Source organism: Rhyacophila brunnea, unplaced genomic scaffold (genome assembly GCF_057557595.1).
Source record: "Rhyacophila brunnea isolate RB1 unplaced genomic scaffold, BYU_Rbru_1.0 scaffold_67, whole genome shotgun sequence".
NCBI classification, from domain to species: domain Eukaryota; kingdom Metazoa; phylum Arthropoda; class Insecta; order Trichoptera; family Rhyacophilidae; genus Rhyacophila; species Rhyacophila brunnea.
Genome location: NW_028233336.1, coordinates 590,942 through 663,030, shown reverse-complemented (window position 1 = coordinate 663,030; position 72,089 = coordinate 590,942).

Below are 72,089 nucleotides of genomic sequence, written 5' to 3'. Positions count from 1 at the left end.
AAATGACTTGGATTTTTTCTTTCTTGTATTTCAAATGCAAATATTGATATCACTACTATTTTGGAACGAAATCGACTTTTTTTTATTGAATTCGATTTAATTTATGCTATCTAAGATATATGTTTGCTTTTAATATTGATTGATTAAATTGAATTTGGATTGTTAAATTGCTTTTAAAAAAAACAAATTTGTAAAGAAACACAAGATTTAAATCACACGGATCTAATTTCATACTTTTATAATTGGTCAAATTAAACAAAAAAATAGATGATTTTTAGAACAACCTCCAATAAAATTGAATCCATTTTCATCATCTATGATGTAATTTTGTTGTTTTTCGATTGGTTTGAAATAAATAAAAACACATATTCTTATCACCTTATCAGTAAAAAATTATAAAATAAAATTGTAAATTTATCAGACACGGATGAATTTTTATTATAACGAAAGCGATTATATTGATTATATCCTAGATGAGATAAAGATCGCGAGCATCAATACAGATCTTGCCATTCAAGAAAGACAGTCTAATTTCTACAAACGTTTATGGAAATTGAATTTAAGAACCATACATGTTGGGAGGAGATATGGAAGAAGCCCGTGTGTGCCTATATCGTCCGAAAAATCATCTAAGATGTTAAACCAATCAACATATTTTCGCTATATACTCGACAAGAAGAAATTGGGATATCTATCCATAAAGGACTTGTACTTTGGAAAAACACAAGAATGCGATTCCCGATCCAAATCTAAAAGCGGAAATCAAAGTGCCAGTTCCCACTATGAAAATAATGATATAGCTTATAACAGCATGATTAGACCAGATCCAAGACATAAAATAAACGATGATGATCATTATGATTACAATGATAAGCACACTTTTATGTCAAATAGGGGAGACATAGGAGAGTTTGGAATTATAAGATCTAATTCATGTAGAGATCGAGGTCGCCCATCACATACGTTTAGAAGAATTGAAAATGATCATATTCTAACTTATGACAATTCAAGAAATGTAAATAAATATCAACAGTTGAAATATGATCATGATAGTCTGAACAAAAATGACAGAAAGGGCGAATTGAAACGAAATAAATTAAACTTAAACACACCTGATATTCATAAAAATTTAAGAGGTCCTTACCATACAGGACAACGTGAAAACTATCATAACTATATATCGGAAAATCAGCCATATCATCAAGATCATCCGAATTCATATGCAGCTAACAGCTATATAAATAATGACCCCAACGATCCTAAGCACGAGTTTAAAAAATGCTATGATTCCTGGAATACGCTTTATAAATCCATGACAAAAGTTGCAAACTATAATGACACAAATCAATATGCATATGATCCTGTTCATGGTTTAAATAATACAGAGGAAGATCATTCTTATCAATCTGCGTCATATTTGAATCACCAGTGTGAACCCATTTGTATTCATTGTAGTACAAAAGAAACAAGTCTATGGCGAAGACTTGAAGGGAAAACCGTATGTAATGCTTGTGGCCTGTATTTCAAAATGCATGGTGTTAAGCGCCCAATATCACTAAAAAAACCGAATATTAAAAAGCGAAAAAGAATATCAAAACGAAGAAATGAAGAAGAATAAAAATTTAAATTGAACATAAACATGTATTTCTAAATTAAAAGGCAATAATTTTTTATTTCTACTATCGTATTTCTTTTTCTTTTTTAAAGCGTTAATAATTTATACATCACTTTATTTTATGATAAAAATTATCTAACATAACATGGTTTCGAATGGAATGAATTTATTGAAAATTACAATTTTTAAACACATTATATTTTTTTGTGCATTAACAGCTTTAAAACTGCTCTTTTGCCTTTATATTTGCGCTTTAGCGCTCTAGTTTTCTGATTATTATTTACAAAAGAATATATCTTTATTGATGATTAAAATACTTATACAGTTCTAATATTAAAAGAAATAGAACTCATTTTTATGATCAAATAAAATTGTTAACGTTTTCTTAGCGATATTTAAAACTAAAACCACATTTTCCTACGAAAGTAAAGATTCAAAGTTTTGATTTGCTTTAAAGGCTTCTTTCATGGATTGTAATTAAAAGTAAAATACTGTCAAATATTTGTATTTCGTAAAATAAAACCTCCGAAATATACGCGGTTTGATGTGTTTGGCCAAAATAAGAGACTCACAGATAAGATGAAATTACGAAACACAAATTATTTATTATCTTGTTGTGATCCAGATTATATCATCATATCAGTATATGTCATAAATAAAACAAACAGATGTGTCATTAGCAGAATGTTCTCACCCCTAAAATAGATACAAAAACAACGATAAAAAAATTAGAGAATGATTATATTTCAGTAATCATGTATAAAAAAAGAAATCTTGGAATCTGAAAACCCCATAAATACCACAGCATATATAATTTGAAATTAATAAGTATCGATCGACGCGGTGGTATTGCAATTTATATAAACGAATAATCCCACACACAGGATAATTTAATATTTGTTGAAAGCCTAATTCTATATTAATTTGAAAATTGTTTTTCTGCTATACTACGCATAACTTACTTGAAAACTATTTATGTTTATATTCAAATTTTATCGCTCGCCTTTATTTGTTTTTGTAAATTTTTTTTGTTTATCTATTTTTAAATGTTGAGACGGTTTTTTTAATAATGGTAATATGTTTTTTTTAGATCTTTATTTGTATCTATATATTTTAGTCAAAAAAAAGGAATTAAATGATTTAACTTTGACCTAAAACATTTAATAACATTATTGTGTTATATATTCTGAACAAGCAAATATGTAACCTTCATTAAACTTGTTTTTATATACAAGTTGTTGTCTTGAATAATATAAATAAATTATATACATCAAACATATAACCTTTTTATATCGTTTGAAGGTTTCTTCTAGAGGTTACATGATATCAATATAGGGTGACTTTAGTTTTTTCTTGCATGAAAGCCTTTTCAAAACGCCTAATTGATTTATATGTAATTACTGAGTGTGTAATATATGTATAAAACAATAAATATATATTAAAATGTTTTTTTGGGTCTGATTGTGGTTTTAATCAACCTTTATTTTTTTATGAAATCAAAATTTAACATAAATCTAATCTAGAGCTAGTTGAGCCACCAAAACTGTCGTAAAAAATAAAAATTGGACTTCAAGGCATGTGTCTTAATTAAATAAAACAAGACCTATTAAATAAAACAGAAAGCTTATATATGTACTGCCATAAAGATTACTATTAACTGGAAAGCCTTTAAAGACAAGATTAAATGCTATTAGTGTTGCTAAAAATCAACTTAATGTATATTTATATTATTTTAGAGCGTCCACTAAAAACATTAAAACTGATTTTTACAAGTAAATTTATCTGTGCAAGCAGTTACTGAACCAAAACTTCAGATCAAATTTATCCATAATTTTTTTTTACCACGAATAATAAAATACTAAGCGGGTGTGATCTCTCTAATTCTATAGTGAATAAGAAAAATGTAGAAACTACTGAATATAGTCAAACTCTATGCCTTATTTTATTTTATCTCCATTGATTAATATTTAAATCATTCACATGTTTATGATTAATTGCTTTAAAAATTTATTGTGGGTGATTTCTTGATTTTATGTATGTTTAAAATATACAGCGTATTCGTTCTTCTGGCATTAACATGAATCCTTTTCTGATTGATTTAATAGACCATAATTTTTCGTCAACCACAAAATACCTTTTTAGTTGAATTTATAAGATTATTTAGAAAAAACGATGCAGCGGTACATAAAAAATCCAATACAATATTATAATGTATTAAAGTTTGAATCAAGCTAGTAAAATAGAGAATATGCACCTTAAATTATAAGAAAATTAAAATAAAACAATACAGTAGATCAATTGAATACACAATACCTTTTTATATTTGTATGTTTTCAATATCAAGGATAAGCAATAAACTGTTTTTGAGCACCTAATTTTTCCTGTAATATGTTACACTCATATTTCGAAAAAAATCTGGGCTTTAAACATCTAGTATTTCTGCCATATTTGATTTTTATTAAACTTAAAAAACATATTCTATATACCTTTTGCTATATTTTATAGATGTCTTAGACGCATAAATGCCAATTTTATAACTTTTTTGTAAAATAACATAAAAAACTTTGTTCTGCATCGAGTTCTGAGATTAAATTACCAATTTAGAAATAATGTATTAGAAAAAATGGTAAAAAAGCTGGAAATTTTCAGCCATATATATTTATAGTGAATTATAGAGATTAAAATATATTCAAACCCTGGATAATATGTTTTATTCATATATTTTCTAAAATAAGCCATTAGGCACTTGAAAAATACCTTTGAATCTACATATTTTTTAATAAAGTATTAGTTTTTATGTTTATTTAATTTTATATTTAGTTGAGATTTTTTTACTTTGAAATTGTGGGTTTTCCATACTTATGAAATCTGCATCGATACAGCTTAATTATTTCAAAAAATATTTTTTTATTTTTAATAGCATATTTGGTATATTTACTGGCGAAACTATATTTTTATTCGGTTAAAAGCAATAAATTTTCTGAAAAAAATTCGAAAGTCGTACTTAACCAATTACTTGATGATGTGTAACTTTATTAAAAATGTAATAATTATGAATAAGTTATGATATTTTTCCAGGGTTACGCTGTTTAAATACAAAAAATTGTTGATAGGGGGTAATATTTGCATGATTTACTTCGGTAGTTATTGATTAAGCTTCTAAAACTTAAATTTAAAATATGATGAGTTGAAGACCGCAATAAAAACAATACCAAAATTTATATTTTAAAATTAAAAATACAATTCGAATTAGAAATAACATAGACGTATTTTTATTAATACATGTGTTTTCTGGTAGTTTATTATCGATTACATTCTTCATTTGAGCGGAAACCTCTACACAAGCTAAAGTTCAAATTTGAATTCCGGTTTTGAAATTATATTTTGATCTTGAACATAATTTTTATGGAATAAATGGTAATATGGTATCGAAAAGATCAATGGCTACGAACTACGATGTAATATAAGGAAATGAAGATTAAAAATGATGCATATGAAAAAAAGAGAATATCGGGTTTTAAATCTATATCGTCATCATGTTAGATATAAAATTCTTTACAAGATGTGTTAATATCTCTCTCATATCATTTTATTTCATAGACTACCTTCTAGAAATTTTTTGTGTTCTAATATTTACAGCAAAACAGAAAAAAATGTGATAATAAATTGTCTATATTCGATAACTTACATTGATATCAGAAAATTTCATTTTACTTATAAAAAATTAACTATAAAAATTTAAAAAAGATAAAAAACAGTAAATATTATGTATCTGAGGGATTATTAGATTAATTATTACAATGGAAGTTTAGATAAAATTTAACACATTCATAAAAATATAACAAACTTGAAAACCAGAAAGTATTTAAATTTTCATTATTTTAAACTATTCTAGTAGCCATTAAAAATTAAATATCTTGAAATTTATATATTTTACAGTTTACTATAAATATATTCACAATTTAATGTCATTCAAACTTTCTTGTGTATAAATCTGAAAAAGTTAAAAACGTATGTAATCTTTTTTATCAATAATTACATTCTAAACCGAGACATAATATTAACATTTATAGTCCTATACAAAAAAATAGAACAATCTCGAATCATTAAAATGTAAAAAATGGTGAGCAATAATATAAAAAAATCATATTATGTATATATGATTTTTATTTTAATCAATATAATTTGATCTTTTTTACTAGAATATAATTTTGTTGATCCTTGTATTTTTATTTCAATTGAAACTAGTTAATTTAAGATTTGTTGATGTATGCTAAAAATATATGCAAACTTTTTGGAAATTATTTAGTTGTGAACGAATTAATATATTTCAAATTTAGAAAGTTCATATATGATTTAATTGCTTCTGGCTTACATATAAAATTATGTTCAGATAATTTTCAGCCCGGTAATGGACTCCCTTTACTAAAATATCAATATACTCTGAATATAATATTTTAAAAAATGTTTTTAATATCAGATTTGATAATACGATTCTGGATTACCATATTTTTAAACAAAAATCGAATGAACATTGATATGAGGCTCGGATTCTGGCGATATAATATGTTTTATCTAAATTAAATCCTGTGTTTTCCGGATTATTTAGTGATGGCGTAAATCATAACGCACATATTGTATAAATGTGCTCATTATATCACTTAATTTGGATGTAGTTGATCTTTTTTGTCATCTTGATCAATTTTTTCATCTTCGTTGAGCAAAAGTATTATAGAATGTATACCAAATTAGTTCAAAATTAAATAATACCATATAAATTATGATATAATAAAATATCCACAATGGAATTTTCAGTATAATAAAGTATCCACTCTGCAATTTTCACGAAAATAAAATTAAACACCATTGAATAACACAAGCTTATTCACACGGCTATCAGATGTTTATTATATTTTAAGAATCTTACTTCCAAAGAATTTTTTTTCAGCATGAAAATTTATAGGTTTTAAAAGAGTTTTATTACAAGAATTAAGTTTTTTTTACGTATACATATAATCACAGAGAGTATATTCTGTGGTTTTTGGTTTTTTTTATGAGAAATGTCCTTTAGTTTTCTAAATTTTGAAATAAATATATCATAAATGACAATACCGTTTTAGATTTTACCATCTTTTTATTGTCCAAAAATTATTTATCATATTAATAATAGTATAATCCAAATCTTTAAGTGGAATCGAAATCATATTTTTGCAATCGTTTTTGGTGTAATGTATTAGAAAATTTTCCCTTTTTTTCATCCTTTACAATTAATTCCATCAAGAATATGTAATTATCGTAAATATATCTGATTTAGGTCTATTTTACAGGAAATATGCGTGGTAATATAGCGCTATAAATCAAGACCGATTTAATTGTGCTTTAATTTATAAAATTTATTTTTAAAACAATTGGATAAACTGTATATTTCCAAGAACCAGCTAGAAAAATATCTATTTTTACATTGATTTATTTGTGTCATCCCAAAAATGAATATATTCAATGCCCCGATCAATTATAAATGTATGGTTTATTTGTTATATATATTTTTTATGCTTAATTAGAAAACAGAATTTAGAGTTTCAACTTTTCAACAATCAATTTTATAGATAAAAAATCACCTTTTTAATATACGATTAAATGTCATAATTAAAGCCTAGAAATTGTCAAAGATTAAAGGGAAGGGGCTAATACCAAACCTTTTCTTTTGAGTAATTGTTTTAAAACCACAAAAAAACGATATTTTCTTCAATATTAATTTTCATATAATAATATAAAACGGGGTGTATTTATGCACTAAAGACTACAAGCAATATAAAAATAAAATATTTGCTTATATTATAGACTATTTACCCGAATAACTTATTTAAATTCAATAGAATCATATTTTTACATTCAATATAAATTTTATTGATCTCTTCAAGTAAAAATTTCTTTTGTAAATATTAGCTGATATTATAATTTAATGCACCAAAAAAGCATCCATTACACTTCTTAGATAAATAAATAAAATTCGAAGCGTTAATTTATAAGCTTATAATCCGTGTAAAATAGAAATTCAAACCCTGATATTTTTATAAGATTTCTTTAAATCAGTATGATTTTTTTAAATAATTTTGGGCTTTACTTCTAGCAAACCTACACATAAATTTTATGGATAAAAATAAATATTTAATATAATCATTATAGAAATAAAATCTATGATGATTAATTTAAGTGCTTGTGATTACTTTCAATGTACTTTACTTTTTAAAAGCATGCAAGATTATTTATATTTCCAATAACATATTTCAGCCGAAAAATAAGTATAGAAAGCTTATAAATTGAATTGATGTTTGATACATTTTAATCCAAGTAAAATAAAAATGCATAGTGTTTTAGGACGTTGTAATAATATAGTATAATGTTAATAGTGAGATTGTAATAATCCGGTAAAATCATAATAACCGGTAATATTATAAAGATAGTGAAGTTATAATAATCAGTAATATTGCGATAATATAGTATAGTAATAATATTAAAAGTTATAGTATAATGGTAATATTGCAATAATATCTTATATTTGAAATTAATATAGTAAGACAATTTAGGCATAATATAATATAGAAAAAGCCTAGTAATATAATAATATAACAGAATAATAATGGCTCAGCCGTATATTATTAAAGCTGTAATAATCTGGTAATATTATAAAGATAATGAAGTTATAATAATCAGTAATATTGAGATAATATAGTATAGTAATAATAATAAAAGTTATAGTATAATGGTAATATTGCAATAATATCTTATATTTGAAATTAATATAGTAAGACAATTTAGGCATAATATAATATAGAAAAAGCCTAGTAATATAATAATATAACAGAATAATAATGGCTCAGCCGTATATTATTAAAGCTGTAATAATCTGGTAATATTATAAAGATAATGAAGTTATAATAATCAGTAATATTGCGATAATATAGTATAGTAATAATAATAAAAGTTATAGTATAATGGTAATATTGCAATAATATCTTATATTTGAAATTAATATAGTAAGACAATTTAGGCATAATATAATATAGAAAAAGCCTAGTAATATAATAATATAACAGAATAATAATGGCTCAGCGGTATATTAGTAAAGCTGTAATAATCTGGTAATATTATAAAGATAGTGAAGTTATAATAATCTGTAATATTGCCATAGTATACCATGATATAATTGAAATAATATAATGATTGCATAATATTATGCTAAGGGATATTTAGTTATAAATTAATTTAGAGCAGATAAGCTACTTTTTTGATGACTCACTTTGCACTCTTTCTTTATTTTTCATCATAGACTCTTTATTGCTTTTGATCCTCTTTTCCTTTTCTCTTCTAAGTTTACTATACGGCTTGTCTTCCCTATAAATACCTTTCCTCAATTCCATGTTGTTCTTGCTCATAGATCCATACCGATGAAACTTTTCACCGGTTTCTTCATCAATAACAAAAAAACTCTTTTTTCTTTTTTCAATTCCTTTTTTTTCGGCAAATTCTTCCCATTTGGTTTTTCCGATTTCTTCTGTTGTCTCTTTAATTTTTGGTAGCAGCATTATTGGTTCTTTTAAAAAATGAACTAAATTGATTCCTTTTATATCGGAATCATTTTTCCGTATTTGAGTTTTGAGTTTTAATATTGTGGATAATATTTGTGATGTGTCTTTAACTTTTAACATTAAGTAATGTTGGTCGAGTTGCATTTTAACGGGTGTAAAAATCATGTAATGATATATAATTTTGAATGAAAGATATATTTGAAAATGGGTGATATATAAACGAAAATTGCAAAGAAAATATATTTTAAAAAAGTATTAAGCAAATATCTTCCATATAGTATTTGAAGTTTCACTTAAAAAAATTAAAATAAAAAAAAACAAATTATCCCATAAATAAATTTAAAATGAAAAATATATTCGAAAACAGGTGATGTATAAACGAAATTGTAAAGACAATGAATTTTAAATAAGTATTAAGCAAATATCATCTATAAAGTAATTTGAAGTTTTGCTTAAATAAATTTCAAATGAAAGATATATTTGAAAAGAGGTGATTTATAAAAATAAATTGAAAAGAAAATGAATATTAAAGAAATATCAAGCCAATATCTTCTATAGAGTAATCTAAATCTTCGCTACAATAATTTTAAAAAACAAACAATCTAATTTTCGCTTCAATAAATATAAATAATTTTGGTCATCTGATTAGAAAAAATTAACATGATTTAAAATTTCACACAATTTAAATATCGACATAAATGAAATAAAAACATGCACTATTGAAACCGGTCTTTTCTAATATTTAGGAATTATATCCTTCACAAATACTTCTATGTTTATTTGAATCCAATTAAAATATACGATGTAAATCATTTAAATATGTAAACATTGTTAATAGTATATGCATAATAAAAAAAATAAAAGACGTATTCTTACTATAACATCTATTATCGATGATAAAAATTACACTGTAAATTTAATTATAATTTTAGCTAGCTTCATGATCAAAAAAGAAATTTGACTGGTTTTTGCACCCATAATAATCCAAAAAATCTTATAATGTATTCACCTGTATCGTAAAACCATTTATAACCACTTTATTTATATCTTAGAACTTGTTTTTAACATGATATTATAGAAAAAAAAGTGCATCACGATTGCATACCTATTATCGCTTCGAGTATTTGTAGATATTTAAAGTATCCACAGATGTTTTAGGCCACAATATTAATGGTTATAATTACAAAAAGATATGTGTGATTGATTTCTTTTATATTTTTTTGATAGGTTCATATAATGTTTTTTTTTATTTGCAACTATTTATTTTCTATTACCGCATTTTATTTGTTTCTAAATTTTTAGCTGAATAAAAACAAAATTCATTTTAATTTTGTGATTATTAAATTAAATCATCATTTTAAGTTCATATTTTGTTTTTTAAAGCTATAATTTCAATTCTACTGTTTAATAAAAAAATCGTGTACTAGGCTTTTATTTTTTTATTTATGTGTAATTAGACACGTTTATGTTACTTTAAATCGTTCCTTTGGTATATAATGTACTAAAAAGGCATAAATGTCATAACGTAAATTGCTTGTTTTAGTTTCCAAAAATTTTAGCTTCGATTCATATATTCATAAGTTCAAATTTGAGAAAACATAAAAATATACTTTCTAATAAAATGAATTATTTTCAAATTATTTTAATTTGCTACATACCATTCAAACATCACCAAAAAATAAAAAATATTACAGAGTCTTGGATGGCTCTTAGCAAAAAAAGAAGATAGGAAAGTGATAATTTTATCAATTTAATACAATATAAATAGATTAACTTATCATCAAAGACATATTCAATTCAATAAAAAAAACCCAACATAAAATTAAATTCAAAACTAGGCATAACTTATTATAAATAATTAAAATTCAATGTGATATGAACATATAGGATCCCATATTGTTCATACAGATAGCATTAATTATCCCTGGTAAAATTTTTACAAATAAAAGCAAAGGAATGTTGAATGAAAATACCATGTAATTTGTTTTATTTGCAAAGCATTCAAACTATGTTTTTTTCTATCGTATATTAGCAGTGTGCATCAAAACTTATCTTATCTTTATAGACTGTTGATTAAATGCAAGTGCTATATATAAATTTGTTTGTAGCAGATTAATAATTCTAACTATTTTTTATAATATTTATACGACTTATGTTCGTAGCACGAAGTTGTTCACAAAAACGAAGATATCTATTCAAAAGAAAAACACAAATCTAAAGCCCAAAAAATGTTCTTTTCTGTGTCTTTCTATACAAAAATCACAAAAGGAATAGACAAATTTTTATTTTTATTTTTTTTCTTTGCTATAAGCGTTCCAAACAAATTTTTTACATATTGTAATGTTCAGATAACGGCTATTTTCGATACAAATTCATTTATAGAGCTTTCTTTTGCTTTATAATTTTACAGTATGCAAATTATATCATTCATAAATCCGTCCTAAGATTCTGTTTATTCAATTCTATAGTTGGATGGCTTTTAAACACTGTCAAAATCTAAAGTCTGGCGGTTAAAATAAACAAAATTTTTTATTTATGCCTGAAATAAATTCAAATCGATGCATTTCATGAATTCTTTTTTTTATCTACTAAATTTTTTTGAATTATGCTATTTTCACATTTTTAATATAAGAAATGAAGTCAAGATTCCTATGTTCAACTATTACGCATTCTTAATAACTATGTAATATATAAAAATAGATTCGACTATAATTTACTTTTTTTGACATAAGCAAAGAGTTATTTAGTTTTTTCTTCATGTGAAAATGCTTTAATTATGTACAATTTCATTATAGAATTGATAAGGCATTTAGAAAAATTTTATTTTTTTAAACATCTCTGAACGAAATAATTATGTTAATTCAAATATTTTACAATATTTTTAAAAATACAGTAGAATAATATGTGTAAAAATGTATGAATGATTTTTATTTCCTTGGAATAATATCTTTTTGCCTTAAAGGCTTTGTATTAGAAACAAGTAAATAAAATGCAATTGGTTATGTTATCTTGTAAGAAGTTTTATGGTATATTCATGACAAACCGTTCTGTTCTATATAAACTGATTTTAAAAAATCCGTCTTTTGACCTAGCTAATTAAAATACTAAAATTGAGAAAAATTGAATAAATTTGAATCTTGTATAATCTAGTAGCTCATATCGAATAAAAATACCGGAATAATATAACAACTACGAGTAGAACAAAAATCGACGTTTTATACGATATATGATAATAAAGAATTTATGAAAAAATGGGATTTTATTTAAAACGTGTTATGATCATTGTGTCTGGCTCTCCAAAAACATTTTAAAAAAAAATTATGATATTATAAGGCACACTATCTGAAAATGACAGCTGAAATGATGTGAAACTAATTAATGATAATTTTTTTTTAATTCTTTAAAGATATGCGATAAAAAAATTATAAAATTTATTTATTGTAAGTGAAATCAAGATATTTTTAGATTTTAAGTTTAGAAAAGAATGTGTAAGTGATATTTTCAAGTATTTATTTGTATTCGAAAATGAATGACAATTTGTGGAAGTCAAATTAATCCCAAGATTTATCATTTCGAACGCCTCATTATAATTATTATGATCGAAAGAGAAACCAATAAAATATTATTTAAAATATTCAGGATAATTTCATGTTTTAACCATTTTATTTTAGTTTCATTTGTCAATTAAGAAGATTTTGAAAATGTTTTTTTCTAACTGTTTTACATATACAGTTCTGCTTATTGTGTCTTATCACCATAAACATCGCCCTATCATAAGCACACATAACATACTGTGCATCTTTATATCAATTCAAAATGTTCCAGATCAACGTTATCGCAATCATGAGGCAAAACAACATCGAAACAATTCACTAACAATGATCTATATAAATAAGAAAGTGTGATAAAGAAAGGGATTAGGACTGAAAATGGGCTTTTACTATACGAACAGTGAGCAGGCCAACTATGAAAAGAAATTAGATAATAGGGGTGACGCACTAAAAGAGCTAGGGGAAATTGTGCAGGAAACACTCGAAGCCGAACAAAGACTTAGTGAGGGCAGACTGGATATAGAAAATAGGCTATCGGATAGCCGATTGAGTGGTGATGGTCGATTATTAAATGAGGGGGAAATTCCTATTATAGATAAGTACCAAGTTTACGGTGGAAATAATGCTTATGAAAGTGATAAAATCGGTGCTTATGAAAAATATGCTTATAGTGATCGTGGATCACTTGGGTATTCACACCGTTCAAATGAGACTGGTACTGATCATCATTCGGAAAACGGGGGTTACCCGCCTTACTTGGATCCTAGATCAAGGGGTTATGTGCATGAAAATGCGCCCAATGACACAAATTTCTCACCATGCCAAGAGAGGCTTTTAAATTCATCCGAAAGGAGTGATTATTTAGAACAAACCAATGGATATGTAAATAAGGACCACGATTCGTCGGTGTATATTGGTGAGAACATAAATGATTTAGAGAGCAAAACTATACAGTCTTTAAACCAACAATTACAGAATCAACATTTGAATATGTCTGAGGATTATAAAAGAGGTGATAGTGGCAAGACACAGTTTGATGTCACGCAGAAGGGTAACGGACCGCCCTATACAACAAATTTTTCACAAGATTATATGGAAGATGAAGAGGTACGAGGATATATTTACCCACCAATAAATTATACTGGTGATAGTTCTTATGGGGATTATAGGTATGGTGCAATGCCTAATTTTAATAACAGAGGACATGTTAGCCGTGAAATGCGCATGAGATTTTCTAGAGATCCCTATATTCCAGGTAGAAATCAACATACACCCAACGGAAATGGATTCAAAGAAGATGAACAATATTACAAAATTTCACCAGAGCAATATGGGTACTATAGTAATAACCAGAACATGCATCAGGCTCAGCCACAACATTTAAATAAATTAAATTATGGCGTAGAAGAGGCTAATCAATTTCCAGATCCTAACAATGGTAATTCAGCGATAAAGAAATGGGAGGAAATTCAAAGAATGATGCAAAATAAAAAGGCTAAAGAATATAATAGCTATTATAACCAGCGAACATCCCCAAATTACAGCACAAGCCAAACAGTTACACCGCAACAAAAAAATATTTGTGCACATTGTGGAACCGACAAAACTAGTCTTTGGAGGCGCTTTGAAGGTCTTTTTGTGTGTAACGCTTGTGGACTCTACTATAAAATGCACGGCGTGAGAAGACCGATCTTCCTTAAAAGTGATAATATAAGAAGAAGAAAGAGAAATCCCCGTTAATTAATTGTAAATAATAAAGTTTTTCACATTTATTCTAAAAAATTTTGGTATAGATTCAATTAAGAAGTTTAAATGCATATTAGTATTCTTTTAAATAACTTTGAATCATTTTTTTCTAAAAACATTATAAAAAATCTTAAAGATACTGGAAAACAAAATTAAAAAGCAGTTTATTTTTGCTTTTTATATATTTAGAAATAGACATATTTAATTAAAAATAGTGAAAAAGTTACCCACTTATTTAATATTGTGATAGTTCTTTACTAACTAGAATTTGCATAATTTTATTCATTTAGAAAATTAAATTGGCCCGTGAATATTAGAGTTTGCTCTCTTATAAATTCTAATCGTAAAAATTTAGACTTAAGAAGCTTGATTATCAACATTCAAAATCATTGAAATCCTTTTAGGAATTTTTTCAGTGTTTATTTCAAACAAAAAACAGGAAAACGAAATAAAAAGGATATGTTTTCCCGGATCATAAATTTTTATATACGATGTTATAATTGAATGTGATTTTTCAAAATACCCAGTATTTTGCGGTAAAAAAATAAAATATAACAAAATATTCAAGACTGATAAATGATTATTGCCGATTTTCTTATGATAAAATCATCATAATTTAATGTGTAAATGAGAAGAAAACATTATACACACGATATTCAACATTTCATAGATAAGAATGTATTCTATTATGCTTTTTGTGTATTTTAGTAATGTCCCAATTATATGCATTATTTATAAAATATATTGGAAAAAATGCAGAATTGGAAAAGAGAGCTTTATTAAAATTTAAAATATACGATCAAATCATAAAAATTATTTTAGATTGTTTGAAAGGTATTTTAATTTTGTAATGGGTATCAATAAATTTATATCAGGTGCAATAAAAATATTTTCAATGGTAAAACAATCGGAAAATAACATAAACTGGATTTACTAAGAAAAAATTAATAAAAGAGATAAATCTTTAACTGCCGGTAAAATAGAATTTTTGACAGTTTAATCATGTATAATTAATTTTCATTTAATGCAAAAATAAACTATTGTTAAAACTTAAGGTTGGAATAGATATATGGCAATTTTTTTTTCAATTATCATAATTTGTATGGTTTTGTGCAACTAATAAATGTGTTTCACTTAATTTATATCACAATAAAATAAAACTGTAATGTTAGTAAGAGATATTACCCCTTGATCTCGGTGATCGTATATTTTGGTATAGTTTCAGTATGAAAGAGGATTATTTATGCATTTTTTATGTACACTGAATTTGAAAGTTTTATTTCAATTTCTAAAGATTTAATAAGTTTATAACAAAAAAGTAAAACGTTGCTATTCGGTATAAATACGATAAAATATAAATTATTTACAGATTTATTGGGATCGCATATATTGTTATTTTTTTAGATGATTCCTTATACAAGCCTAATTTTAATATAATTAACTACAACAAGAAAAAATAATTCTATCCGCTTGTTTTTTCTGATTAATCGATCATTTAATGAAAAAAACCATTACTCTCTTTGCAATATTATTGTTACCAATAGATACGTTGATCATATAATAAATTTATTTGTGGAATAATTTGATTTTCTAGCTATAAGAATTTGTTATCTAAAAATTATAGTTTATTTAGTAGAATAGAATAACTTGATGCTTCTTTCCATGTTATTATATAAAATTTTAATACTTTAGATCACTTCTTAAGCCTATATATTCAACTTTTTCCTGAATCATATTGTTTATGCATATGCCATAGGTTTGGTTGGGTTTACTTTAATATAATACTGTAGAAAAGTTGACCAAAATTAAATTCAAAAGGCGATCCTTCTAGTCGGTATAAATATAAGTAAAGTTGAAAAATTCTTCATTTATTCGAATAAAAGCCATATAAACAGTCTATTAGTGGTTCTTTCTAGGCTACTATTAAAAATGCTGTTAAGGAATAATTTAAAAGATTCACATTTAAACCTTTATCGAGTTCAAAACATATTTTGGCTGAACGGGACATAAGATTATAAAATTTTATTTGAGATTATGATTAATCACAATTCAAGAAATTAAGGAGGTTAAAAAGATATTTAAAGGTAATACAACGTATAAAAAATAGAAAAAGTCTAGGAAATTTACTCTTTTTTGAGATCCAATCCTTAAATCAAACTTGATTCGAAGCAATTCGGTCGTATATTTTTTCATGTTAGTTTATTTTAAAATTAAAAATAAAATTACAAGTATTATAATCTTTTCTAAAACATCACAAAAATTGGTAAGAAAATAAAAATTAAGCGCCAGATCTAATGAACTCTTTAATAATTACAAAATTTATGTGATCTAATAATTTAATTTATATTTAAACAGGTAATTACGAAGATATACTTTGATACAATCCAATTTTTTTATGATTTGCCCATTTTAGCAGAAAAATACGAACATTTTTATTTTTTCGATGTTCTATTATTCTTGTATGACGGTTTATTTCTGTTAATTTCCCCACCATTGTAGGTTTTGTCGTTTTCTCCAAATTCTTTTCTATTATCAATGCTTCTAACATCATAATCTAGCTGTTCTTCATTATATTTTCTAAGATAGGTATTTTTTCTCATTTTATGATCACGATATCTTTGATGTTCATCATAATATGATCTCCTTTCAGCATCATGGTGATAATTGAAAGAAATATCTCTTCTATTATCATATATTCGAGGTTTGCCAGATCTTTCTTCAGAATAATTACTTCTGTGGGGATAGTTAAATCTATCATTATTTACATATGAATTCAGATGAATATTGTTTTCATAACTGTAATTACTCGAACTAAAACGTTTAAAATCACGAAAGTTCTCATTTTGGGGACTACCACGAAATCTTTTTCTAGTATCGGAATCGTAATATTGACTATAAGAACCAACGAAGTTCCCGTCATATTTATTTTCGTATCTTTTTTGGCTTGTAGTATGAGGCCCTGAATTTTTATTTCTAACACTATGGTCTGGAATTTTCAAAGGTATAATGGTTTTTTGTGGTGTAACGGTGTTGATGCTTATATTTTCGGCCTTTGGCCCGTCAGGATTTATTTTTTTAAACACATCGTTTTTTTCTATGCTTTTATCAATTTCATTGATGTTTTTAAGCGAAGTTATTTCATTTTCTAATTCTTTTTTTGTATTTTCCTGTTTGTGATTAAGATCAGCAGAATATAAGCAATTTAATGATTTGGCGGGAAAAGAATCTTTAGAATTCAACCCTAAAGCCGCTTTATCGTTTTCCATAGTCTTGTGTCTAGATATAACAACTTTATTGTTGGAATCTCTTTTTGATTCATTATCGTTTTGTGCAACTTCGGGATAATCATTACTATTATAGCGTGATTTTCTATTCTTTTCTTGGTCATTTGTATCTGAGGTCTTACAAGCTCCAATGCACTTTCCCCAATTTTTATAATTCCCCGGCACATATTTCTCCCGAGTTTCATGATCGTTACCTTCATTAAAATCATCGCTTTTCGATTCAATTGAATTTCTATTATAAATATTATCGGGAATTATACATTCTTGAACATTATTGTTCAAAATCTTGCACTCAAATCCAATGTTATTTTTGTTTTCTCTACTTTCGGAAATATTTTGAGAAATATTTTTTTCTATGGGTATATTTTGATTTATAGATTTGCTTTTTTCATTCGTTTCACAGATACCGGTGTTTATGCTACTTTTATCAACTTCATTTTTATTATATTTTAATAAATCATTCCTCGCGATCCCATTATCATTTATTTTATAACCTATTTCCATGATGTTTTGATTTTCGATATGCTCTAAGTCTTTATTTGTATTATTTTCTCTGATAGCATCACTTAGGCATTGATCTACGGGATTTTTATTGTAGATTTTTCTAACTTTAGAATTTAAACATCCCATATCCATATCCGAATCCTTTTTGACGCCTTTTTCATGTATCATATAGTTGGATTGAACATCTTTTCCGATTAAAAGTTTGTTTTTTACGCACTTTCCCCATTGTGTACTATATTCTGTAATTTTATTTATAGGGTATATGTCATGGTATCTTTTATCGGGAATAATATTGATCCCTTTAGTGGTATTATCGCTGTATTTAGCAGTATCTTCTAGTGAATTATTTTTCGATATACATATTTCTTTATCAAAAGAATCTTTTTCTTCTGTTGTTTTTATATGAGAATCCGAATATTTTTTTTTACATGTGATATTTAGACCCTTTTTGATTCCAAACACCGATTCATTCACTTCTACATTGTTACTATTGATATTATTCTTAATAACGGTTTGATCTTTATAACTTTCACCATGGTTTTTTGTATTTTTCATGGGAGTTTGATTTAAATCAGTTGTCTCATGCAAACTCTTGTTACACTTTCCCCAGTTTTTATAGTATCTTATTTTTTCGAGGTCAATATCAGTGGCTTTTACCAGCTTATCCTTAGAATTTACCCCTAAAACTTTATAGTCATTACAAATAAAATTATCAGCATTCAATGGTTTTTGAGTCAAGCTAGAGTTATCCACTATTTGTGTATTATTTATTTGTGCGACAACCTTTTTATTTTTTGTTTCAATTTCATCATATCCTATTAATTTGTCAATACTATTTATGGACCCATTATTCTTGACATTAGATAATGTAGTTTTATGTCTATGATCCTTGTTATCTCTTTTTCTTATTTTCATCATTGACACACAACTACTTACAAGTAATTTCATATCATTTCTAAGACTCCCTTCAATGGACTCCATTTTTAGAATCATTTCATCGCTGAAGAATCCCGATTTATGCTTTACGTACATTACAATATTTTTCAATGTACAATAATCATTTTTATCAAGTTTTTCGAGAGATGCATAAATTGATGCTAAATTGATGATTTCAATATTCTCTTCTATCTGAGAAGGTAGCAAATTTTCTATATTAGTTACATCAATTTTTTCAATAATGTTTGGGTTTTTGTGTTTAAAAATTCGGTAGTATCTATCTGCTATATCTATTCGCTGTATTTTCTCTATATCGGTGTTATTTTGAACAGCAAAATATGAATTTTCTAAATACAATTCCAGATTACTTATGGATACAGTTGATACATGTTCGAATAATTGAATATGAAGATAATTGTTTTTTTTGAAGCAGTTTTTTAGAAATATTACGATAGGCACCACAACATCTTTAATAATTATGTTTTTTTGATGGTTTATATTTCGATAATCTGGGATAGTTCCACTAATATTTCCCAAAAAGCATCTCTTAATAAATCCAACAACATTTACGTATTTTTTTGAAAAACCGCAATTGTCAAGAATATCGCCAATATTAAATGATGCAAATAATTTTAGTGATTGAAAATAGTATATTTCTTTAAAGAGTTGGGGCAGTCCGCTAATTAAAGAAACAAAAACATCGATTAGTGCATCTGAATACATTATTGTATTCAAAATACATTTTATTACTATAATTGGTGTTTTATAAATATATGTATGAACTATATTTTGCCTTATTATATCCACAGTCGAGTGTGCTAGTCTTTTAAAAAGAGTATTTATCTTTTTTTCGATTAATATGCTTTGTTCATTTTCTGTTTTACCCCTATATATTTCGTTTCTAGTCTCTATAGACCCTATTTCCACTTTATTATTGCGGAACGACTTAGTAGAGTTCGTATCTAAGTCCTTTTCGATTTGTTTTTTTCCTAAAAGTACGATTTCTTTATTAGTTTTGTGTTCATTATTTTCATCTAACTCAATTAGATCTAACCAACATCGAGTGCTATCATAATCAAGATTATTAAATAGTCTAAATTTATCAGATATTGAAAATCCCGCAATTATTTTATATATTTCATCATAGAGACACAAATTGTGCAACTTAAAAATATATTCAAACTCTGAATCAGCAATATTTTCAATGAAAATCCGCATTAAAGATGAATCATCAACAAAGAATGATTTATATTCAAACAAATATTTGAGGTTACTGAAAATTTTAGATTTCAGAAAGTCATCTTTTAGCGATATATCTAAAACTTGCAGCAAGAACTCGGATTTTTTCCTGTTTTTTTCTGTTGTTGAAGTGAAGTTCAGGCAATCTTGAACGTGTGAGGAACCCAATATGTTTATTTTGAGTTCAGCAGTTAACGAATTTTCTAAATCTTTAAAATTTTTCTTGATTTCTGTATCTGTTGAGTTTGGTAAAAACATGATTTTATAAAAATATTCAATATCTATTTTCATTATATTTTTAAGGATATACTTTGGATCTTGCCATACACATAGAATATAAAATGTAACGATTTCTATTTTAAGGCTTAGAAAATCCTTTATAACATCAAAATAATTGCTATTTAAAATTAGGGGAAGCACTTCTAAAAATAATTTTAAATTATATTTGTACTCTATTATTACAACTTGCTTGTTTCGTTTTAAGATCAGTGAATCTTCAGGAATTTTACAATTTTTATCGCTTAAGGTTTGCATATTTTCTGTTTGATTTGTGGTATTTAGATTTTTTAAACTGCTGGAATCGGTTTTCCCGGGATAATAGTAATATTTACCACAAACATGTATTCCATCATCATGATTTACAGAAAATATGAATTCAAAGCTAGCTTCTATTGATTTATAACTTTTCCATGAATTTTCGGTGTTAGAGTTTTTAATAAATATACCTTTTGCAAGAATATCACCAAAAATACTTGCTTCTATTATTTTTTTATCAGAAGTGACTGTTAGAAACTGTGAATTTTTTACCCCACAATTTGATACAGAATTTAAATGATTGCACTCTGAATAAACTTCAGATTTCATTTCTTGCACAGAATCAGTATTTTCAATAGCACCAAAATTATTAAACTTAACTGGAACTACGTTTTCTTTGGTATCAGCTACGTTCAAAAAACCATCTCCTTCAATTTCGGAAGTATCTTTTAATTCTTGTTTATTGTTTTCCATATCGATTATCTCCGTTCTAGATTTCAATTTTTCATTTGAATCGTCTGCGTTTTCATTCAAATCAAGCCGAACTGTATATTTAGATTTATGAATAGTTTCATGGTCAATTTTTGCTTTACTTACAGATTCGTTACTGCCGAATCCATTTTCTACATCTGTTGTCTGATTATTTTCTTGACTTATAAATCCATCTTCGATTTCTTTATTACTGGGTCCGCACTTACAATCAACATTTTGATTGCAATAAGAACATAATTTTATCTTAGTTGTGTTTGAGAATTCGTTCATTTTTTCATTATCTTTCATTATATGTATTTTTTAAGGGGAGTTTCTAGAACCAATTAAGCATTTCAAAATCATTTTGTATTGATTTGCACCAATAGTTTGTATCATCTCCTTTCAGATAATAGATTATTATTTTATTGTGATATTTTTAGCTGCTTTTGTTAATCTGTTGCACTAAAATACATCAACTTTAGAATGTTAATATTTAATACTTAAGTCATAAAATTAAATCAATAAAATTATCATTATTAAAATGAATTTACAATAAAATTTGATATTAACAAACAGATATACTGAATTATAAATATATGAAAAATATTTATCGGTAAAGATAATAAATTAATATAGCTATATATTTAAAATAGGTCTATAATATTTATAATTAATTTTTGTATCTGAATAGTAAATATATGAAAAATATTTATCGATAGAGATAATAAATTAATATAGTTACATATCAAAAATAGTTTTATAATATTGAAAATTAATTTTTATATCAGAAAAGTATATCCATGAAAAATATTTATTGAGAGAGATAATAAATTAATATAGTTACATATTGAAAATAGGTTTATAATATTGAAAATTAATTTTTGTATCGGAATAGTAAATCTATGAAAAATATTTATTAATAGAAATAATAAATTAATATAGTTATATATTTAAAATAGGTTTATAATATTACGAATTGATTTTTGTATATGAATAATGTACTCATGCTCCTCCTTTTATTTATGCTTTAAATATTTTCTTTCAGGCGCTATAGATGAATATATATTGTGTTGATTTAAAATTACATAAAATTAACAGTTTCTGAATATTTTTAGATAATATTACAAAGAAATTTTGAATAGATTAGAGGTATATTATCTGATAGATATCAAGGATATAATTATATTCCCAAAAATCAATTTTAAATATTTTAGACCCCCTTTCAGATTTCATTTTTTTTTGCTGCTGATAGCTTTAGTCATCTACATATTTTTTTTTACAAAAACTTAGAATGGAAACACTATAAATAATAAAAAATAAAGTCTTTTTTTATGATTTACATTTATTCTTTTTGAAATATTAACCTATTCTATCATATAACACATAGTAAAAATATTTGAAATACGAGAATGAACAGAAAAAATTATTATGTGATATTTATTTATGATGCCATAAAAATAAGCATTAACTGGTAATTAAAACATAATTACAATTGATCAATAGAATATAAATAATAGCAGAAGCGCGATTCGATAAATCTCATAAATATAAAAGGCAAAAATAACATATTTAAGGGGAAATAAATAAAAGGTAATTATTTCTCTAAATTGTATTGGTGTTTATTGTATTTAGGTCCGCCATGGGGGCAATTATATATATAATTATTTATGGGTAAAGTTTCTTTTTATAAGATCCATCTATTGTGGCGTAGTCTGTTCGTTGGGAATATTGCACAAATCCTTGATGCATCTTTTGGCGCCTTCCCCTGATCTATCTTAATCAACTGCTCTTCTTCTCTCAAATGAGATGGGTTCAAGTGTCTTGCGGAGTGTGAGAGCTTACATGTATGTTTCTACTTCGTCTAGGATTTTTAACCCTTAAAATATTTTTTAATTAATTTTGCAACCACACCATCCCAAGTTATTAAAAACTCCGGTGAAATAATATAATTTTGTAAGAAAAATATATTTTTTAATACAAAGTTCGAATAAGCGTTTTGTAAATATTTGGGTTGAGGACATGAAAAAACATATCAAGTTCCAAATCACATTTTTTTATTAAAGTTTATTTATATAAATCTATCAAGTGTGGTATGACCATCGGAAATCTTTCGGGCTTTTATTAGATGAAATACGACAATATCGATCATCATTTGGTGGTCTTTTTTTTTCCTTTGCTCCCGAAAGCAATGAAATAATGCTTATACATATGGATTCTATAGTCAATGCTGGTGACCAATGATCATAAAGAATTGATAAACATATGTGACCGTTGGAATAAACATGTTCATTTATCGGAATCATATCTTGAAATATTACTTCTGGGGCCTCAATAGGGTACGATTTTGGTATTTTAAATTGTAAAATGAACTTTTCATTTGCATATAAAGTTTCCTTGGCACCTGTTATTTCAACCTTAAACTCATTAATGGTCTCAATTACTTGCGGCGATTCCCCTGATGTGTCATTTATATTGTCGCCTTGCTTGACTGAAACACTGTCATTCAGGATCAGCCTAAGATCAACAACATTCATCTTAGAAAGATTTTCAATTTCTTTCATTATTCGTCTATTAAAACGATGTGACATGAACTGGTTATGGGTTTGATTAATCTGTTTTGTATTTGGTTTCATATTTATAATCTTTTTTAATTGGATGCGAAATCTTATGCAAAACCAATGAATTCGTCAGAGATAACAACATCGAAATAAAGTATTTATGATAGAGGTGAAATATTTCGCCACTTTATTTTTTTTCATTCTGCTTTAATACATTCATCATATATTTCAAAAGGCTTTTAAAAATTGTTTTTCAAATTTACTGTATTTAATTCTTTTATCAGTGAAAAACTGTTCCACAAAACTGCTTTAAATAAATTTATAGTTGATTTTGACCTCATTATTTGTAATCAAAGGATAATAAATTTAGAACATCATCAGAAATAATAACGGACAAAAAAACATAAAATTTAATTATATAAAATAAATTTAAAAATGAATCATAAAGGCATATAAATTCGTTATATTTTTTTAATTAAATCACAATAGTATACAAGATAAAATGGTATATTTTGATTCGAATAGTTATATTTTAAAAAATACTTAAAATCTGTCAAAAAAATATTATGGTGAAGCAGAAATACATTTCATTAAAAAGAAATTAAATATATTATTAAATTCAACTTGACGGTTATTTTGAATGAATAATTTTAAATAAATTTATACACATTATCAGGTCAGTAATTTTGTTATTAAGAGTTAAAAAAATTATTCTGCCCCTTCTTGTGAAATATTATACCTTTCGGGTAAATAAACACAAGAGTATTTATGCGTATTTTTTATGGAAGTATTAAGACCTCTGATATTTTTTAATATTTTCTTTAAATTTTTTCTTAACCACATCGACTGATATTTCTATATTTTATATTTTTAGGTTTAAAAATCAGAGTTTGCCATTATAGAATTATATAATCATTTAAAATAAATGTATGCATAATTATTAGAAATGGTTATCTTTTGTCAAATTCCTTAGGGTTCAACAAATCAACTTCATAATAAAAATTTTTATTTTAGCTTAAAGATTATATAATAGTTACGCTAAAATTGATCCAGACCAAAAATAAAAATGATCAATATTGAACCACTTATTAGAAGCCAACAAAGCGAAAAAATTATAAGCTTAATAATATAATGATCTATGTAGATATATAAAGACCATATATAATTTATAATTTATCGTTCTAGCAGGGTATAAAATATATATTTCACTATGTGATACGAATGCAATCAAAACCACCAACAAAAATAAATTTTACACTAAAAGAGTACAATTTAGGATATTATATGTATTAAACTAACGATTTTAAACTTACATAATGATCACCATGAAATTCATAAAGCATATTTTGCTAAAAATCAAAATGATATTGAACAATAAAATAGCCTAAAGTGATTTGTTTCCGCATAAGGATAAATTGAGCAGCCCTCAAAATCTTCTGAAATATAAATAAAAAGATATAAACACGCGACAAAAAAAGTGGTAATTTATAATGTATTTTAACCTTAAAATTTTTTGTTGAGACTAGCAAGCAAAATATCATTTTTATGTAACATACAGAATAAAACTATAATTTTGCATCGTGATTATTATGTGTTTTAATTTTATTTTTTTTTAAATACTCAGCACTATTGCTTGTATCATCGGGGACACTTAAGAATACATTATAGGTTTGACACAATAATTAAAAAAAATACAAATTTATGCGTTCATATAAGTGTCAACCTGGAAAATTACGCTGGATCATATTTTTATTCGTACTATGATAGTAAAGCGATCACCTATATACATAATCCTCACATTTATATCATTTCTTCGGAATCTAAATTTTTAAATATTAATATTATAAAAATAAATTTATCTTGCAAGTGACGAAAGCCGGATGGTGAAATTTGATGAAGAACTTGATAAAATACACAAAAAGGTGTTAAGACTGAATATGCTGTTTTTAATGAAGAAAATAAGATAAATTTTCGAAAGAATCACCTTCATCAACAAATAAATATTTATAGAAACATTTAAATGGATTTATCGTAGTTTTAACCAGAATTATCTGTTATTGTTTGAGAATCCAAATATTTAGTATGTTGAGATCTTATGTTAAAAATTTTATTTTTCCAAAAATAAATTAATTTTCGCGGGAATGATTAAATTATTTATTGAAAATATGTTTGTTTTAGAAAAATAAAATTCATTAAACTTGATTTACTACTTTATAGATTACCGGTGCTCAAAGGATGTCTTTTACATCAAAAGACAAATTTCTCTGCGAAATAAATAAAATCTAAGAAAATGGTCAATTGATATAATTGCAGATATGTTTGACCTAATTTCAAAAAAATTAATGATGTGTTCATGCTCCAAAAATAAATTTGTTCTTATTTACTGCTTGGTAATTAACATGAAAACCAACAAATATAATTATATTTGAATATTTAAATACACAACCTATATCTTGAGATTTTGGATGTTTTCAAATAAAAAGAGTATAAATTACTTTTTTTTTTAATTTAAATGGTGTGTTGGCTTCTCTGATTATTTTTAATAAACGAATTATACATAAAATTATATTAAAACCCATCAAGAAGATTTTTTAATGCAAGATAAATTCAGAAAATAGTGTCGAATATTTCTTTATTAAATCTAAAATAAAAGTATTTACAGAAATGGCTAAGCGTTGACCGCCTGTAAAAAAATAATACGTATAATGTTATCCCGTATTTAATGGTGTATATTTATTCGTTTTGATTTAAAATATGCATATATTATCGTCTTTCAAAGGTATTTATGCGTAGGATCCGTAAATAATCATAAAAAAATGTTTTTTTTGTACATTTAAAATATAAATTTAATACAAATATATATATCGTCTGGAAATTTTATACTGTAAAAGAATAGAGCCCTCATGCAAATTTTTATTAAAATTATCCCACCGAAAATTCGTTGTAATATTTAGCGAAAACAAGAAATTTTCAAATGAATTTTATATCTTGAATATCATTATTTTTGTATGATTCGTGGTATTATTGCATCAAATTTTCTGTAATATATTTTTTTTCATATTTTGCACATCAGTTGAAATAATACAAATTCAAGAATTTACAGCAATATAATATGATAAAAAACCAATCTTTATAAGCGATTGTAATTTTTATATTTATATTTCTACAATTACAATTATAACTACCCTTAGAGGCTTAACATCAAATATAAACATCGATTTTACTAGTTTTTCGGAATTTTCTTTCTACTTTGTGCATAATTTATATGATTCAGATGTATAAAATGATTATAATTTAATTTATTTTTTTAATTGCAGGAGGTGTCTTTTATATTTTTTTTGTATTATATGGACAGTTGCAGTATATATACTATAATTTCATCTTACATCTATCCCCTAAGGGAACAGAAAATGATTGTATCCCGATGTACCTAATGAGAACTAATTTCCATGGCAGTTTATTTATAAAATTTGGGTCTTTAAAAATTTAATGTGAATTTTAGAGGTGTTTGGCTTCTTTATTATCATTTCTTATTTTATAATCACAAAAAATTAGTATTTACAGTTATATATTGTAATAATAGAATTAAAATTCATAAATTATATATAAATACATTAAAAGGCACATTAGTTTGATATTAAAACATAAATATTGGATTTTTAAGATTCCCATATTTTCATATCTCGTAGCAAAAATCCACGTATTATTCATTAATTATTTTAGGAATGATATTTTCAATAGATCAAATACTATAATATTACATAACGAATTTAATATTGTATGCAAAATGTAAGTACGAACTAAATAAAAAGTACGAATCTTAGCTAATAAAATAACGTATTACAAATACATAAAGCAAAAATGAATTAACAGGATATCAGAACAAAAAGCAATATAATTCTTATAAAAAATTTTTTAATGAGATTGACCATATTTTGATGATAGTATTGAATTAGATTTACAGTAAAAAACAAGTCATATCACATTTTAAATAAACCATAAGTAATTCTTACGAATAAATAATTTTTTTGGAATTTATATTATGGACTCATGTAAAAAAACAACTTCGTGTTATGCCTGATGTTTATTTTGACGCTAAAAAATCTTAAATGTTATACTATAAAAATAAAGTGGTTTTTATAACATTTATTGCTCTTTATTTCGGTATTCTTTCCATTTAAAATAACTTGTCACATAAGTTTAAAATGGAGTTCAAAGATTCATAATATATTGCGAATGCTGTTTCATGTGTATAATATACATCGCGCAAGTCAATAAAAATATCAGCAAAATGATTTTTTCATTCACGCTGTATGTATTATAGAAGCGATAATTTTTTTTTTGATATATGTATTTCATGTTTTTAGCATTTCAACTAATTCTTATAACCATGCAAGGATTGTATTTGTATAATTCTTTTGAGAACATTATGATAAAATTATTTGTAACTAGGAATAATTTTATCAACCATGATTGCTGAAATTGATTTTTCTTTGATAAAATAGTTAATATTTTCCTTTTTTTATAAAATTTGCGATTCGATATTATTTTTACAAATTAATATACTACCTTGATATTATATTTCCATAATGAAATTGAGAGCCTCATTGTCTCAAAAATACAATATGAATGAAGTACAAGACATTTTTTTCGCATTTATATAAACCTTTCCGAACAGTTTTTGATATTATTATACTAATAATTGATTATATTTACTTCATAAAAATTTCTTGTTTTTTTTGAAGCATGCAGTTTTTTGGAAAGCAAAATATTAAATCTATATTCACATTAAAAAAATACAATAGTTTATAATCAATTTATTTCTCGAATGAGTTTTTTACGGTGATATTTTTGTTAGTTTATATGCAGAAAGTTCAAAAAAGTCAGATAAAATACACAAATATAAATAAGCAAATTTAAATTTTTCTAAACTATTTTAATTTATTTTTTTTGTGGTTTTTTATAAAACTCTATGAACAAAAAAAAATTAATCTTCAACTTTTACGCTCTTAACGCTTTGATTTTTTTTGAGCTCCACAAGAAATTCAACATATTTTGTTGTTGTCTGGATTACAAATTAAATTAGTATTTGGTAATCGGGCATTAGAACTAAAATAAAAAATTGTAATTTAAACTTTTATTTGTGCAATAAGATGATAAAACAGGGCAGTAGAATACAAATTATCATGTTTTTAGTTTAAAAATGAAAACAAAGAAGGCCATAAAATTGACTAAAAAGATGTGTACACACGAGATATAATATAATAAATTTAAATAAAGAGACAGCAGTGTATATTTTAGAACGCTTGATTTTATCAAGGATGTTTTAATAAGCCTGAAAATACTAGATTTTTAAGTTTAGTATGGTAGTAAAAAGGTTTTTAAGTATGTTATCGGTTTTTGGGGTGTAGATCAAGATAAAATTCGAAATGTATATTTACTCAGAAATAAATTCGAATTTATCGTGAGTATCTTAATTTTATTAATATTAAATATTTTTTGTGAAATTCTATTTATTACAATCACAAACTTTTATTTTATTAAATTTTAAGGGTAAATCTATATATTTATGGTATAATTTTAAAAACAAAAAAAAAGATATTTAAATTATTTTAAAATTTTTTTGATTGTATTTATATAATGAAAACCTTGATAGATTGAAAACCCTTAAAAACTAACCTATGAAGACGCAATGTCATCTCAATTTATATTTATTTATTCAAAAAAAAAGATTTTAGATATTTAGAATATGAAATTTTACAGCTGATTAAATATTTTATTCGTGTTTTTAATTATGTATTTTAAGGGATTTTTTTTATCTTTTAGCTATAGAAAATCTTTAGATTAGATTCTGGATGCATCATATCTTCGTTTATTGATTCAATAACTCATATTCTAGTTATAAATTTTAGTCATGATATGTGAAGCCACACAGACAATGTAATTTTATTACACTATATAGAACTATTTATGATAAAAATTATTCCAAAAAGCAGTTATTTTAATTTATTTAAAATACCATACTCAAAGCATAAAAGCTTTTAACCACAGATTTGTAAAATAAAATGAAAAAAACTCAGCTAATTAGAAACATTATTACCATTCAATACCAATAAAATACATTTCTTTATAATCTAAAATAATTTATGTTATTTAAAGAATGTTAAAAATATAAAAAAAAGAAAGATAAATTTATAATGAATCGAATAAAACACAAATATAATATAATGCCCATAAAAGTATATATAACCGCTTTTTATTAAAAAAATATGCAATAAGACGCAATGCATAATATATTTATAGAATTCTTATTTAGCCTCTTTTAAAAATATCGCGCAAGGTGTGACTGATAGATATACTACCAATGAAAAAATTTAATAAAGCCCCATATGATGCATTTGTTGTATCAATAAATTTTGCGATCATAAAAATTAAAAACAAACAGTATTACAACTAAATTAAAAGATAAATACACTAATAAAATCCAATATTTTAAATATTAAAAAAATAAAAATTATAAAGATCTGCTTCAATTTTATACCAAATATGTTATAAACCACCGATATAAGGTTTATTGTTCCATTTATGATAAAAACAATTTGTTTGCATGGTTAAAAAAATCCATAATAGATAGATATCAGAAAGATTATCAGAATATCAAAGAAAAATAAAGGTTTCCTTTTTCTTAAAATTGTGTTGTTTAATCGATTATTAAAATCAATTAAAAACACATGAATGTTGACGAAAACATAAAAAAGACAAACAAAAGGTGTATGCTAATTATACAAGTTCAAATATTGAGTAAAAAAATAAAAATAAATAAATAAAATCAAATTAAAAAAAAACATAATGATTTTAGAAGTAAAATAGTAGCCGAAACAAAGAGGTATAAAGTATAGAACTATTATTATAAATTTAATGCTAATTGAACGCGTTTTGATAATGTAAAGAAATTTGACCAAAAAACACATATAAATAATTATAGAAAAATATTTTAAAACACACTTTACAAAAAAAGATGACAATAGAGTGATTTAATAAAGGTATCTTGAACATCTTATTAATATTCACATAAAAACCCAATTAAATTAACCTTTTTTTGCTCAAAGTAGCTTATTTATGATAAAATAAGTGAAAAAATAAAATTGAATTCAACTCATTTGAAAATACATTATTAATCTTAACTTAGTAACTGCTTAACAATATTATATTTTCACCATAAAATACCGCATTTATTTTTAAATCTAAACTAAGAAAAAACATTGTCATTTGATCTCTGAAGAAATAACTTATTAGTATCCAAATAAACAATTAAGGAAAACATTTATTCAATCTCATCTTAAAAAACATAAACAAAAAACACATATTTAATCACCTGAAAATAGCTTATTAATCTTTACTTTGAGAACCTCTCTCCCGCCTTTATATCCATTTACCATCACAAATTTTTCGACAATATCCCCAACTCTTTGAACCAAATAGTCTCTCATTTCATCAGGCAAATAATAATCCCTCTGGATATCAAGATTAAGGTCCAAAAATTTTTGCCCCTTTTCTTTATCGCGTTTTCGTTTTTCACATTCAGAATCCCACATTTCAACAATCTCAAGCATATACTTTTCAAAAAAATAAGTCATTTTATTATTTTTGTATTCTTTAAAAAATAGATCAATCATATGCAAATTATTTAACAGATAAATATTTCTTTGAATCCCTTTAAGTTGATCTGACAATAGAAAGATTTTCTCGAAAGTCAGCGTTCCTAAAAATTTTCTCATATCCTCATAATTTCCGAAATCGTAATTGTCGCTAAACATAAAAAAGAAGTCTTTTTCGAGCATTTCGTTATTTTCAAATAGGTTCATTACCTTATAAACTACCAGCAACCATTCCTCGTTTCTAAATGTTTTTATGGGCTTCTTCTCATCTTCTACATTATTCAAAAATTTAAGTAAGTGGTTATTAATGATTCCCAAGATATCGTCTTTAAAATCTTTAAACGGTTTTTCCAAATCTTTTTTAGAAATAACTATATAAATTTCACATGCTTTTACAAGATTTTCTTGCTTAAATTTGTTTTCAAAAGACAAAAGTGTTTGTGCTAGAATTTCTTTAAGTTCGATAAACAACATTTGTTTCAATTGTTCATCAACAACCTTTTTATTTTTTTCATCTAACAAATAACTGTTAACCTTTTCTATTTTTCCAAAACATTTACCTACTATCTTTAGTTTTAAAATAAATTCGTCTGTTTCTAAATTTCTATGTGAATAAATATTTAGCATATATTTACAATATTTTTCGATAAAACCTTTTTTATTTATTTCTAGTAGAAAATGTGATGCTGTTTGAATTGGAACAATATTTCGGATTGCTCCATCTTCAATCGATGTAATTATTACAGGTAGTGAAGCAAAGAAATGATCATTTAGTGGTTCTAAAATGTTTTTTATCTTTTCATTGGAATCCTTTATAAATTTTTTAACTATGTTTATATCTTTATAAGGTTCAAGAATTTTCAATTCGTTGTTAACCTCTAAATATATTTCGATATTTCTTTTCTCATTGACGAAAGAATCCTCTATGTTTGAAATCGTATCGTCTTCATTATTTTCATTTTGAATGGATTTGGTAGAAGAATTGGTTTGGGTTTTGGTGCTATGGATAGAGGATTGTTTTTTCGGCTCTTTAGATTTGGGCGATCCTTTCTCAATTTCTTTGATCTTTTTATCTATACTTTCGCCTGTTTCGATAAATATGCCATAAAATTTTAATAGTACTTCAAGATTTGCTTGTGGACACGTATATTTTCGAAATGAATCTGTAATACCTGTAGGTGCTTCTTCAACAGTTTTTTTTATTTCTGTTATGTCTTTATCGACTTTAAGTGATATTCGGGATGTTTTGTCAAGTTTTTGTAGAAGCTTATCAATCTTCTCTTTTTGAACCATTTTATGGGAGGATTACTAAGGGACTACAATTGCTCACGCGTAAGATCGAAAATATGCGATAATGTTTATACAGTAGAATAAAAAATAGAAAAGGATGCCAAACCGACATATATTATGCATCAAAGGAGAAATTATTTATGAAATAATAAATCTTATACAGAACTGGGTTAAATTGGCTAAAAATATATCAAAATACGTAATATTTAAGTAAAAATTATGAGGCTACATAAACTATTATAAAAATCACAAGTGAGTGTATTTTCATAAAGTTTAAGAACTTGAATTATATTTCATTATATAAAAGGTGGGTGTATTATTTAAAGTGTATAAGGTTGAATAAAATATTTTAAAAATCAAAACCAGATATAATTTCAGTTTTAAATTGCGAAATTATTTGGATATCGATGTTAAAAAATGTGGGTGGATAATGAGGGGGAAAGAAGATATGTATCATAAAGAAAAAAAGGATTTCTTAAATAATACTTTTTATGCGGTATGGTTTTTAATTGATCATTAAAATATAAAATAAAAACTTGCCGAAGATGATATGGGATAAAAACTTTGAAAGAAGGATTAATACCATCCGTTTATAGGAAAAATTAAATTATGATTCGAAAAATTTTAATTAATAATAAAAACTGATTTTTATATGATAATAAATATCAAAATAGGTGCATTCAAATATAAATTGTTTTTTCGTGATCAACTCATTTGTAATTTTTTTTTGTGATTATTCGTGTAAATCAAATATCAGGCAATGTGATCGATGACGTTAAGCATTTGAAAATATCTAAAAAAATATTATATATTTATCACTACGATCAGATATTTGATAAAAATTGGATTTTAATATTGTTATGTAAACATCTAAAATATATTCATGTTGAATATTTGGTTGCAATATAATCAAATATACCCACCCTAGATGAATATTGCACCTTCGATGTAGTTTTTTCGTGGTTTAATTACTTCAAAATCAATTAATTAGCCAAAGGGACTGCAGTGTGCAGGATTTTTTTTGCCCATTTTCAAAATTTCCGTTTTAAAAATTGATAAAAAGTAGCGAACAACCAAAAAATACAACCTAAAGACTTAAAATAGAGAGACTGTAAGATAGAATAAAGAATAATTTTTTTCAAATTTGTTTGCGAAGTCTTCGAATACTACATGCAAATAAAAATTAAGATGGGAAAACGAAATGTCAACTGGTGTACCAATATTTTAAAAAAAGCTTTGAACACTTTGCATAAATAATCGCCAAAAGTTAAATTTATTTGAGAAATATATTATCGTCTTTAACGTTAAAAGAATAATAAAATATTTGTTATTTCAAATAAAACAATTTATCGAGTGAAAATAAATATCAGAAGAGAAGACATAAATAATATATGTGGAACACAAAGTATAATCGGGTATCTAAACATGATTGTAGAAGTATATCAAGTAAATCTGGACTTATTATTATAATCAAGTGCATAGAATGAATGGCATGCGAGCTTTAGGTTGTATGAGAGAATTTAAAGAATAAAATGCTACTTTTAACGTGTAGAAATAGAAATAAGAAAAAACTAAAATATTTTTTTTATTCATGTTTATCAGTTTTCAGCAATATACACGGATACATGGAGAAGCACTGCGTAAACATCCGGTTTTAATCATGAAATAGTCAATCATAGTGTTGAAATGTGAACTATCTAAATTGAGTGCACACTGACACTATTACGGCAAATGGTGAAGTTTAAATTATCAATATCAAAAAGCAATTGAACACGCAAAAATATTAGGTTTTTTATAATTTTGGAAAGGACTAATAATAAAAAAGAGCAAAACCATTAAACTTTTTATTTTAAATTTAAAGGAATTTGAAAATCTGTTTTGATAATTTTTGCTAGTTGTTTGGTTTATTTACAGTTCCTGAACTTAGTAACAGATAAAAAAATAAGGAATTAAAAAAATATTTTAGAATCGGGTTAAAAGACAATATGCCAAAGTCAGAAACTGTACAATAATTTTACTATTTTCTTCAACGTTTATTTTTATATAGATGTTTTGTTTAATCGCTTGGATTTTCCTATGCTAATTCGGAATAAAGGGTATAATTACAAATACAAATAAAATATAGCTGAATATAGGCCATTACTTAGAACTAAAGGATTTAAAAGCGACTAACCATGTTATTTATGCTCCTAATATATATAAAAATATGCTTTATAATTATAAAAACGAAATAAAAGCAACATATGTAAATTAAAGGGTATAAAAAACGTATAAATGCTTTTAACACATTAATTTATCTATATTTTATAACAAAATAAAAAATATATTTACAAGTCTTCTATGATAATAATAAACCTTTTAGACACTATCCGTTATTTTAGACTCCAGATAGATGACCAATGGTATTCAAAGTCCATTTAGTTCACAAAAAAATAAACGTATCCCGAGATTTTTGGATAAGAAAGCCTTCAACATTTTTCAAAATCATTTCGTGGATACAAAAAAGATATCAATATTTTTAACTACACACACGCAATGCTTGTATATTGGCATAAAACTCCTTTTCAACGCAAAAAATATATATATATATTTATAAAGTATTTGTCGATATTTAACGAAAATTTAAAAATTTTAATGATTGTTTATATTGATATCCGGCATTTAAAAAAAAATATTTATTTTTTCGATTTTATATCCCGAAAACACAAAAAATTTATAAATTGGAGCCAGTTTAAATTTTTTTGGTGAATTAATTTTCTAATTTAAACATTATCATGCCTTTTTTTTAAAAACAAACACAAAACATCAATCTCTGAATATCCGCGTTTTAATAAAATTATCATATTTATGTGCATGAAAACTTACTTATGATCTGTCTCTAAATTTTACAAACATATAATATGATGAATAAGCTTATTCGTCCTTGTTCTAAGTTAAGAAATGCATCTTTTTTTTCTAAACAATATAAAACATACAAAATTCATCGATTTAAGCCTTTTTTTTGATTTTAAGTTCTGCTAACGCAACTAAAGTTTCCATGTTCAAATTATTTCTGAGCAATTTTTCGTATAGGAATATGCATCTCTATATTATAAATACGATATTATGGTTAAAAATAAATGGGATAAGTCTTACTCGATATAATTAATTTAATCAGCAATAAAATACCCTTTTTAAAATATGAACAAGGTGAATTAGAATGTCCAGGAAACAATGATTATTGCAAAGAATTTTAAATAAAGTACAATCGCGCTGAGAAATACGATGCATCTTTTCTTATAATTTATGATTGCATGGCGTAAGTATGAATGTGATGTATTTCCAAAAACTAGATAAGCGTTGTATACACCTCTATTTCGGTCTAGAATCTCGATTTGAAATCATCTTATATTTAAATATTGGGTAAAAGAATGGGTTATTCTCATTAGAAAGAAAATGCCATTCAGGTGGTCAATTCACTCCAGTAAAAGTTGTCTCTATGCTTTGATTATATGCCTTATTTTGGCGTTGATAATTTGTGAACCGATTTTTTAGTGTAAGCACATTAATCGGTGAAAAACTCCTTGATACAAAAGAATCCCTACATGAAAACAGAATATGAAAGACATTTCAAACTAATTTTATTCTGAATTTTAGTGCGATTCGGTGTTTAAAAATACCTAAAATTATATTTATTTAATATGGGAGTTGAAAAATATTTTTCTTTTTCTTATTCAAAATTACTTTCGCAATTCATTAAAAAATAGATCTTATATTTATTTTATATTCATTTTTCTTTTTAATTTACTTCAAAAAAACGCGAGATTGCTCTAAAAAAACAGATTTGCTTTGTAGTTCTTCAATTTTATCAACTTTACAATCTTATTCAGCGCCATAGAGTCCACAATTCAAGATTCGTTCTAAATCCCATTATTTTTAGCATGTTAGCCTCTGCTGACATCTCAAACTATTTAATCTAAATCCAATAAATTCTTTTTGATATAATGTTTTTTTTGGACTGCCGTGGAAATATAAAAACGTAATATACATGGTAAAAGTAAAGTGAAAAAATTATATGATTTGCCATAAGGGAACACACTCTAAATTATATCAGCGCTGAAAAATAGTAGTCCAGTATGTGATAAAGTTAAGTGCTGGGCCACAAGATAACATAAGTCGTATACAAAGGGGTTCAGGATGCCAAAAGTAGCAGAATAATACATTCAAAATTAGAATCCTATAAAATAAGTCAGTTTATAAGTCTTGAAAGAAGAAGATGTAAATAGTAAAATTGTAAAGATATTGAGATCGAAACAAGTAACAAAGAAATCTGTGCTATATTAAAATGAGATTTTTCGTGAACAGACGAAAATGTTAAAAAATACATTTTGAATACAAATAATAAAGATTTCTTTAGAGACCAATTTATTTAATGCATTTTGTGTTAAATTATGAGATTGAAATTAAAAGTTTATCGATAGTTGTCAGCAGACAAGTTTGTATATGAAATTTAAAAATATATGATAAATTCAATATTTTTTTAGAGTCCCAACATTTAATTTGCAATAATAAAAGACTTTTTTCTTTTTATAGTACAAAATGGTTATAATTTCGATTTTAGTAATCGATAATTGGCTTAAATGTGATTTCTATACATGTTTTAAATTTAATTTTTCTTTTGTAATAATAGAAATAAAAAAAAAGGCATAGATTCATAATAATAATTTTTGAAAATGAAATATATATTTCTAAATGAAATTATCAAAAGGTAAAAAATAAATCATATAATAATTTATTTGTAAATTCAAATTTTATTCAATATTTCATTTTTTGACAAGTAAATTTGTTCATATGTTTAAATAACGAATCAGAAGCTTAATTTTTATCACTTATCGCCATTCACATTCCATGACAAATAAGAATAGAGATGAAAATTATTGGTTTCAAGAAAGAAAACAAATGTAGAAAGGGGTAGAAGCCCATGGAAATTAGCCGAAATGTAGTCTCCATGTGCACAACTTTGATTCTTCACACCTTTCTTATAGCTTTTGCAATGTACATATTGAATAAAAGTGGGAATACGCTTACAACATTCTTTATGTCCTATATATGCTTTATATCCATAATTTCCTTATTTAAAACTTCAACATCAAATCCAGGCTATATCTATCAACGAAATCAAAAAGAATATGAAAGATCAATTTTAGTCTTAGGGGATGACATCATCATTAATACGATGAATTCATGTAAAACACTTAGGAGAGAAATTATAACAAAAGATGCAATCTTTACCGAAGAGCTTTGCACAGAGTGCGGAATTTTTAAAAACTGTAATATTTCACATTGCTTTCATTGTGGAAGATGTGTTGTTGAATGTGATCATCACTGCCCGTGGATAGATAATTGTATTGGAAAGAATAACATCAAGTATTTTATTATTACTATATTTAGTACGCACTTAATCTTGTTGTTTAATTTGCTTCATAAAAAATTTGAAAGGTCATTTTTAATGATTTTATTTTGGTTTTTGCATTTTGTATTTTTCATTTTGTTTTCGATCTTGAGTATATATTATTGTTTTTTAGTAGTTTTAGATTGTAGATCGAGAGTTTATCTCAAAGGCAAGAATAATGATAAAAAGGTAAAGTTGAGAGGATGCTTAAAATTTATCTTCGGAATAAATAGACACATATCGAGTACTTATAAATGTATAGGCTAAGAACAAATATTTTTTAAGGGTAGTAGGCCTTAACAACATCATAAATCACTAATATATAAGACCGATACAAAATAAATGATTATTCAATCTTACTGATCATTATTTTAAATTATATTTACATGAGTCTATTTTTTTAGAATCAGCAGATTTTAAAACTTGGAATTGTGTTAATTTAAATTAGAAAGATAAAGCTACTGAAAACAAATATTTAAATACATAAATAAAAACGAACAATTAATTCTAAATTTATATTTAGAAACCATTAATAAAAATTGATTTATATTCTTAAACTTCATCTTTCGTCAATTAGTAGAGAAAAATGCTTACATATCTATAAGACTAGTGAAATTAGATACATGTAAAAAGAAAAATAAGTAGGATTTTTATACTTGTTTAAATTCCAATAATATAAATACAAGAAAATATATTTGAGATTGGGCATGTTTAAATACAATAAAATTATATCAAGAAAAATAATTAGTCTAAATAATCAAATAAAAATAAAATAAGGATAATTAAAAGATTTTTACTGTTTAATAATGTAAAACTCAACAACATGATTATATTATAAATACATTTACCATTAGCGAGAAAAAATGAATCTAACTGTTTTAAAGTGGAATCTCAGTACGCACGACGTGATGGTTAGATAAAAAAACCGTATATGGTCAGAATTCAATTTTTAGTCCCATAAATATGCAATAATCAACTTAACTCATATAATAATCACATAATTATTACTTAGTATTAAAAACTAGACCTTCTAAAATTAATAAAAGTCAGGACTAGTACATTAAATAAATCGTGCTAAGGAGTATTTAGGCCAGAAAAAAACCCTTTTTATTTAAATATCAAATTACTAAAATAAATGGAAAACCTTAAATAAAACATATATACATTGATTTAGCTCCAGGTGTATTATTTTTATTAGAAAGAAGAAAAGAATGCTTATCATCATAAGTTAGGCAAAACTGCAAAGATGTTTTTTTTTCAGCATCAAATATATTCAGATGTGTAAATTTTATGCCTCGAATGTATTCTCATACCGAAAATTTATTTAAATTTATCTTAATTTGCAAAAATCTATGCTGTATATATAACCATCTTCTTTCATCAGAAACTATATAACAATCTTGGATTTTGGAAAAAAATACCTGTAAATTCATAGATTTCAAATCAATAGTACAGTTTTTTTTTATTTTAAAGTAAATCCATAATTTTGTGAGGTACTAGCAGTTTTTATTTACACGGTCTCGTAAATATAATACCAATTTTGATCAAAACTTTCAAGAGAATCAGATTTGGTTACAATTTACAGATCTGACCATTTTCATCAGTGCATATTTAAAATATTAAACTAATTTTGACTATAATATTTGAAGAAAATTCGATGGAATTGCGAATTTCAGATCAAAACAGTAAATATTATTAAGTAATAAATACAAATTATAAACAAAATAAGAAATCTTACATGTTTATGCATTAAATCACTCTAAAAGCATCCCATATATCAATTTTATCATTTTTTACCAATCATTTGAAAATTATTGAATTCTAGCAATTTCAGAGAAATACTAGATCTTATTAATTTACAATGAATAAAAAATATAGGCGGCGAAAATATTTTAGTTATTTATTTTAAATATTTGCGATGTAGCGGCAATGGCGACTTTCAAGCAATAAATCAAAGGGTTTAGATGTCACAAAGCTCTTTTAAACATAAAAAAATAAAATCTTTTTCTAATACTTGAAAATAGGCTAAAAATTTATAGATTATAAAATGATTTATGGTCCCTTAATACGCTAAAGTGAAAAATGCAAAAGGGAATAATATTCAAGAAGATTATATTTTAATGTGTTCATTAAAAAATTGGCAATTATTATATAAGGTAAAAATATTTATGCCCATAAATAATTAGGTTTCAAACTCGAAATAGTTTTATTTGATATATTTATGGTCAATAGCATGATAATAATAGAAATAAGAAAAATGATTTCATATCTAATGAATTTTTTTTTGATTTTATATTATAGTACTATGCTTTAATTTAAATATAAATGCTGATTATGCTTAAAAAATATCAATATCGATTTGTAATAAGGATTTAAAGTTTATTAAGTAGGCATATTAAATAATTTTTTAAATAGTTATTGATATGTATGGATATTTATTAAATCAACGCTTATTATATTTCACACGAATATATTCTATCTTGAAAAAAAAATATTGACCACAATTTTTGCAAAAATTTTAATTAAGATATATAGATGCAAGGCACTTAAACCCATTTGAGATAAGAAGAGCAGTTAATGAAGATAGAATAGGGGAAGGTGTCAAAAGATTTATCAAGGAGTTTTGCAATATTCCCAATGGGCTGTCTACGTCTCAATAGATGGAATTGATAAAAAGAAACTTAACCCATAATAAATAAAAAAAATATATATAGATCTAAGAAAATTTGTCGAAGTTACTTTTAAATGTTTAGAATTATATAGTTATCTATGCTTTCTATAAAAATTATCTTTATGATTGCATCTTTAACCTGTATTTTATAACTACGATATTAAATAAATATCGAGTCATCATGTATATTGATATGAAAATATTAAAAAATGGAGCTTTCCTGTTTCATATCGACTATGGCAATATATAATTTTTTTCTTTACTATAAATATGCACCAATAAAAACCGAAAACACATGAACATTGATCGATTATTGATGATCCTTGCAAGAAAGAGAAAAAAAGTGCAAACATGCGGCTCTAAAGTTATAAAAATAGTTAAAAAGCGAAAATAAAATGTTCAGATCATTATGTGATCTTAAATATTTAGTATGGTCAAATATAAAATTGAATAAGTCCAGATAAAATAAAGTACATATTTTTCAGATACAGGAGCTATTCATTCAAAAATCGACCTTTAATTTAATATCATGTATTAGCTAGGTTGTCACAAAGATGATTGGTGTTTTTAAGGATTTATTATAGGTTTTTTAATATTTTACGAGCAATTGAAGGGATTGATTCTGCAACTGAAATAAAAGTTATATATTTAAAAAATTTGAAAGATAAAATATTTTAAAAGACATTCGGTTGATGCTCTATTGACCTTTGGTATGATTGATTTTTTTACTGTGAGCCGGATAAGGCTAAGTGTTGTTGATGATCTACTAAAACAACATTGACAAAAAATTTCAATTTAAATGGGAATAAGGAGCGAACTATCTATTCTGCTTCTTATTGTCTTTATTTTGACTTCAAAAAAGAATTTAAAAGTCATTAAACAGTTAATTATTTCAAATATTTTAAAATTCCGAAACTCTAGTGCGTACCAACTTCATCAGAGAAAACTTGAACAGGAAATAAGATGTATATGTTATTGCGTAAAAAGACAAAAGATTAAATTAACTTGTATCTTGTAATATTATATGCTCTAAAAAATGATTTAGATATCCTATAGTGAATTTAATCAAATATTTATTACCATATACAAATTAGGGTGATTTAAAATTCGAGATCACCCCAGAGACCAAGCTATCATACACAAATTTATAAATTTTGATATTGTGTTGAGCCTATGGACTTTTAACACGTTAATGCTAAATTTTCTTGCTAAACTCTGATACATAGATATAAAAGTAGGATAAAAGGTGTTCAATAATTTTCACTAATATGTCAATTTAAAAGTTATATTTCGTTAAGTCGATATAAGAAATAAAGCTTATATAAAAAGAAAAATATACTTTTAGATTCATTATATGGTTTAAGGCTATAAATGAATATAGTTATTGCATTTAAAATGAAATCGTGTTTTTTTAATAGAATTGAATTGGAATATAAAGTTTTTAAGGCTTTTATTTTTTAAAAAAATTGTCACGGGTAATCAATAATAGAAAAAACACTAAAAAAATTTAGTATATCTGAAATATAAAACTATACGATATGATTCAGATATATTATAATGTGTTATCTGATTTGTTGATTTTGGTGCATAAAATCTTAATATCCAGCGACTAAAAATACGAATGAGATTTTCTAATATAATACAATCGGTATTCTACGCTATTTTAACCCATTATAAATATCAAAATATTATTCTATAGAGTCTAAATATTATAATGTGTGAGTATGTTGAAAAAAAAGGTTTATTTGTCTTGAAATTTTGGCAATGAAAGCTTTATTACAGCATTTTAATGCAAAAATTTATTTCTAGCGGATTTTTTATAATATTTTTCTTAAGGTAGGGACTGTTAAAAAAAGAAGAATTTTTTTCTGATTTTATTATAGCGTGAAAAAAAAGGAAATATTGACTTTTGATGCATTTAATAAATGCAGAAAAACAGCTTAATTCATATCTCAGATGTAAAAATAACATTTTAAAACATCTTAATGTATTAATTAAATGCTGAAAAAAGCTTAATTCATATTTTAGATGGGAGAATAACATCATAAAACATCTTAATGCTAAAAATAACGTTGCAAAATATTTTTTCTTGGTTTTATGTCCATTAAAATTTCGTAGACGAAACTAAATAATATTATATGATTTCCTTGATTTTAAAACATCTTAATGCTAAAAATAACGTTGCGAAATATTTTTTCTCGGTTTTATGTCAATTAAAATTTTGTAGGCGAAACTAAATAATATTATATGATTTCCTTGATTTTAAAACATCTTAATACTTAAAATCTTTTTTTTTTCGGTTTTATGTCAATTAAAATTCTGTAGACGAAACTAAATAATATTATATGATTTCCTTGATTTTAAAACTAGTCTAAATGTATAAGTACACTAAAAAAACAAAGAAGAATAAATAATTATAATATATTTATCAAATTCTAAAGGAATCTTAGTTCTTTATATGTGAAGAATCTTATAAATGACATCCAGAAGAATGAAATTTTCTATGTTTAGATTATATCGAACTAAATTTAATTTAAACACTATCCATCTTTTTTTATCTCACTTAACGCCTTGTTTTTTTCATCATCTTTATATTCATTTGAAGTAATGGAATGTGGTATTAGATTACAAATTTCCCCAGAAAGCCCAACAGTATTTTAGTAAGCAACGTTATTTACAAAAATTACAAACGTTTGGATTTCGTTTTATTGAAAATATGCGGAAAAATATTTTACTGTTTAACTTATATTTCATACTAAATTATATATTCTATATATTTTTCTATTTTTTTTTAATATTCTCTTGGATTTATAGAAAGTTATAATATGAGACAGAGATGGTCGGTATATTAGTTGGAGGGAAAGAGAACTAAATCTATATTAATTGTAGAATTTATGCAGAAAATCATATCCTTTATTTTTCGCAAGATCTAATATTTGTGATAATATCTTGATTAATCATTCTTGCAATGATATATAAATTTTTAAAATATAGAGAATAAAACAGTCATATGTGAAATACCTCTAAAAAATATAATCCTATTTTTAAAAGGCATGTAACTATTTATAGATATGGTTTTGGCAATTTAAGTCTAAATTTTAACTTGAATTCACCTAGGACATAACCTCTTAAGAAAATATTTATGAAAATATTTAATTTATTATAATTTACCATTTTATAGGAGTGATATTTTTGCTTTCTAGATATTCGTTTGCTTTAACAAAATGCATACACCCAAAAAATCCTTTTCTAGCACTAAATGGACTTGGATGCGGCGCTTTCAAAACAAGATGTTTATCCTCATTTATAATATTTTCTCCCAAAACCTTTTCTGCATTTTTACCCCATATCATGAATACAACATTAGAGCATTTTTCATTGATAAGTTTAATTATGTGAGTAACTATATTTTGCCACCCTATCTTTTTGTGTGAATCTGGTTCGTTTTCAAACACAGTCAAAACATAGTTTAACAATAGCACGCCCTGTTCTGACCATCCAACAAGACATCCATGTTTGGGTGTATTAAATTTATCACCATAACTTAATTTCAATTCTTTAAAAATATTTTGTAATGATTTGGGGTGTTTACATTCTTTATTAACTGAAAATGAAAGTCCCATTGCTTGCCCTTTATTGTGATAAGGATCCTGACCCAAAATCACAACCTTTGTTTTTTCTAACGAATGGTAATGTGTAAAGGTAAATATTTGTGCTATGGGTGGATATATTACTTTACTGCTATGAAGAAATTTTCGTATGTATTTGAAATAAGGCTTTTGAAACTCTTCTTTTAATAGTATGAACCACTGTGGATGTATATAATCAGTTAGCTTACAAACATTGCAATTTTCAACACATGATACAATCATTTTGTTATTACCTAATTTTCCTTTGTTATCACATGTATTTTCTTTGTCATTACATACATTTTCTTTGTCATCACATATATTCTCTTTGATATTGCATATATTTTCTTTGATTGAATCGTTTTTAATCTGTTTTTTGCTCTTCATATTGCGCATTTTTCAAGGGCATCTAAATATCCAAAATTGACTCGTCTGGATACAATCATTTTACAAATTTTCTAAAAAGAGTTTTCTCTAATATGTTATGTGATTTAATACTAAATCATTGATGAGTTTTTATTCCAATATTTTCTATATTGAAGTCAAATAACAAAAAAGATGGCTTTATTCCATTTTAATTTAGATATTTAATGATTTTTATTAAAAATATGGGTTTAATAATTTATTGAACATATTGAAGGTAAATGATTAAGTTAAATTGTGCAGATATTATAATTACACATTTAAAATGTGGTATATATTTAAGAAATCTCATATATTAAGATGAATATTATTATTTGTCTTGTCCAGAATTTTATACTCTACAATGTCATATACAAGATATCATTAAAAAAATATTCTAATTTTAAAAGCGAAATAACAGATATTTTAGATAATTCTATTTTAAAATTTTATATTGTTAAAAAATATATTCATTTGTTATAAAAAATGGTTAATCGCAAAAAAAAACTTGCATTATTATTATTTGAAGGCTATCATTGATAAAACCTTGAACATAGTCCGTAAAATTTGAGTGTGTAAGAAGTTAAAAATATGCATTCACAGATATACAATATCTATGTTTATAGAACCTCATACATATTTAAATCAATTTAGAACATTTATAAAGTATAAATAAATGGTTCGAACATTATGTATTAGAACATGTCTTCTATATAATATAAAAAATTCATGATGAAAATGATTTCTGTAATTTTTATGTGATTCAGTAAACTTTCATTGCTTAAACCAAGCTTATTAATCTTCTAAGAAGCACGATATTTCGAAAATTCTTTCTACTACACTCTGCTTAAACTCCTTTACAACGCATCTTTTCATTCTATGATTATTTAAATAAGAAATTTCTCAATCCTATTGTTTGTACGTATTCTTTAGCTTTCGTTGATACACTATAAGTCCTAATAAACTATATAAATTTATTATGGGCTAATTTTATCTTATTACTTCTTTTAACAAAGAAAAACTTAGATGGCACTATATAGCTTACATTTGTACGCTTCTTTTAATCTCATCATCACAAATAATTATCTTCTTTCAAGACTCATGATTCAACCGTCTTCCTCAACCCTATTTTTTGCAAAATCTCCCTAATCTTAGAATTCTTAACTCCAAAATATACGACTTATGGTGTTTTATGAACACCACATTCCGCTCTATGGTGCATGATATTATCAACCTAGAAATTTATAGGCATTAGTTTATGGGCTAATTTATCTTTAAAAACTAGCAACACATTACAAATTGCTATACCAGGCATTATTTAGGATCAACCATGATAATAATTTCTGCTTTCACTTTTAAAGCATATATAATTAAAAAGCATTAGAATTATATTTGGCTTGGAAGGTTTTATTTAGCGAGAAAAAATATTTTAATGTGCCATATTTATAGTATTTGGTTAATATTTTTAATTTTATTTATAAAATATATATTATGATGGTAAAGTTTATTTAGCGATACTTCATGATGCCAGTAATTTAATTTAAAAATATTTTTTAGTATTAATGAATTTATTTGGTACGAATTATTACATATTTTTTTGAATATTGATTTTTATGAGAATTAACGTATTTCAAAAACTATAGGCTTATTATTTCAAGAATTTACCTTTGATTTTTTCGATGCTTATGTGAAGTATGCTTCTTAAAGAAGTATAATATAGTAACCTTGAGTGTGAAATTTACCGTCGATTATACTCTGTATTTCAAATTTTTATTTTTATTTTTATTTGAATGTGTCTGTTTGCATACTTTCATATCATTATTATTAAACCCCATTTTTATTTTTTAAACGAAGCTCTAGTTTTGAATACAGTGGGTGTAAATCATATTTAAAATAATACACAACCATTTAATATAGAAATAATGGCATATGACTAACCTCTCGATTTATATTATTGCATGTGTTTATTATATTTTAGAAACATATCAACAAAATTATAAGAAAGATAGAACATTCATCTCTCTGCTAAGGTACAATAAAAGTTCTTTCTTTAAAATTTTTGTGTTTATAGCATATAAATTCTGTTTAGAAATTCGAAAAAAATATAGTATCTTTACATTAAGCAACCATTGATTTTCGCGTTTATTGTATATTAATAATGCCTTGTCTAAAGGTTTTTATAAATTACACTTGTACCAGGAAAAAAGGGACAAATAATATTAGTTACGAGGTGAATAATCAAAGAAAATAAAATAATTTAAAATAATCATAAAAATAAACTGCGCATAACTTAAATGTTGAGAAAATAAAGTAATATAGTTATAGAAATTTAACTAAGATTCGCATAATAAATCCTAAAATCACCACTTTAAGAATTTGTTTAAACTCTTCAGTTTTTTGTGCGAGAATTACTATTTAAATACGAAAAAATTTTATTTTAAATGGGTTATCTACAAACTAATATTATAAAGGTTTTAAAAACTTGTATATCACATAATTTATATGAATCTGTTATGAATAATCACCATTGAAATTATTCTCTCACTTTCTTACTTTTTACATTGCACCATCTCTAAAAAAAATACTAGTGCTATTGTTTATTTTTTTCGTCGATTAGGGCATAATTTCCCATTTTTTTGTAATTAACTACGTATATTATACTCCCAACTTCATTCCAAGAAATCCTTTGACCATAAAAAATTCTATTATTTCATCAAAAGTGTACTATTTCGGGCATTACAAAAGCTTAACCATTTATCAAAGACTTATATGATATTGATAAAAAAAATAATTCTCTTGGATTTACTTTCATTAAAAATTTCCTCAAAAAATATATAAAGTCCGTTTTATATTGTTACTATTCCATTAGAGTAATTATATATTGTATAGCAGGAAGAAGGGGCTATTGCTGTTATATAAGTCAGTAGAATTTAATATTTACCAACTAAAAATATTTAATAATGGAAAAATACATCTTTTCTTCCAAAAAAAATCAAAAAAATTGCCCGACTCCTGAGCATAATAAAATATCAGAACTCAAATATTAGCCACAGATATTTTAGGAAAATGAATTCTAAAAAATGAATTGATTGCAAAAATTATTAAAAAAAAATCAAAAGTTTGAGTATTCTATTTAATATTGTGGTTAGGTTCTATTTTTTGAAAGTCGACATTCACCCCTTTAAGATATTCTGAATATTCAGTCCCCTTTCTATCATCACCTCTACTGTTAAATCTCAGCCTTTCATTCAAACTAACTATATTTTTCAATTCCTTATTCTTAGTTTCGATAATCCCTTGTAGATCATAAACATTTTGTCTTTCCCTTTCAAGTGCATCTTCAGTTTTTTGAAGCTTTCCTTCCAAAAAGTCACGCTCAATTGTACATTTCTGAAGCTCACCCTTAATAAATTCATAATCCTTAGATAAATTATAGCAACTTTCTTCACTTGCTAGCTTCATAATTTCGAGTTCCTCATATATTTGATAGAACCAAAAATTTATACCCTTTCTGCTCTCTTCTAAAATAATTTCAGGGGAAAATCCTTGTAGACATGGCTTCTTATCAATTTCTTTTAAAGAAATATCATTATTCTTAAGAAAAGCTTGACAAGCAATACACTTCATTATCTTTTTTACTGTAGAAGAACATTGGTAGCAAAATATGTGACCACATGTGGTTATAAGAGAAATCTTTTTAATGTGTTGATGACATTTTAGATTATTGCACTTTATCTTGTGTATCGGAGTGGACATTAATGTAAATTAAGATTGCCATTTTATTTTTATAAACACATTAATTTATTTAATTTTATGTATATTTATTATCTAATCATTTATGCTACATGTCCTACAACCATATTTATATGCAAAACACAATACGGATAATTAAATATATAAATATTTGAAAAAATGCTATATTTATTCTATAAAATTTTTAAAATTTAATAGCTAACTAATTTTAATTTTTTCTACGTCTTTATTTTAATCACCAAGGTTTATTTTCCGAATAAAATCTTATTGTGAACTATCCCTTCTTAAAATGGTATTCTTTATATTAAAAGGATTATTTGATCAGTAATTTTAACCTTATCACGATATTTTTTTGCAATTGATTTTATTTTTAAATAATTGTAATCGAAAACATTTATTCAAATAAACATAAATGATAATAAAACCAAAAAAATAAATGTTTATCCAAAAGACCTAGGTATTACAATTTAAAACTAAATGTTCAAATAGAATAGGCCGTTCTTAGGTTAGCAAAGTAAGCCGAAAATAAAAAATATAGATGGCTGTGGTTGTATCTGGTATTTTTCCTACAAAATCCGTTTTTATCAAAAATATAAAGAGTTTAAAAAGAACTGCCCAAAGCAAAACAAACAACCATTCAATAATTAGTTTTGCAGGCAAAAGAATTTATTCCTTTATAGAGAGGTAAATTAAAAATGTACAAATCCATAGAATGTATTTCTAATAGAGCCAAATAATGCCTAAAATCAGTACAAAACTAAAATCTATGATTTTTGATGGAAATAAATTATTGTGGCAAATGAATTAATACGCTTTTTTATAACGTATTCTATGATAAAATATATAATTTAGGAAATCTATACTGTGTTATTTTATTCTAAAGATAAAAATACAATACTTACTATAATTTTTAGAGGTTCTATTTGAACCGCAACATCGATGAATCTTTAAACTACTTCATTTATCATTTATTTTTTATTATAATAGATAAGCTTTCCTTAATAACCATAGTCTAAATATGTTGGGCAAGCTCTTTTTGTAATATTCGCCAAAAAATACACTTTTTTTGAGGTAATTTTAGATATCTCACATATGGTTGATATTATTAGGGATATTTTAGAAGATAGAAAGCTAGAGCTCCCCTTTTTGTCGTTTTTTTAGAGCGAGAGATATAGTAATGGGCACCAAAAATGTTGTCAAAGACAATTATTTGCTTGAACTTTATGAAAAAATTTTATTGGTTTTCTTGTCTTATTTCTGTTTTTTCTATTATTTATAGGAGAGGCAGCAAAACAATATTTAGTTTAAAAATTTTATATCTGTTTATGTATATCACGTGAAAAAATACTTTTTCGATTTTTTTAAACTGTTTTAATCTTTAAACTTTTACATATTTTTGTGCCCATAGAACTTTAAGAATTAAACATGTGTTTTTTTTAAAATTTTATGGTTTTTGTATTTTTTGTTATTTTCAAGAAAACTAAATTAGGGTTCATAATATTTTCCGAAGAATCTGTGCTTTTGTATTTTAATTTACAAAGTCTAGACGTTCTTTAAATACCTTTATTCTTATGAGTATACTAGAAGGTAATAGAGCACAATTTATAGAAAAATGAATTGCTAATTCAAATATAGTTTATTATCATAAAACCTATGATACACAAATACCTTCTTAATAGCAAAAAAAAATTGTATTTGTATTTTATGCTTTCAAAAATCTTTTTAAAATAAAAAAATATGGGATAACAAAAAAGTACCAGATTTTAATCTTTCATTTTGCCTGCAATAAATTATGGCAGAAATTGAAAATATATTTGAATTTATTTTCAATACGAAAAAATACAAATAGTTCCGCATGATTACACTGTCTACATATATATAAACACCGTATATTTTATGAAGGTCTTTTGGAAATATTTGTTTTTTGTATAACAATATCGATAATGTTGACCGATCAGAAAATAAAAATTTAGAATATATTGCAGATTATAATTTCTTTCTATATTATATTCATATATATGACAAAACCTAAGGTTACCACAAATGTATATAAATTTCGGGACATTAAATAGCGAAATTCACTTTTAATAGATATCCCATAAAATTTTTCTATGTATGTGCATTAAATTATTCATAATATTATACCAAGGTTTACAATTTATAGTTTCACATAGAGGTAGCATAGAAATTCCATATTTATATATAATTTTGTATCTAACTATGAGAATTTATGCATTAATTTAGTGTATTACACAATGTACTGTGCCAGAAAATAATTGATGTGTTAAGAAGGGGTGAATTGGTCTTTTAATTTCATAATAATCCTCATTTTATCTAGCATATTAGGGTATAGTGGCTAATATCAAGTATCATACTCGATTAATGCACAGAAGTTCATTGTTTGTTAGTTATTTTCATAATAATTGACACAAAAAGTATCACGAAACAAATATTTTTGCTATAGTACTTGTTAGCAATATATTTAATAGATAATAATGGTGCACATTTTGGGCATACCGAGCTTTTTGATATCGTATAAATGCAACCAAGAAAGTAGTTATAATATAAGATACCAAAAAATAAAGCACGAAGATAATTATAAAGCGTTTTTTGGCAGATAAAACCTTTTAAATTTAAACATCCGGAATAAATTATTCAATAAAGACCCGATAAAAACTTAAATTCTGATATATACAACTTATAACAATTATATCTAAAAATTCACAAAAAAAAATCCCACGGGCAAAACAAGCGGATAAAGAAATAAAAATATAATTAAGGTAATCACAAATCCATAGTTTATATAAATCCACTAAAAAAAGATAATTATAAGAAAATGATTTACATATTAAGCTTTTTAAAAATGAAAAAACATAATAAAAATGAAGAAATTTGCTGCATAACACGTTTAGAATAATTAAATATGAGGTATTAAGATATATGACATAAAATGCTTTCGACAAAGCATTATTATTATTTATTTTTTATGCAAAAATAACCCAGTATAATTATATCTTAACAGTAAGTTTATTTCCTTTTTTAAAATATTCGAATGTATGAATCAGAATTGAAATTATAAGGTGGCTAATTTTTTAGATTTAAATCAGTTAAAATGGAGTCGTTCAATTTTTTTAAAAATAAAATCGAAATCGAAATAAATTCATAAATTCGTAGAATTTTGTTGGCGTTTTATAATTTTAATCATAATTATAGAGGAATTTATACAATAATTAATAAAAGCATTTATGTCTAGTTTTAAAAAACATTTACTATGAAAAAAAGGAAGTAAATATTGAATACAATATTAGTAATATGACACATATGTAGTTTAAAGCATTTAAATGGGCTAATTTTGGCAGGCATCAGATGTCTATAATATATATTGTTTGGCCTCTTGACATATCATTTAACCCACATGGAAAAAGAATATTTTCTTGTTAATTCTAAATTATATTATTCATTATATAATGTAATAAATCTTTATTTAAGTAAATAATAAAGTTTATTCGTTTAAAAAGAAATTAATGCATAATATCAAGTTTAATGTGTTGATTTATATTCTTAGAATGTATATTAACAAAATATTCTTTTTTTTATGACTTTTTACACAAAGTAAAAAAAAAAGCATTTTTCATTTAAAATATCTCAATATTCTAAATTTGACCTGGTAATTGTTATTATTATGTTTTTAAAATCTGGTAAAAATTTTATTCTTGATATATTTACATTCCTATTCATTCAAATTCATTGAAAGTAATAAAGCGAATTCCTTTAAATACATTTAAATGGTTTTTACTAATGAATTTATTTTCTAAATATCCTTATAATTTTTCAGTAATACTATGAATCATAAAGTAAATAAAGGGGTAAAAATACCATGAAATGCATATCAAAGACTTGGGAATGCCGAAGTAGAGAAATATAGGCACAAAAAATATTGTTTGGATGCCACTTGAATTATTAAGACTGTAAAGAAGAATATGTATAAAGATGGGTTGCGAAATATTGTATTTAAAGAGGTATTAGCATTTGCAATTCTATAAATATGTTAAAATTTTGCACGTTTGAAAAAGAGTGTAAACTATTGTGATAAAAATCACATATATAATTTAACTACTTATTTAATGTAAAATTATAATTTTTTATCTTTTCTATATAAATTACGGGGTTTCTAGCTTTTTAAGGGCATATCATCTTTTTTGAGGGGGGGTATATTAATTTTAGTCGTAAATTGAAGCGGCAAGCACAAAAAAAATATATAACATAATCGCTTTTGGAAATAATAAAATATATATGGCGAGAAATTTCATTGTGTGTAGTAATATTCTACCATTTTTAAGGTTAATATATTTTAGAACAAATTTTATACAGTGTATTTACAATAATAGTTTATTTAAGAAAATAAGTAGAATCTATATTTTTTTATGATAGAAAGAGAAAATTACCAGCAGTAATTTTTTAATAGTACAAATGATTAAGAAAAGAAACTGAATGATATTTGTTTAATGCCATTCATACTTCGCTTATATCAAAGAGCGAAATGAAATTATAGAATTATCATTAATAAAATCATATAAACAGAGGATTGCAATTTTTATTGGTTTTTTTGCAAATAAAATCCTGTTTCATCGATATCTTATAAATCAAGAATATAAGATAATTATTTTTATATGCTAGAATATATCCTTTCGCTAGCTTAGAATATTATTTTGAGTCATTTATTTGTGTAAGAATATATTCAATATAAATACTATATATATTTCTACCGAAAAGAGGAAATTACCAAGTTTATATATATGATGTGCCCACTGGAAAATAATCACGTTATGCTCAAAGAAAAAATTTAAAATTTTCAATGGTAAAATTGAGCCATAAATGGAAATATTTTTTTACAAAAGCGATAATACATCAATAATATGCAAATGACAATCGTATAATACATATTAATATTTTTTGAATATGTAACGTTTAAATATTGTCAATATTTTATACCATAATTCTCATATTAAGAATTACAGCAGAAGCGTAAGCACAATCAATATGATTGAGGGAACTATAAATATGTTTGGGAATTATAAATATTAATGTGAATGAAAGATGTATTGAGCAATCCAGTTCTACAGAGAAATCCAAAGTTTCACTTGAATAAATTTAAATAGCTGAAAATTGAATTAACCCATAGATAAATGTATGATTTAATGAGAGCCAGGAAATGTTGACAATAAAGTCATTATTTTTATATTAAATTTTATGGTTTCTTATATAATAATTTTTGTATAAATATTGTTAATGATTTAATATACACCTTAAGATATGGTCAATTAAGCTTTTGAAGGGACATCAAAGCCATAATAGCAATTTTTTCACGCTCATTCAAATTATCATACCCTTCAGGAATTTTTGAATCTATTCTCTTCTTTTTTGAACATCCCGTTCTTTCCAAATAGTTTAAATCATTGATATAATTCATATTTATAGTTTTCATTTCTGTTTGTATTTCATTTAAAAATGGATCATTGCTGATTTGATTTTTTCTATTTTTTTTGCTACTTTTCAAATTGATAGTCTCAAAATTTCCTTTGCTCTTATACGACTTCAGAAAATCGACTTCATCTCCAATTTCCCCATTGGTTTTGTCTTTAACGTTGTTTTCACTGGTATTCGATAACTCTTCGTTTCGTTTTGGTAAAATTCGTTCATATTTAAAATTATGGTATGTATGACTTCCAGTTCTTCTTATACGTTGACGATGCTTAAATGTATCCGTTTTAAGTTCAATCGGTCGATTTGCTTGATGAATTTTGTAATACAGACCACAAGCATTGCATAAATATGTTCCGTTTATTCCTCTGCGCCAAAGAGGCGTTATTGTGGTTTCACAATTGGTGCAGTGAGTTTCTTTTTCATGATTCATTTTAAATTTTCTTATCGGTCGTAAATCTTCTTATCTTTTTTTATCTGAAAAATGATGCCTTTGATAAATTATAAAAATTAACAGCTGAAATATATTAAAATAAACAAAAACAATCAATCAGACTAATATTATTTTGCATTGATTTGTTCATATCAAAATTCTAATATAGAAAATTTCATATTAAGATGGTAAATTATTACTTTTCGAAAATAATATTGAAATTGGTTGGTATTTTAATATCATTTTTTATAATAATCATTGGCTGATTTGGATTTTTTATATCATAGAATCTCTAAAATAAATTTTAATTTATTCGCCGTTATGGACTAATTAAATTTGAACTTTTTAATTTAATCATATATAATTCGAAGCCACCAATAATATACATCCGATCTTGATAGATTGATGCTTTATTTTTTTAACTTGAATTTATTGCGCAATTTAATTTTTAATATAACGGATTGACAGAATGTATAGAAATAGAAAAAAACATATTGAGATTTAATTGAAAAAAAGGAGATAAAAAATAAAATAGATCTTGCATGTTTTTTATAAAATAAAAATTTATAATTTATTTGGATGGCGACGTTGTTTTAATAATTTTGCATTTCAAATCGCATTAAACCATCACATGAAAAAATATACTAGCTTATTCGTATTGATTGATGGATTAGTAGACTTAAAACAACCAAAATATTTAATTTTATTGAGGTTATTTTATAGTATAGTGTTTTTATTTTGGCATGATTCTTATTTTGAATTTAGAGTATTAATGAGACATCTTAAAAATTGAATATCCCTTAAAAAGTCATCATCAATAAAAAATTCAAAAATTCCATCTTTTCAAATGAATAAAAAATTTTTCGATTAAAAGAAATAATACTAAACAGAAAAATCATTTTTTTTAAATTTATATATTATGATGTTATCATATTCAATATTTGCTAATTTCTTAAAAAATCACTTTTTTCTATGTATTCCGCATCCTCTAAGAACATTTTTTACTTACATTTAGAAAAATCATTTATGGTTAATTGGCAATTAAGTCATATAAAAATTTTATTGGGTCGATTCTCTTCTCTTATATCGTAAAATAATTTTAAAAAAATTTATTTATAAAAACCGAGTATTCTTGGCTAACATGTGTTGTCTACTTATTTTTAAAAATCAATAAATAGTTTGATAAAGTGTTCTATATAATTTATAGTTAGTAATTCGTTCTTGGCGGTTCAATAAACACTCTTATATTTAATTTTAAAAAATTTTAGTAATTTTCAAGGCCTTGTCTATATTCCCCGTAAATAGGGTTTTGTTCAAAAATACAGTTCCTAAAATTATATATTAGAATAAAATTCATTTAAATTTCAAAATTGGAATATTTACATTTTTAAAACCAAGTTTTGATCTTTTTTTAAAGATTTCTAAAACTATTTTTAACATAAGGGGTATGTATTTCTTTAGAAGCTCTTTCTTGAAAAGTTTATGTGCAAACTTTGAATTCAAAGCATTATTGGGATCTAAACCCTTTGTTTTTCTAGAAATGAGGACATTTCAGAATTTAAAGGACTGCTGTGAATATAGTTTTTCGATTTTATAATCAAAGAATAGTTTCGTAGTTATAAATTATATAAAAAATATAAATTTTTGTTATTAAATGGGTAATCTTTATAGAATTTTAAGTATCATTGTAAATGTATTTTTTTTGTTCTAACAAAGGGAATAGGTAATAGTTATGGAATTTCAAATCATTAATGTGAATACATTTTAGTCTTATGCCAAGAAGAATGGTTTTAGAATTTAAAAATATTATCGTAAAAAGAGATTAAAAACGCAAATGTAATAGTTTTACCATAGAAATATCTTTCTTTACTAATTTATTTCCTGTTCATTCATTTAAAATTATGTTTTCAACCCATATAATTGATCAACATGCTCTTGTACCAAAATTAAAAAATATTTTCAATTGTAATTAGCAGTACATTTTGTTTGTTTGTAGTATACAGAAAATTGATTTAGAAATGTTGATAAAATTTAAATTAATATCTTCGGGTGTTAAAACTATATTATAAATTGATAATTTTTTTTTATATGCTTTAAATTTTTTTATAGTCTAAATGATAATTATTTTATAAATAATTTTACTCATGGATTTAAAATGCACATCCTAATTGTAATATTAAAATATGATATATGTACCAATTTGAACACATATTTATAAGACTATGATGTATTTAACGCACGTCAGAAAAAAAAGACGCGAAATTAAATGACAAATAGCGTACGATTTGTGTAAAAATCCCTTATATTTATTAATTTGTTCTAAAATTCATATTAGTAGCAAATAAAATAATCCTTTTAAGCCCCCTTTCACGTACATTGTATAGAAAAAGTTTTTCATGTCATATATCAGATCAATATATACATTTTAATTGATTTCGATAGTTTAATATTCATTTTCTAATAATATAAGCTAGCATAATAGCATTATTTATTTATGGGCTAAATTTATTGTTATAATTTTTGTTTTTGTTCTCGCTTCAACTTGTTTGATTCCCTGCGCGCACACGTATTTATACTTTCGGTTATCTTCTCCTCTCCAAAGTCTTCTTCGATACCTCTACTACTAGTGACATCTATTAATTCAAGGGCTTTTCTCGATCCAAGGTAGTTGGCATAATACATACTTTTAAAGTAAAATTTCATCACTTGAGCGTTGATAAACATTACTAATAAAAAAAATCGACTAAACATAACAAATCTAAATTATTATATAATTATATTTAGAGAAATATTTGACTGATGAAAACGTCAAATAAGAAAATCAAAAATGCTTTAATAGATGTGGAAATTTTTTATCAATCGATTGTATACAGTTTTACTACATAAATATAGAAAAAATTTTTATATCTTTTATCAGAATTTTAAAGTCAAATTTAATTTTTAATTTTTATTTATTGGTTAATTTGATTATTAGCTATTTTAATATATGTAACCAAAACTTAAGACTATTATTTCAAATAGATTTGGTGTACATCAATTAAATTACAATTACAAAATTCTTCTGGAAAAAATAACATATCCCAATTTAAACAAGATAAAAATGAAAACACAATGAAAATACGCACCGTTTTGCTTTTTAAAATATATTAGAAAATATAACTGTTATTTCACAAGCATCAAACGGCAAAAATATTATCTTTATGTCGATTCTAGATTTTTAATATATTTTAAGTATAGTTTATATTTGAGGGCTAATTTTTATTTGAATTTTTTATGTTTGCTCGCACAAAGCTCAAAATTTCACCAATTTACGGATTTTCAATATACTCTTTTAGAGCACATCACACTTACATTATTCCTCATAAATATTCTGCGCTTGTGTATTTTTCTCATTACTATTGTTTGTGCATATGCTTCCTTTGATATACCCGATTCCTTAATATGTGACTTACGGTATTTTGTGACAACATTATCCTATGTTAAGTATACCAAAAAAGGTATTATCTAAAAAATATCAATTTAAAGTGAAAATTCGGCTGAATATAGCTTTTTAATTTTTTAGCCATCAGTTTGTTCACGATTTAAAATATTTTTAAGCCTGAATTTATTAGCTATAATGACTATTAAAACTGTGTATCATAAAAAATATTAGAATTATGAACTACCCCAGGGTACTATATTTATATATAAAACCAAAAATAATAATTCTAATCATTATTTTTTGTTTCTCAAGGCATGATTTATATTCATCGTTTAATAGATGATAAAAAGATAGGCTTTAATTTTGTTTTAATAGATTTTTAAAATATAAATTTACAATCTTATTCTTTTTATAACTGAAAATAAAATTAAAAGCTTGGGGTTACTTAATCATATCACTCTATCGAGCTTCCTCGGTAATATTTACACAAAAACCAGAAAAATTTATTATTAATTTCCCGCTTAATTCAAGAATAGATTCGAATTTTGGATCATAAATATAATACATATAATGCACTTATATCTCTGGGACATAGAAGTTTCACTAGATCAATTGCCACATTGGGAAACAACTTAAATTATATCTCAAAAATATCATTTACGGTTGTAAACCATACATTTTTTTAAACAGTAAAAGATGATTATCAGGCCTTACTAATACTGGGTATTTTTTTACTTGAAATTAGAGTTCAATATTTTTTATTTTTATTTATAATACATGAATTAGCTCTATTATCAATTATAAATGAAATAAACTATAAAACCACAAAAAAATTAAATTAAATTATATTTTTTCATTAGAAATTCATAAATAAAAAATAAATATTTTGAAAGTCATTGCAGAATCCTTTTCTTCACCCAAACACGCCCATAAAAAATTTTGCATAGCATATTCACATTTCGAAAATATAATTTTTTGTCGCATATTTATCCATGTTTATAAGTGCTAATATTTAATTACCCTCTTCCCATTCGTCATAACTTGAGATGGGGTGGTTATAAAATACCATAAGTCTTATATTAAGGAGCTAGGAATACCAACGGAAGCGGAAGCATACGCACAAACAAAAGGATTGAGGAAGAACCAGAAATAATAATTCTTGAGAGAAAAGAATGCATCGAGGAAGTTGTAAAGATGATGAGGTGGAAAAAAGTATCAGGCAAATTTATTCTATAGAGCAATCTAAAGTTTTGCTTGAACAACTTTAAATAGCTAAAAATTAAATTAACCTATAAAAAAAATCAATTTATAATGTCCCTAATGATGATACTGAATAAAATAAACACCTAATACAACTGAAAGTTTTATAAATTGGCGATGTTTAAGTGATAAAATAATCGACCTAGAATCTTCAATTTATAAGATAGATGCTATATATTATTCTCGCGCAACAGGGATTTTTTTTATTACATACAGGTAATTGATGTAGTATATTTACATTGAATGCAAAAACACTACTAGACTGACCCGCAGTGAAAGAAGGCTAACAGCTTTATACATGCACACATGATTGTGGTAGCAAAACAACTTGAATCGAATTAACGCAAAAAATTACAGCCATTATTGCTATCATTCTCCTTTGCGGCGTTTAATGGGGGTGGTCAACACCGCCAATATTTTCAAGAAAATTTGTCTAGTTTTATAAATTTTTTTGATTCTAACATTTATTATGATAGGAAAACTTGGCATCTTAATAGTCAGCCTGCTTAAGACTTAATTGATCACTAAAATCAAGATGTTCATATTATTAAAAAACCATTATTTAAAATTTCATATTTTTTTTTCGACATATTTTTTTTCAACTTATTTTTAGTTAAAAATTCTAAATTTAAGATCCGTTGATCTATTTGTTTTGTTAAAATGATATATATTTAACCTTGATAGTTAAATCATTTATGGATTATAATTTTTAACAGTTACTTGGAAAATTTTTATCACTTGGTTAAAAAAAACCAATACGTTCGTCATTATAAAAAATCAAATCAACTCAAACATACCCACATAATATTCAATAGAATCTTAAAATTTTGCAAATAACACAAAGAAATAAATATAAAGAATACGAAAATCCGCAATGTATAATATTATGGCAATATTTAGATGATTATCCTTCAATTTTTGGGTTCAATTAAATCATTTTATGATTTTTACAAAGATTTATGAAGATTATCATAAATATTAAAAAAAGCAGTGTAATGTATGCTTTTAATTACCTACAGACAATTTAGAAACAAATTTTATTTATGCTGATAGTTACCATAATAATATTATGAGCAAATTTATTTTTTCGTTGTATAAGCATCTCAGATTTTGTGTTTACAATTTTGCTATAAGCCTTAATATTTTATTGTTTACGAATATGGCATATTTAGCATTTTTTAAGGATAAAAATGTATCAGATATCAAATTTAAGATGTTATAAAAATCGCATATTTTTACTTATAAGATATTGGCACATCAATTTAACTTATTTACATATATAAAATCTAATTATAAGGGAACTGGAATTCTTATAATTTATTCACAATTGTATTTTTTTTTATTGATAAAAATCTATCACGATTATTAATTCAATCTCGCAAAAAAAAAATTATAAGATTAATTTATTCGCATGATTTTGATTTCATTTTAATACACTATGCTAAAATATATTCTACTCAAAAAAATTTCGAAAATCATATATTGATTTGGGATATACATAAAGTGTTATTTTTTTAATTATTTAGAATTTATTTTAAGAACACACAAAAAACAGCTTCTTATCTTTTGTGTTTAAAATAGTCGAACTGGTATTTTAGAATTTATTAGCTTTCGAAGCAAATAATGATTATTTTGAAAATTAAATATTTATATCAGCCACAATAAAATGAAACCGAGACTCTTATCATATTTGAGTAATTTTGCTGTTTCGTTGTTCGAATTTGTTGCAGCCTATATGTGTAAATAAATAAGTAAAAATGCAAATATGATATAAAAAGTGCGTGGCACTGTTTTAACATAATCAAATATTGTGTTTAAATCATTTTTTAAATGTTGCAGTGCATCTGTCTTTAATATTTTTTTATTTCAAACCTTGTATCGCATATCAAAAACAAATTTTCTCCTTAAATATTTGAAAAAAACACGTGATATTCTATATGGTTTACAAGTTCATTAATAGTTTTATATGCATATACCTGTTTAAATTTGCAGATATAGATATCAAATGGATTTTATGCTATTTATTGCAAAATTTTATGTACATTTCTTCTTTTCTTTTCTAAAACGATTCATTAAAATATTTTTCTTATCAAAATATAAAATTGAATTTATATGGGCTTTTTTTTCAATATTATAAGCCTGTTTTTATTGTATTTTGTTATAAATAGAAAGTTTACTTAATCCATCAAGTGGAAATATATTATTTTGAGTTTGATAAGAAAATTCCGAAAATATTAGAATTCTTCGTTAGAAAAAATCTTGGTAGTTATTTAAACTTAAACAAACTTTATGTATTTTAACCTGTAAAGGCCCCAAAGTAAGAAATAATATCTTTATAGACTGGTACTTTTGCCGCTTCTTATGTATTCTACCCGTGAAAACCTCATAGTAGGAGAAAGTAAGTTTATGGACAGTTAATTTTGCCGCCACTGTTTTTTGAATTTTTTAATCTTTGAATCTTCAATTAGAACAAGCAATATATAATTGTGTATGTAAGTGTATAATTTTTAATATTCTCAATTTAAAGAAATCTAATATCAATTAAAATCGATGTAATTTAAATATTTTACATAAATATTAGATCATAATGATTGTCTAAGATTGTATATCCGGTTTTTCTATAAGAAAAAAAACACAAAAAGTTCAAACAACAAGGATTTATTCATAATCCGTAGATCTGTTCTTTATGAAATATAAAAAAACTTGCCTTAAAATTTTTTCTAAATATTTAAATGTATTTTATTTGGTAATTTTGTATTTCCACGATAAGAACGTTGAGGATTTATGAATAGGTGGACACATATAAAATTTCGGTTACCACTTAAAGAGAGGCATTTAAACTCGTTAAATTTGTTTGCGAATTTCATCAAAAAATGACTAGGCACTTCTGTTATTATTTATTAAAAAAATAAGAACGACCCATAAAGGTGCATCTTAACATTGAATTCGAAAATCATTATTTTTAAAAATATATAAAGATCTCTACTTTGATCGTGATGCTTAATCAACTCGCACGTATATATCAAATTATGTTAAAAAAAGGATAATAATTTCAGAAATAAAAATTATAAGTTAGACAAAAATAATAAATGAGTATAATTAAATTTTATTTTTTCTATTGACTATAAAATTGTATAATGACTTAAGATAACTTAAAAATTAGTATATATCTATCAGATATATGTTATATCCCGCAAATAATCTAGATCAAGACTTGGAGAAACAGAATTAACACTTTTTCTACATAGGGGGCAAAAAACACTACGATTCAACCATGTCATAATGCATTCTTTATGAAAACAATGATTACATTCTAGAACCCTCACATATTCAACCCCAGAAAATTCTTCGTGACATATTGTGCATACTGATAAATTTTCAACATTAAAATTCTGTTCCTTAAAGTTTTTAAATAGAACATCACTATACTTATATGTTAAAAGCATATTTTCATCGTCCTCGCTGAATGATCGCCACAAAAATATCATCAGCAATATCATAATTATCGGGGGAAGTTGTAAAAAAAGTTGAATGACAATAGGAAGTTTTTTTACTCGATATCTTTCTGCTATAACACTATCGCCAAAAACATTTTTTACCATACGCGTGATTTCGTTTAAATTCCCATTCCCATGATTTCTATTGATATTATTCTCTATTAAATCTATTAGAAATTTATAATCATGGCTTTTCATTGAAAAAACAGGTCGACCAATACTATGGATTTTTTCTAGAATGTTTTCAGAATCCACCAAAATAACCGCTTTTGCACCCGATTTAAATATATTTTCGACTATTGAGGTTTTACAACAAGGACCGTTAAGAAGGGGAATCCATCCTTGTTTGAATAATATATTTTCTTTTCCAAATAATTCAATTATGTCAGGACATACATCATTTTGCCCATCTTTGAATAAAATATCGAGCGGTATTATTGTCCCCTTTATATAGAAATCGGGGGAATTATAGGTAATCAGTGGTATCTGAAGATTGATTGTCACTAAATTTATGGTCAGAAATACGGATCCCTGGAGCATTTATTGATTAAATCGTACCAAGGAATCTATTATATCCGAAACCAATGTTTCTGAAATTCTGTATCACATATTAATTTAAATTTTAATTTCTTATATCGTATAGCTAAAACAAACAAATATATTATTGATAAGAATTTATTATTTTAAATGATTTACTTCTCAAAACCAGCATATTTCGTTTATAATAAATTATAAGATGCCTAAAAGAAATATTTCCCCTATAATATCTGAAACACTGTGTATTAACGAAATCGTAATTTTGTTGTCTAGAGGCATCACAAATAATGAATCTATTTTGCATGTAGAATCATTGCTATTAGGTTCACAAAATTCAAATTTTTTTCAATGAAAATATATAAAATTCTGTTTAGTAAAGAAATTACATAATGCAAACTAATTTGCTCGAGCATTTACAATTATGAACTTTTGTCAAATAAGAAACTATAAAATATAGTTGAGAGGTTAGCTTTCCATGCAAAGGTTCTATAAAAAAATATAATACTCATATTAAAATTAAATTAAATGAGATAAAACATTTTTAAGTTGCCTAATAATTTCTTTATATTATTTAGGAAAATATATCCATATAATATTACGGCCATAATATACCCATATAAATACATGCATATTATAGAAATTAATTTGTTTAGTAGCTATTGCCTATTGTATCAAATATAATTATAAATTGAATTGAATTAGAATGATATTTGACGGTTTTTGATAGTTAATATATATAAAAATTACACTTATTTGTAGGTTTATTATGAATTATAAATTGAAAACTTAAACATTACACAAAAACCCATCAAACAAATTAAAATTTTTGTTCAATAGTTATTATAATGTGGCTGTGCATAAAGATGAAAAACCCTTTATATAAAATTAAAACTAACTATTTTTATTGTACTTTTGTCCTAATGGATTCAAATCTCTAATTTTATCATGTATATGTTACATTAATTCAAAGAGACTCAGATGCGAGACTAATGGCGATTTATAGTTGCTTTTGATACCAAAAAATAACTTTTTATTAGTTTATGGGTAAATTTGATTTGGATATTCAATCTTTTTCAAGCAAAACTTCTGAATGTGTTTTAAAAATATTTAGCTTAAACTTCTTTCCACATAGTCACCCAAAACCTTCCAATACCTTCTCTTCTTTCTAGACTTATTTGTTCAGTGTTTTACTAAACCCTATGTTTTATGGGTATGTTTCTGCTTCAATTAGCATTCCTGACCCCTATATATTAGAAATATAGATATATAATTTCGAGATGAATTTACTTATTTTTATTTATTTACGCGTATGTATCTTCTTTTTAAGAAATTTCTTATGACTATTGAGAACTTAAGCTCACCTGATAAATCCCCCACGTGTAGTCCTTCAGATTTTCTATTAGCAGTGCAATCTCCGTGTATTAGACCTGTTTTACCAGGCGGTAGTCGATATTGAGGGGGATGAGATTCTATCTACTTTCTGTTGGTAGTTAATTATGCTACCTATTGTTACCACTCCTCACTTACCCCTATCTTTGCTAAACTGAGCAGGCTTTATTCAATATCGGGGATTGTTTTGCGTCTTAAATAGTACACCTAATTTATTCTCGGTTTGTCTGTCTTGATATGGTTTTACATTCTAGTTTCGACAGACCGCTCTCATGCGGAAATTTATCCTTTGAGTAAATTCATCGAAATCCGGGGGTGAGTTGCGGTTAGAATTCTTGTCATTTTATAAGCGTTTATTAGCCAACTGCACTACCGCATCCTTGTTTAGTGATTAATAGGCAATAAATTACATTAGAATCAAATAATTTATAAAAAAAGTTATAAGAAAGAAAAGCTAATATGATAATAATATTTATTCAAACAAATTTTCTTGGAATTCATATATATTTTTCACAAATTTTGCATAAAAATCACATCCTAATAAATTTTCATTGTTATAATCCGCAGTTTCCACATCAAATTTCGGTTTTTCATTTTGAAAATTAAATAAATTAGCTAAATTTTGGTTTTTAAATAATTTAGAAGTCAATTCATATCTTTTGGGTGTCAATTTTTCAAAAAGCCATGAACATCTGGGACCAAGGATTAAATCCAAAAATTTGTTTCCATTTGTTTCACCCTTAGATTTTAGATTTTTATTATCTTCTAATTTCATGTTTTTCAGTTCCTTCTCAACAACAGAATCTTTAATGTCTTTCTTTACTTCCAATAATTCATAAGCGTCATTATATCTTGAATTCAGTATAAGTGATTCTAAAGTTCTATTAATTGTTTTTATATGAAAATAATTGGTCTCTTTTAAATTTTCTGTAAGAGAAATGAATACAGAATTATACTTATCGAATCTTTTCTGGGATAGAATGTATAAATCTGACCAAATTTGTGAAAGTTTTTCAACAACCACGGTTTCTATTTTCAATTCATTATATTGAATGAAAAACTCATCGATTTTCAAGAAATGGCGCAATAAAAATACTCTTATATATTTAAACTCGTATGTTTCATAATCAGGCTCATTAGAAACTAAATAAAGGGCAGTTAAAAGATGGTTTTCTTTCTTTGATTCAATTAAAAGTGAAATCAAGAGTTTAAAACTAATTATATTTTTATTGCTTAAATATATATCATAACTTCTTATTATATCTGACATGTATATTGGCTCATTATTTAAATAACGAACGAGAATCGTAATCTCTTCATTCTTGTTGGCAGTTAATGCTAATTTAAGTGTTTCGGCACCTATTTTTTCAATAATTTTTGTGATTTTATCGTATGTTGTAATTTTTTTTATCAGCTCAAGTGCGATATTTACGTCTTTTTTTGTTTCTATAATATAAAAATCATAGTTAACACTTTTTCTAGGTGTTAGTTTAATATTTTGCCTTAAAGATAAATCATATAAACGCCAATCATCAAGAGAATTGATTAAAAAGTTTACAAACGATTCTTTTACATTTAAATCCTTTTCAAATTCCGTCGATTTTAACATTTTTTGCATATTTTTGAGTGGAATTACATTCATAATAACCAACTCCCGCAGTATAAACAAATCCAAGACATTTTCATTGCGTTTAACTTTTTTAAAATAAGAAAATACATTACCTTTATCCAATAAACCACGCCTTAAAAGCGAATAAAAAAAAGAAGCATCGATCGTATCCCTTTTCTTTACCATTTCATTTAAAACCACAATGATGTCCTTATTATTATTGTCTTTAATAGAACAACACATTGATGCAAATATACCAAATTTATCAGATATCTTATTAAGAAATTTACTAATTCCATAAGCCTTTTTAAAATCAAATTTCAATAAATAGCCATTATATGCATCTCTTTTGTTGTCTGTAAGTAAAGATAGCTGAATATAATCATCAATAAGATCGAGATTTTTATACATTAGACTTCCATATCCTTTTCCTGCTTGGGTATTAATAAAACTAGAAATATGTGCAATTTCCACTTTCGCACTTTCAAATCTGTTCAACTCCGAAAGAACGAGACAATGAAGCAAATCTAAAGATATATTTTCTCTTTTAATCAGTAGTTGATCCTCTATTAGTTCCAGTGCGGATAAAAAATTTAGATTTTCTATTTCTCGCATTATTTTTTGTATTGTTGATTTCATGCTATCACTCATTGTATGTATTGGGCGTTAGTAATATAAGGGTTATTATAAAAAATTAGAAGTACTTTAATTTCTTTTCTTGAAATTTTTGGTTAACTTTAAGAAAGCTTTTATGTTCAATTTTTGATATCTAATAATCATTTCTGTGTTTTTGCTTATTACTAATGTGTATTTATGATTTTACAAATTTGATGATGTTCATGGGCTTGTAAATGATCTTTTCCTAATAAGCATTTATATAAGTCTTGGAAATTATTATTGGTAATAAATATTTTATATTTTAATATTCCATTAAACAGATTCACAGATCTGTATTCAAAACTTTTAACCTTGAGCATTTGTTTAAGCAGAGAAAGGTCTAGATGGTTTTAAGAAATTAAAAACAAGAAGTATACATTTTTATCTTTTTTTAAATAGATTCGAGCATATGTTATAAACTTTTTCGAAATAAAATTATTTAAGTTGATAATTCTAATATTGCATTAAACAGATTTATCGATCTACATTATAAACTTTTGACCTTGAGCATTTTTTTTAAGCAGAAAAAGTTCACAATGGTTTTAAACGAGATTAAAAACAAGAAGTAAACATTTTTATCTTTTTTGAATAGATTAACGCATATGTAATAAACCAATTCAATATAAAATAATTTAAGTTGATAATTTTAATATTGCATTAAACAGATTTATGGATCTACATTATAAACTTTTGGCCTTGAGTATTTTTTTTAAGCAGAAAAAGTTCTCAATGGTTTTAAACGAGATTAAAAACAAGAAGTAAACATTTTTATCTTTTTTGAATAGATTAACGCATATGTAATAAACCAATTCAATATAAAATATTACAAGTCGAAAAAATTATATTTGATAAAATTGTTTACATTTGCCATCATAATCACGAAAATATACGGCTATATTAACATTTTCACCCAAACGCAGTTATTTAAGCTGAGAAAAACCTTTATTTCAAATTTTACTTGTTACAATTTTTTAAATTAAGAAAATTTCATTTTATAAGTAAAAATCATATTAAATTATATTTTATTTCCGATATTTTATAAATGGCATAAATGCGTTTTTTTCTGTATTAATTTGCATTTTTATTTGAAAATTTTTTGTTACACGCTATAATTTATAAAAAAATATGCATATTTATCTTTCATATTTATATAAATATAGCAATTGAATCCGTATTTTCTTTTTTTCGATTTATTTTCACCTTAAAATTTGTTTTGTTTATAGATTTTATATAAAAAAAGGCATGTGTATATCTTACATATTGTAATATTTTGGGCCTTAATAACTCTTTATATATAAATCAAATAAAATCCGCTGGTTTTACATTATTCACTGTGTAAAAAAAATATTTTTAATTTCCATGTTGAATTCGTTTAAAACATTTTTTTCGCCGTTTAGATGTACATAGATATTAGAATTTGAAAAATATTGTAAATTATACTTTTAACTTAGAAACTACCATTTTTTTCTATTTATTCAATTGAATTGGTGATTTTTTCTCTTTGAAATCTTCTAAAATGAAAAAACAAAAATTTGTTTGCCTATCTTATTACATTACGCAATTTATATATAATTTTATTCTCTGTGTGATACTCATTCGCAATTAATTAACTTTTTTATTTATACGAAAAGCCGCTTAATAATCTTTTTTTATATTAAAGATATTTTTCGAACATTCTTGATCGATAAATTTATATCCAAAATGTACATATTTGGCTGAATTCAATTATTATTTTTTCGTGTTTATTCAATACAACAAACATAATTTTTTTATGTGTTTAATCATGCAATTTTATTCTATTTTCTCATTAAATAAAATATTAAAATATAAACTAAAAATCATTACCTTAATAACAACTTTAATGAGAGAGGCTAAAAAATGTTTTTTTATTTATATTTTCAAAAAATTATCGAAATCTAAATATATCTTTAGTAATTTCTTAGAAGCCTGAAATAGATACTCTAATTCACACCTTTATCGTTTTGTATTTCTTTATCTTGCAGAAAAAGATATTTTCTAATTTTTAATTGTCTGGCAAACGATTCTACTTGATTTTTACAGAAATAGATCCAGTATATTTTCTACTTTTGCAAAATTTCAATCGTTTAAGCTCTTAAAAGGGGTTATTTTCTTAAATATTAATTTATCAAATTTAAGACAAGCCTAATGATTTTAATAACATATATCGCAGCTACTTTCAGGCTCTTGTATTACAAAATTATTTATTTTTTTATTCTTGAAGACCTCGAAAACAAAATCGGAATCTTTTAGTCTGCAAATAACGAATCCGCTGCATTACAGAAAGAACCTACTTAATATGAAAAGCACTTTCATGTCATTTTTAAATAATAAAAGAGAGATTTTAGTTATTTCCAGGAAAAAGTAAAATACATGTTCTACAATAACCCTTTACATTTTTTTGCAAATTCTATATTTCAGTTATGACGTCTGTTTGTTGGAATACTAAAAAATAAATATGCTATATTAATGATTTTTTTATTTATAAAAAATATTCTATCCATGCAAATATAATTTCACATATTGGAACACCTAAATTATCTTTAATATAATTTAAAATATATCAATCATCCTAAAAGTCGCAAATTAATCTAAAAATCAACGCTATTCATTCCGAATTTTACTTTGAACATCGACAGAAAAATTTGATATAACACAAAAACATCATAAAGCTGTTTACATTAAGAAATTCTGTGCATATTCTTTTAGTTATTCCGCTTTTTTTATAAGGTATAGATGGGCAATATTCTGCATGCTATTATGAGTGTTATCGAAATATTCAAGCTGCTATAAAGATGAAAATTAGTCTCTTTTCAGAGGTATATACACACTTATATGAATTCTACTGAACTAAAAAAACCATAAAATTATTTTCCTGCTCAAAATTACCTTGTCTGGGCTCTCTAAAACAGATTTTTCGTATTTAGTTACGTGTATATGTCTACTTGTTCAATAGAATTTTGATTTATTTTCGCATAAAATAGGCGAAAAAACTTATGATAAAACTAATTATTGGGGTTTACATAAAATTTTAATTTAATAAAAGTCTGAAATAAAACTAGACTATACCTTTAGAATAGTTTATTTTATTATTCAAGTAAATATATAGTTTTTTTTCAAAATTAAAACTGATTTATAAGAGTTTTTATTTTAATATGATGTTTTTTTTATCTATAAATTATGAATTTACGCTTCATATAACGCAATTTTTTTATGCTTAAGCTCATGAATATATATTTATAAACTATTTCTTTGTTTATAATATATATTTGATACATTTAATCGACCAATTAAAAGGATTAAAAACAAATCTATGGGAAAATTTATTTATTCAAAATTTGCAAAAGTGATACCATAAGTTAATAATCACGAATATACTTGCTGTCTTTTTATTCTTGTATTTTTAATAACATCTATATTTCTAGAAAATGGATCTTAAAATTTAAGATGTCTTTATCTAGTATGGATTTTAATATTTTATGAAAAAATATATTTATGGTTACTTTCAATTAGACGTAAAAATTTAACGAAAAAATATCTCGTATTTATTTGGATTTGTTATAGAATCATAAAAGAAAATATTCAATAATTTAAATATAAAAAATTCAGCATAAATTTTTAAAGCAATAATATATTAAAAATTATCTTGTAAACATTATATAGCCGTGGCTTGATATGTTATACACCTGTATACACATTAAAAACTTATTTTTTTATCAAAAGTATAAAGTTGATGAAAATATGATGCATAGTAGAATTAAAAAAGTAAACTACATCGCCTACATATCTAAACTTAATTTCAAAGATAATTAATTATTATTATTTTGCAAAAAAAAAATTTGATATGATAAATTTGCTTTTATTCGAATTTCTTTTCTAAAACAATATAATATAGACCGGGGTTGGAAACTTGGGGCCTTTAGGCCACAAATGGCCTCAGAGACAATTTTGTTGGTCTCATGTGCTCATTAATTTTAATTAATTCATCTAAATTTATTTCATAGACAGTACAATAAAAATTATACTGCCCTATCTATACTATGAATTCCAAATAAAAAAGAAATTTTAGCGTTGATTGCGAACTTGCTTATTTCCTCGTTACAGCAAAAGATAAGATGGTCTGTTTAATTTTCAGTAGTATTCTCTATATGTTGAAGAAGCATAATGCAAAAACATATTATGCTTCCCATAGAGAACATAAATACTTTAAGTTAGTAGTAGAAGCACGTAAACAGAAGCTATCTGAATTAAACGAAGACAAACAAAAGCAAACCAAGCTATTAATGAATTTTTTTAATATAATAAAAATGCTACAGAGGCACTTATAGACTAGCTTGTCTATTAGGAAGAAGGGGTGAACCTTATCGCAATATTGAGTTAATCAGGGAATGCAAAATAGAAACAATTAAATGCATTAATCCTGATTCAGTTAAGAAATATAGTTCTCTTTCACTATCAAGAGGTACCATCACCAAAATAGAACATTAATTGTCAGTTAATCTAAAAACAATTGTTTCTGATTTTACATAATGAGGATACCCATCTTTTCATTACTGTCGACGAATCGACAGATAAAACAGATTCTACTAGGTTCTCTATTTTTTTGCTTGATTACTAAAGACTTCACCTGTTATGAATATTTGCCCTAGGAACATTAGATTGTAGTATACGAGGGATTATTTTATTGCAAGACTTCACAGAAAAATTTAGATTATCAATTTTTAATTTAAATAATTTAGCAAGTATATGTACTGATGGAGCACCTTCGAAATAAGGCAAACGAGAAGGATTTATTGTATTGCTAAAAAAAAGAGAATCCTCATCTAAATATCTGTTCATATTCCATTATATTTTACACCAACAAAATCTTTGAGCTAGACTACTAATTTAAATGATAATATTGAAGATGTATTTAAAATCGTTAAT